The sequence below is a fragment of the Colossoma macropomum genome, unplaced genomic scaffold (assembly GCF_904425465.1).
Source record: "Colossoma macropomum unplaced genomic scaffold, Colossoma_macropomum, whole genome shotgun sequence".
NCBI lineage: Eukaryota > Metazoa > Chordata > Actinopteri > Characiformes > Serrasalmidae > Colossoma > Colossoma macropomum.
In genome coordinates this window covers 18,955,753-19,027,841 of record NW_023494794.1, presented here as the reverse complement: position 1 = coordinate 19,027,841, position 72,089 = coordinate 18,955,753, and the positions used below count along the sequence as shown (strand labels likewise).

The window sequence follows — 72,089 nt, the reverse complement described above, 5'->3', positions numbered from 1 at the left end:
TGAAATGATTATGAGTATGCTGCCTGACGCATAAGACATTGTTTTACAGCAGTTTTGAGGTAAAGGTATAGTTATAGCCTTCAATTTATTTATTTTTTTTTATTTATTCATAGCAGAGAGGTAGATGCAATGTGTCATTAGGCAAAATAGTCTCCAAAGAGAACTTTTTTCCCAGATTTACCACTATTTTACCCTCATCAACATGTGGATTGACTGGTCGATTGACTGGTTTGGATACTAAATAAAATGACTGTAAAGAACGTTCAGTTGTATGCAAAAGTGTGTGCACCCCAGCCAAAATACATATGTTGTTGATTTTTAAGTGAACAGAAGTAAAGACAACCTCTGGAGTTTTATTTAGAAATAAATATTCATGTACAGTTACTTTATATTTGATCCACTTAAATAAACAAGTTGCAAGTTTGGACACAGATATCACAGCTCGCAAATGCTTTTTGTAGCCAGCTAGGAGTCTTTCTATTTTTGTTTTAGGGATTTTCACCAACTTTTGTAATAGTCTTGAGCTGTCTTGCATGCACAGCCTTCAATGATGTTCAAGTTAGGGGACTGTGAGAGACATTCCAAAAGCTTTAGTATTTATTTCTTAAAGTAGTTCATAGTAGATTTTGAGGTTTGTCTCAGATCGTTGTCCTGTTGTAGATGCCAGCCTCTTCTCAGGTTCAGTTTCTCAACTGTGTCACATTTGAATCCAGAACTTGTTGATATTTAGTGGAATACATTCTTTCATCTACCTGTACAATGCTTCCTGTGCCGCCTCTACCACAGAACCAGCAATAGTTAATAGGTCTACCCTATGCTTAACAGTTGGCACAGTGTTCTTTTCATCAAATGCTGTTTTTCTTTTCTCCCAACATACTTTTGGTGATTCTGGCCAAAGAATTCCATTTTTACTTTTTTACTCCACAGTACTTATTTGCAAAATAGTGACTTTTGTAATGAATTTGCAGGTGAGGGTTTCTTCTGTTGACTCTTATTTGCAGGTTGTGTTGTTGTTGCATGTTTGTGCAAGCAATACTGCACTACCACCTCTGTCAGGTAAACCTTCCTCCAGGTGCTTGCTGTCATATGGGAGTGGTTCTATCTGAGTGTTTTCTGTTTTTCCAGTTCCCCTTATCTGCCATTTCTATTAACATTTCAGCCAGTGGAAATTGCTAGCTGGAAGTGCATTTTATAGCCTTCCCTGGCTTTCTAGGCATAAATTAGCTTACTTTTTAGACCCTCAGATCCTTTGTTTAAGAAGCCTGTGGTTGCTGAGTTTTAGCTCAAGGTTTAAAGAGTCAGAGAATTTGAGTATGCTCTTGCTCTTTAAACCTTGTGTTAAAACTATCCAGTCCTAATGAGCCAATTAAGACCTAATGAGTAGGGATGGGTCTCGTTATGGTTTCATCAATACCTTGATATCAGTATCCTAATTATTCTATTAGTGCTGGAAGCACTTTCTGATAAGGACATTTATACTATCAGTCTACGTGTAGTTTTAAAAAGAGGCTGTAGTTGGCTTCCTATCCTAACAGGTTCTTGTTGTCCAATTTCCACCTTAAATGGTGCAGCAGTTATTATTATAACACCTGAGGGTGCTTTCACACCTACCTTGTTTGGTCCAGACCTTTGGACTTTGCAGTTTGGTCCGAACCAAAATAGCAGGTGCAAAATGCAAGTGCCTCGGACCACCAAAGGACCAAAATTTAATCCATAGTTCAGTTCATCTGCAGTATGAAAACACATTTTTTGGAGGGTCTGGACTTTCAGACCAATTACAGGAAGTTGAGCCAGGCTATTGTCACCCACTGAACAATAGAAGAAGGAAAAAAAAACAGGAGAGAAGTAAAAATGAGCAATGGTAGCACATGGGAGACATAGAAGGGAGAGTAGAAGACAAAATATTTATTTGTAATTTGGTCCAATGAAAAGGTCAAAAGTCATAAGTCAACTAGAAAAAATGCATAAAAATACTAAAACTTATACCTTCTTTTCTGAGACGATGAGAGAGAGGATATTACATTTTTTTCCATTCAAACGGAAAAGACTACCCACCGAATTAACAACATGCCCCATCAGATACATGCTCTTCTACAAATCAATCAATGAGGAGACGTCACCCACGTAAGAGATGACAACATGACGTGGGTGTGTCATGCAAAGTTTTTTGTGTACTCTCTAAATTGCAATGTGAAACCAAAACTAACTGGACCAAATGTATACTATGTAAAAAACATGAACCTTAGTTCGGACCTTGGTCCTGATGTTTGGGTGTGAAAATGTGCTGAGGCACCAGCGCACTGCAACTGCTGCACCATTTAAAGTGGAACCGGAAAATTTAAACAAGAAGCTGGCAGATAAGAAGCTGATTTCAGCTTCGCAGTTTTGATGCTGGTAGCTTTAAGGTGATTTAAGCTATCAAAATATCCTACCTAGAGTTTTATGTAGCACAATTCATCACAACACCAGGAGGCTGCACTGAGGATGGAAGTGCAGCAGCCGCTTTGCTAAAGCAAACACACTGCACTGCTTCAGATTATAGAATGTTGCATTTGTGTTTCATGAGGCTGCTGCTGTGACCCCCTTTATATGCAGTTACTACTTCACACATACTGTATTAAGCTGCATTATCACTGAATGTAATAAAGTGAGCCCACACTTTTGAATGTCTTACCCTTTCAGCCACAACCGGAAAGCACAGAATGACGCTTGGCATTCGAAATGGTCAAGGTACTCAGAGGCATGCGAACGCTTTCGTCACACGGAGCAGATTGTCCCTCCCACTGATCTAATCTAGCACCAAGCATTTGAAAATACCTGCTATGTAGAATTAATTAATGTTACATAAATACTACTAACAGCACCGTTTGTCCAGGTGCTTATCGATATTTCAGTACTGACCAGTTAGGTGCCGGTACTAATTTAGTACCAGTTCTCAATACCCATCCTTAGTAATGAGTTAACAATGTGTCTAACCTGTAATTCCACACTTTTGGATGCCAGTGTATATGTAACTGAGAAGATACTAAATCTGCTTTAAGTGGTCCACAGTGGATAGAGCTCATCAACTTTAGACAGTCCCGGTAAACAAAATAGTTGTCGGCTCTTGATGTCTTCAAATGTGTAAGTGGTGAATGTTTGAAGTGAAGTCAGAGGAGAAGAGCCTGTGAAATCGACCTCCATCCAACCCTCAGCAAGGATTTGCAGCATGCCTCAGTTCTCACTTCAAACAATCTTTTCAAAAGAGGAGCTTCTGAAAAAATCATCAGACGCTGTTGTGGCGAGGCAGGCAGACGAATGATCAAAGCGGCCTTTAAGGACAAAAAAGAGAACTTTCACAAATTGTTTTCTGAGGTTCTTGTTTTCAGGCGTCTTAATCATTTCACGAAATTAGGTTAGGAATTTTATCTTCAATTATGGATTGATTTGTAATGTTTGCTGAAACAGTACTACGAAAACTATTTGCAGTCGTTTGATCATTGGTTGGCTATCAAAATTTAAAGATGCCTAACAATATTAGCGACTGTGTTTTTTGGACTCTGATGCTTGTTTCTCAAATGTGGCACATTTGAATAAAAAGTTAATTCTGTCAGATTAAGAATATTTAACTGAATTTTAATTGCAATCCAATAGGTTTGCCCTATGTTTGTATGATTATAGATATCTAACTATGAAAAGTGACTGCTGCCAACATTTCCTTGTAGATAAATAATAAAAAATGCTGCCTCCTTCACACGATAGACATGCTGATAAAGACTTGTGCCCGTCTTCATTAAGTGCCCTAGATGGACGCGTGTCCATTTAGAGATTACCGTTCTAACCTCGATGTAAAGATGGAGTAACATTATCGCATACATCCTTCATATCCTTTTTTTCATTATTGGACGAAATAGAGCCCAAGCCTTTGCCTTTTACAAAGAAGCACTGTGTGACTGAAGCCTCAAGATCAACAAGTTCTTAATTAAAACCTGAGTATAATAGGATCTAAACCTGGCGTGATGTGTGTCTACGTCTATGCCATGTCTCTTCCTGTGTTCCCCAGAGAAAGAGTCCAGTGTCTTAAGCTCCAAGCAGATGCCATGGACTGTGAGACTGACACCTGAAGGACAGTAGACTCAGTGTGGGTCTACCACTACAAAGACGCCGGCATAGAAATCCAAGCCTGGCCGGCGTAGCTCCAGTAGCTTTGATTGATTCATTGGGTTTGTCCTCTGAAGCTAGTTTGGTCAGAAACAGAGATGTACTATGTCAGCAAGAGCATCGATTAATAAAGCGTCTGCTTTCTGGTTTCACCATAGATGTCTTTGGTGAAGGCTGGCATACTGTGTCTGTGACCCAGATGGGTCAAGAAAGAGGAAAGAGGAAAAAACGAAATGATATAGATAGAATTCACAAAACGCAGAAAATGCTTACCGGGGCCATATTGTTGACATTCTGTCAGCATAATGTGTATGAGCAGTCAGTGCTCATACAATGGCTTCCAAATCAAAATATCAAGAAAAGGTCAGTTTTTTCACAAATCAATCAATCAATAAGTTATCTTTGAGTGTTTATTATGCGTTATTGCCCACAATAACATATCCAGTGTATAATCTATATTATAAAACGAGTAGTCCTGGTCCTAAAATCTGATTGGCTGAGCTCCATTCGAAAATCCACGATATACAACTCTTATGAGTTATCATGTTCATTGTTATAAAAAGTTTAAAAATTCATGAAATGACCGCAGTATACAGCAATAGGCAACCCAATGTTCTCCAAGTTCAGCGGTCCATGTTTTTTTCTGAAAAGAATTGTATTTTATCATATTTTACTTTAGCTGCCATTTCATAAAAGCAATAAACCACTTGAGGCTGTGCGTTACTGCGATTTTATCACAGGGAAGGGTGTCATAAGAACACCCTTCCCTGAAATGCCTTTGTGATTGCTAAAAGTGAGTAATATCTACATATCTATGTATGATGGGGTGAATCAGTAGCTTGATGTTAGCTTAGTTACATGAGTCAGTCATCAATGTCAGTTATCAATTGTGAACCACCCGTCGCACTCAACAACGTTCAAAGGCAAAACTACAGAATTCAACTGTCTTTTGTGGGAGATGGTTGAAACTTTTCCTGTTTATTTACTGTCTCAGGTCTTCAGACTCTTTCCCCTCACAATGTCCGACAGCTAGGATGCTATAATCACTCTGTTTTTTTATTACTCTTGGTACTACAGCCATGAACCACGCAACACACCGTATATTTTTGTCAGGACACTTTATTAATTAATGGTGTACAAATGGTGGCTGTAGAAGTGCCGCTATAATGTCAATATCTGTTAAAGATATTACATCAAAGGTTAAAATATATTACCAGAGCAGATGCAATTTTCTTTGCATTCTAAGACCTGCACACATAGTCCAGAGTGCCCCATTGCCTGGCTATCTACCGTGAAGAAAGTAGGGCAACATAAACGGGCCTTCTCATTGCTGTCAGCGCTTTGTTTAGTTACACAGTGCTACATTTGATCATTTTTGGTCCTCAGACAGTGGATGAGAGACATACGTCATCAACAAATCTCTCTGTCAACAACTAACGGAAAAGACTGTTTCCTGGAGAAGACACCAAAACCAGATGGCATAAACCCTACCGCCTTTCTGCTAACACTAGCAGAAGGGCTTGGCTAGCTAACAGTCACGGTGTTTACCTCAGGGCAGGTGCTAGCAGTGCTTCCTCATCAGCTGATCACGTTTTATGCCAGGTGTGTTTCTTGTGTGGTTACACCAAAACCAGATGACCAGAGGATAAATCCTCTTGTGATAACAGTGATTGCTAGTGTGGCTAGCTAGCAGTTGCTGTGTTTACCTCCAGTCAGGCAGGTATTCCTTCCAACAAAGATGATAATGTCTCCCCCAGCTGTTTTTGCTGTACATATGGTTGAGATATCAGATGACATGAACTCTACAGCTCTTCTCCTAATACTGAATGCTACCTAAGGGCCTTGGCTAGCTAGCAGCTGTGGTGTCTACTTCAGGGCAGGTGCTAGCAATGCTTCCACATCAGCTGATCAGCCTTTCCCCCGAGGTGTATTTGCTGTACACATGACCTCATCTGGGCACAGAAAGGAGGTGATGCCATCCTGAAAAGCCATCAATTGCTGTAAGGCCACCCAGCAGGCGGTATCACGTTGGGGAAAGCTGTGTTTACCTGTGTTTGGTTGCCCTGTGCCTAGGGCATGGATGTTTCTAGGTGTTGTAATGCCCCCCTCTTCAGCTATATTAGTGTCATCTGAGATTCATCAAAGAGCAGAATAAGCACTGCTCAGTGCTATATGACTTCATTCTCCTGCACGTCAAGGGCTGGATGAGGCAATCTTTGTTCTGGCCTGGTTTACAAGAGAATTAAGAGTTGATTTAACACGTTTAATGATAGTTAACGTTGTAGCGCAGTTATAACACTGTGCAGTTAAAGAGTTCTTTCTGTAATTGATTATCTTCTCAGTGTACTTAGAAACTAAGAAAACTTGCTGCAGTGGATGCTAACACTGAATGTGAGCAGAAGGGCTTAGCTTGCAGTTACTTCAGGGCAGGTGCCTGCTATGCTTCCCCACTGCTCAACCCTTTCCACCAGGTGTGCTTTCTGTGTGTACGTGTGTATGGTACAGTTTAAGATACCAAAACCAGATGACATAAACCCTACCAATCTTCTGCCAAGAGCGAATAATAGCAGAAATGCTTGGCTAGCTAGCAGTTACTGAGCTTCCCAGCATTTTCTTTAGGGTAGGTACTAATACTGTTTTGTAAATGGTGCAGTTACAATGCTGTACAGTAATTAGAATAAAGAGTTTTTTCTGCAATTGAATATCTTGCTACTGTATTTCAGAAAATCTAGTTGGATGCAAAACTCCTTTTACTCCACCTCGGGGCAGCATTTCTCTTTTCTTCATTCTCATAAAAGGCAACCTGGACTGTAAATCCTTCTCCAGCACTTGTGTTGACAACATAATCCGCTGAGGTTACGGATATTTAGATGGCAGACACTGCACAGATGGGGACATCCAAGTGTGCAGACTATATAAGTAGGCCCATGAATCTAACTGCTATGCTAACATCAATCCCAGATGCACGAAAAGCCATTCTTTCAGAGTTCTAGGCATGCTTTTAATTTCTCAGTCTTGTTATTTTCATTTGAGTCGTACACCGGTGACAGAATAATGAAGACTCATTCGGTTACGTAATGTGTTTGTCCATGTTAAGAATTCAATGGTATGGTATTCTCTGATGCAACTATCCTGATCAAGCAGATGCTTTGAGTGTTTAGCAGCGTTCCATGAGTTCCAAAGAGAAAGCCGGACATCCACCAGCATGATATGTGCATGTAAGTGTGTTAATGATTTTGCTTAAGCAATGTAATCTGTCTGTCTGATGAATGTTGTTAGCTGGAAGTAGCTCCTCTTGGTTATTGGATCTCAAGGGAGTTTTGGGTTTTAAATCTAGACATAAAGATATTAGCTGTCATCGTGTCTAATCTTGCTGAAAAAGAAGAGATTAACATTGAGAGTCATAAACACTGTGTTATGGCCTTCAGGTTTTTTTTTTCCCCCTGGCCCTCCCTCTTCAGTTCTCCATCAGTCTTTTCCCTGCTCCCTATCCCTGGAAACTTTTTCCTTTTGTTACGAGTAACGCAAGATACTGATGGGAGACCAGGAACTGTGTGTCCAAGCTCTAGACAAATCAAATGTGGAAAAAACTGTGCATGTGTAATGGACAATATTTTGCCTGAATTATTTTTTTTTTTGATGCACTTTGCTCCAAGCTGCTAGCGGTGTGGAGGTTGGTCTCCAGATGTGAACTCTTTAAGTAAAGCAATACAGAAACTGTGTGTTCATGAGTTTGGACATGTGTGAGGGGATGCCACTTCATCTTACCAATCTGTTGACACATTCTGAGCTTTCCATATGCCTATTAGCATCTATTATTAGGTCCGTTCTATCATTGTGGTAGCAAACAGGGTGTGAATGTTGATGCATAATTCAAGTCTAAATCATAGTCTATTATATTGAACAACATCAGTAAAGCTGTAACACCACTGACAGAATTATGGAAAACTTTTCTAAAATATATTCCACTACCACTTTGGTGTTAAACTCACATTGTATGTAGAAAATTGCAAATATTCCATTATTTTGTTATTTTGTTTCATGACCACTGACACAATCTATTTGCAACACACGAAGCTGTTGGTATTTTAGCCATTATAAGAAATAACAGATGTGTTCAATTGTGCGCACACAATATATACACTGACCCGCCACTTAATTAAAACCATCTCACTGTTTCTATACTCATTATCCATTTTATTAGCTGTTCCTACCATACACACAAGTCATAGCTCTACAATTACAGACTGTAGTCCATCTGTTTCCCTGCACACTTTGTTAGCCCCCTTTCAACCTGTTCTCCAGTGGTCAGGACCACCACAGAGCAGGTTTTATTTGGGTGGTGGATCATTTTCAGCGCTGCAGTGACACTGATGTGGTGGTGGCATGTTAGTGTGTGTTGCGTGACACTGAGGTGTTTAAAAACTCCAGCAGCACTGCTGTCTGATCCACTTTTACCAACACAACACACACTAAAATGCCACCACAATGTCCGTATCACCACAGTGCTGAGAATGTCCCACCACCCAAATAACACCTGCTCTGTGGTGGTCCTGTGGGGTTCCAGACCATTGAAGAACAGGGTGATAGGGTTCTAACAAAGTAGGCAGAGAAACAGATGGACTACAGTCTGTAAAGGTAGAACTACAAAGTGCAGCAATATAGTAGGTGGAGCTGATAAACTAGACAATGAGTGCAGATGCAAGGAAGGAGTTTTAGTGAAGTGGCTGGTCAGTGTATAATCTTCATAGAAAGGCCAATAGAATAGGACTCTGGAGCAGCTGCACGTGATCTTAAGGTCATCATGCCCAATGCCAAGCACTGACTAGAGGTGTATAAACCCCTCACCACTGCACTGTGGAGCAGGAACTGTGCTCTCTGGAGTGATCGAGCACAGTTGGAGAGGCGTTTGTGATCCAAAATAATCATCCAACATCAGCACCTGACCTCACTAATATTCTTGTGGCTGAATTAAATCAAATCTTCACAGCAATGTTCCAACAATGAGTGTTCTCAGAAGAGTAGAGCAAAGAGTGACATGGTTCCTACTGAAAATGTTCTTCATCATCTGTACTGTGACATGATTTTTTTCAGGGTCTACATGACTAAAAAACACTAAAAAATAAAGACTCAAAAAGAGTCTTGTGAATTTAGGAATAAAATGAAATATACACAGTCATTAACCTTCTGTGGGTTATTCTTATTTTGAGCTCATTTCCATGGCTTCAAAGTTGTGGGGACACCATTTGCTATGGCAGTTGTAAATTGACCCACCAGGCAATGTCTTGAAATACCTTTAATCTTCAGCAGGAAAGAAATATGGACTGTCCCACATACTCACACGTACTAGGAACTAAGCAGTGTGAGATTTCCTATATTGCATATTACCTCCAAGATGTCATATTTACTGTTGAGAAGATGAGTCATACACACACATTCTCTGTGTTTTCAATCATTAACTCCACAGAAACTCTCAGCATCTGAGAAGCAGATGATAGTAATGGGCTGAGTATTCACGGAGCATGCTACACCCTTTTTTGATCTTTAAAAAGCAATTTTGGCAACCATGCTCACAGACAAGTCATTTCAGGCCTTTTCTTTATGGCCATTCATCATGAAACTGAGATACAATGTTAAGGTCAGTGGGCATTTTCACATTATGCCTGAAAACTGAAAAACAACAAAAAACTGAAAAACAACAAAAATGGAGATACAAGTTTTTTGTTCCGACAGCAGTGATATGTTGTATTTTGGATGCTGGTTTGCTGGTCAGCAGTAATGGAAGTTGATATGTTGCTCACCAGCAAAACAGGCATATGTTGTGTTTTGGATGCTGTTATGCTAGTCAACCAGCATGACCTCACTGGGTACCCAGCTAAACCAGCATAGATCAGCTAAGATGCTGATCTGTGCTGTTTTTTCAGCAGAGAAATGTTCTCATTTTGTTTGTATGTGCTGATTTTTATTCGCACAACATGCATTTTATGTATCTGTGAAGCCATGTTGTGATGATGTCATAAAAAACAGATTTGAATGTACAGCTACTGAATGCTAAAGGATAATTTTGCTATTTTGCTGATTTGATTATCCACTGAATGCTAAGTGCTAATTGTGCTATTTTCAGGGACAAACAGTGAGCATTCTGGCCATCTTTTCTATGCTATCTTTGGAATGTCTGTATTGCTGTAACTATGAGTGCTGATTTTTATGGTCACAAGAAACATTTAATCCATCTCTGTGAAGCTGCTTTGTGACAATGTTGTAAAAGGGCACTTTATAAATAAAAACAAACTGATTTGAATATCCAGCTACTGAATGATAAAGGCTAATTTTGCTATTTTCAGTGGCCACCAGTGAGAAATTGTCTTGTAAATGTGAGAAATTGACCTTTTAAAAGATCTTAAAAAAGAAATTTTGTCAATCCCAATTGCAGACAGGATGTGACATGTGACAGGCCTGAAGGCAACAGACTTATTCTACAGAAACCGTCTCTGTGCTAGCTCTGGAATTTCTGTATTGCTGTAAACCTCTGTACTTTTTAGTGCCATGTTTATATGCTGGAAAAAAAAAAATACATATCTCCGTAAAGCTGCTTTGTAACAATGCTGTACAAAAAACAAACTGATTTCCAGCCACTGAATGCTAAATGCTAATACAATTGCACTAAATACCTAATCACTGAATGCTAAATGCTAACTTTTTAGGGGCAAATAGTGAGGGATCATGCCCATCTATGTGCATGAGTAAATGTCAGAAAAGGATGTTTAAAAACCCCTTTTGCTAATCATGCTGACAGGATGTTGTCACATGACCCATAGGCCCAAAGGCAATTCCTAATTCCAGCCATTTCTCGATCTTGTTTTCTATCAACTACTTGTTGTGTTATAGTATTTCAGGGTCCTGAGACATTTATATGTCTCTGGAAAGCTGCTTTGTGACCTTATCGTAAGCGCTTTTATAAATAAATGAAGCCAACTTCAACTAAACACACAAACTTAATAAATGACTGCATGCTAAATGCTAATTTTGGCATTTTCAGTGGCAAATGGGATCATGCCTACGAAAATGTGAGAAAAGGAGCTGGAGAGAAGCCCGCTGGGCTAATGTTGATGTGAAGGACAGACAGGCAATGGGTGGACCGAGGCTTAGGGTCCCACACAGGTCTGTGAAAGCCATCGCGGTGGCTTTTTGGAGGCCAGGGAGGAAGCGCACACATGCTAGTGTCATCATCCTCTCTCATCCTGGTGGCTTTGCTGAGGTCTTTTCTGCCTCTTCAAACATTTTTCTTATTTATGATGGGAAGGACCAGGGTCTTGGCCAGACGCTGTTTCCTTTTTTTCCCCCTCTTTAGATGGGTGGACGTGGTCTTTTGGTCACTGCCATTTGCCACATTGGTGGGTCAAGCTGCACAGAGGTGGCGTCAATGACGGCTATAACAGGACAACCGCGAGAGGTGGTATTACCATAAAGGAATAAAAAGAGACACTTCATTTGAAAAAAATGTCATAGTTTACATGAGAAAACAGAAAAAAAAATTCCAAGACTAAGCTTATTAACATTCTCTGACCGCTACAGTGGAGACACCTATATGACTCATCACTCTCAGTTGGAGGATGAGAGATGCAACTCTGATTGTTGAACGCCGGCTGGAGAGAGCCAGTCAGGAATGTAGTCTGGTCTTCCCAGCAGTGAGTGAAGAATGATGGGACGCACTCCACGAGCTGTCCCAGAGCAGCGTTTGGCTGCCATGGTAACAAACTTTCCTTGGAAGGAACGGAGGATGCCGGGGCGGTTTACGTCAAAGCTGCTGGATCCCAGACGATCACGACATTCAGTGTTTCTGCTCTCACTGAGGTGACTGAAAAAGAAACTGCTGCTACAAGCATGCACCTTAGAGACTTGTTCTGTAGAAAGCGATGAAAATGCCAGACTGTTCTAATGAGAAGTTGAACAAAGCAAATGTTCAGCCTGCTGCAGTATAACCAAATGATTCCGCTGTGGGAGAGTTAGATTGAGTAGAGTCTTATAAACACACTATAGTACACTTTTTAAAAAGATCGTTCTTCAAGGGTTCTTTAGTAAAGGGAATGGTATTTAGAACCATGATTTCTATACAGAACCATTTCATGCTTAAATGTTTCTCTGCATGGTGAATTGGTTCTTCAGATAGATGGAGAATGTGTTATACATGGTCCTGTATAGAATGATTGAATCATTCTGCTCAAACATTTTAAATGATTTGGATAGTAAGGTCTAGATGCTAGAGGACAAGCCGTTACTTCATACTGCTACACTGCAACAACATACTGCTATATCAATGATCAGATCTGCGTGAATTTTACTTTGGCCAAAATGTGAGTGCATAACACAGAAAAACAAAGGGCTAGGACCCAAACGTTAGTCTGCCAGTTATAACCTAATGTCTGTGTCTTTTTCAAGTAGGGCCCCATGTGAGTTATTAAATGATGGGAAAACACTGTATAAAATGGCAGTACAAGGCTTATAAAGTTTGACCACACAAAATACTAAACTGAGGACACAGATTTGGTATCAGAAGGTATCTATGTTGCATGAATTATAACAATAATTCTTACAAGAGATGTTGAGTAGCTAACTTTAGCTACAAGAGCAAACAACATCGGGGCAACAAAATCAAGTTCTGTATGGAAACAGCTAACATTTTTCAGATGTTCAACTGGTAATGCATAGCTACAAGAATTTTCTTATTAAATGACTCGCATCTGTAGTTTTAGTTTAAATAGTTTTGAATACATTGAAAATGAAAAGGCAAGCAAAGTTGCTAGCTTAACAATGGAAATTGGTGCTGCTTAATCATAAAATTGGGAGTAGCATACTGAGTTTTATATCTCTGGTGTAGTACATACTTATTTTTATTAACTAACCAGTGTCATAATTCTGTTCCTATCATCTTGATTACAACAACTGGGGTAAGAGTTACCCTATTTAGCAACCTCTAGTTAACTTTGGACATGAGATACAAAAACTCGTGTGACCACTTCCTCATAAATCTTGAAGGCTGGCACTGAGGACTACATGAACACATGACTGGTCCATGGAGTCAGTCCACAAAGGAGAGTGTGTGATCATGATCATCTGATTCTTCCTTGGTGAATTCAGCCAATAGCATTACTCCTCCACAGACATAGCAAGTCACGAATAGTAAGGCATTTGACTCAATTTTTTATGTGCAGTGATATTACTGCAGTGCCACTCATAACTGGCTGAATCTCTTCTTACTAAAAGTTGATAGCTAGCTAAGCGATTAGCTAAACTGTTAAGTTTTAAATGCTTTCAATACCTAGCATGTCCCCAGCTAACAGGGAACACTGATGGCTAACAGGGAACACTGATTTCCATTAGAAAGATGACAAGTTGTTTTGTTATTAGCTCAGCTTGGCTAGCACCAGAGGTACCAGCACAGTCAGACAGGTGAATTGTATATAGTTTATTAAAATAGCAGTACAGTATCAGTTCTTACTATGTTAAATCGACTACTAATTAGATCAAATTTACAAAAAGAATGATCTTTTTCACCAAGTTATTCTAAGATAAATGAATACAATTATTTAATATGCTAGTCTTACATGCTCGTCTGCTATTTCACAGTAATAATTAGTAGGAAGCTAGAAAACTAATAACTATTTGCTATCTCCATTTTTGTTTACATTTTTAGCACCCTTTGAAAATGCTGGCATTGTGTGAACATTTCATGACAAAAATCTGCTGTTATTGTACTTTTAAGTTAAGCACTTTCTTTACCTTCCTGTAAAGTTACTGCTTCGGAGATGCAAGGTTTGGTTACTGCAGCAAAATTATGAAATTTTTGATGTGTCTATGAATGGAGATGTAGATCACTCTAAAATGACTGACAAAGCTGTTCAGTGTCTAGATTGAAAATATAATAAAATTCCTTATATTTTAAAAGTGGTGATCAAATCTCAAGTCAGACAACTTCCTGAGCTTTGACCAAAACATCTAAAAATATGTTTTAGTGGAAAATTCTTAATATGGCAAAGAGCAGTGTAAAAAAAATGAGGTCATCTGATGGTGAAAAGACAAAATAAAATTCCATGTAGGAAGCATGCCTCTTGTAAAACCTCCTCATGACCATATAAAAACATCTTCTTCTACAGCAGTCATCATACATGACTCCTTCTGTGTAGTCTCAAAGCCCATGTGTTACCCAGAGTTACCCCTGTGTTTGTGTCAGCCAGACTTATTTATGTGCGATGGTCTGGCTGTTTATACGAGGGTGAAAATTGGCTCAGTCTGGCGAGAACGAGGCGGCACAGTGATAGCTTAAGTCTGTGCATGTGTGCTTTACGACCGGCAGATAGACACTTACAGAGGGGCTTGCATTGTCAGTAGATTCATATTTGTTTCAAATATTTATTTCTGGATTTAGGTCAGCATCTGAGTGCTTTACAAGTTCCTCTCAACTTGGCGCTGTTTGAAGATGCTTGTCATGGTACTTTAAGAGACATACAATGTTTTCACTAGAAACACTGGGTTCCACACGTCTCCAACTTTGTATCGTTCTTTGTTTCATGCTTTGATATTAGCTCTACTATTTCAAAGCGTGTCAGAGTTCAGCAAGGCCCTTTCTTGGAGAACACGTCCAACTGTATCACACTGTTTCACATTCTGTCATAACTTTCTTGAGCATGTGCTTAGATTGGCTTCCAAAGCTTGTCCTATATACTAATGTACTGTCAAAAGTTAAAACAGGTTAGGAACAGGTCACCACAACGCGTGCTAACCCATAGCCAATGCGAGCATGCTAGTTTGACATGAACCATGGAAGTTTCTATTATTGTTATTATTATTCTAAAACCTTCAGTCCCATCAACCATAATCCCAAATCAGTTGACATTTCTGGCGTCTGGAAAGAGTCACTCTTATCGTGTTATGTTTGAAACTTCTGTTGCGTCAGATTGGCTTTTCCATCTATTCTCCGACATGGAATGGAAAACCGTGATGGAAAAAACTGGGCTCATACACGTGAGTGGAACGTTGAAGAAAAAAAATAACTATATAAAAGAAGAAAAAAATAAGTAGCCTATCGCTTATTTTCACAACACTTGGCTATGCATCAGTAGCCACTAGGAAGCACAGTGGTTATGAGATACCTTATATTTAATAAGAAGAGAAAAAGAGATGATTTGCGCCAGTGAAAAAACCCCAAAAACTCCCTGTCTTTGTGCAAATGGAACACTTGTCTGGCCAACAATTAATTACTGATGAGTGAGTAAGAGCTTTAAAATGAAACAGCTATTTTTCAGACCTATAACTGCTCGAAGTCCAGACAGTAAAGCAGTGCCAAGAGCGATATGAAAGGCCCACCACGACTTATTATATTGAACTTCAGAATGAGATGGAAGGTGCGCTTAGCAGTAAAAATTACAGTACTGCACGTTCACTTGTGCCAAGCAAGCAAATCATATAAAATTGTCCAATTTAGGGTATAAATTAGCTGAATTATGGACATATGAATACGTTTCGGGGTGAGGTCATAAGCCTAGAGGACACCGAGCCAACATTTTCCAACAAACCCCAACAAACTCAAATGTTAAAGTGGTGTGCTATACCTGTGTGTGACTGATGGGAGTCTCTAGATAAAGGCCTCTTAATCCAGTTTTCAGTCCTGGATTTTGTCATCATTGGTGGTTGACTGAACTATTCTTCTAACCGAATGGTCATCTAATGTCAAACCAACCAATAAATACAAAATCCAAGGGAAAAACTGGATTCAAGACCCGCAATTGAAGACTTCTGCATTAGAATGTTTTACCCTACCCTTACCGGTTCATTAGGCCCTATGTGATTTTTTAAATGGCAGGAAAGTGACAGTATTTTATTCACCTATTTCATTTTTGCAGTGATGCAAAAAGCATAATCCTATAAGATCCCAGAAATCTTTAGGCCTTCTCTGAAGGCCTAGAAGGCTCTAAGCATTCATCTCTGGCTTTTTGCAAACTTTTGCAGGCCAAATGAATTCACTCGACCAATCACTGTTGTCTCTGGCTTGACATATCAACAACCAAGATGATGGATATAATATGTCCCAGCAAGCTTCAAAAGGATTAGCTTGTCCTCTGCTTCGTCACGTCTGGGGCTAGAATCTTCATAAGCAACTCAAACAGACATCCAAAAGTAACAGAGATTAAGTTTAATCTCCCAAATAGGGGGCTGAATCCTCTTGCGCTCCTTTTGCTGTTTCAAAATGGAATGTAGCTTACCCAATGTGAGCGTTTTATGACAGGTAAAGGATGTCCTGGTCTCTTGAAGGAGACATTTCGTTCATTTTTTTCATAGCACGTAAACCTTTTAAACAATTCCAAGAAAATTACCCAGGATCTGGTGTGCGTAGTTTTGATGCAAAAATACTATTTTAAGTATTTTTCATTTACAGTTGTTTGTTCTCGTCATGTTTGATGTTACGACTTTTATTCTGGATCAGTATAAAGTTGACTGCCATCATGAGAATGCTGGTGTTTGATGGGGAATGTTGGGTCAGTATGCACTGGGCTTCAGTAAAAATGGCCAATAGAAACAACAGTAGGCCTATCATCTTTCCTGCAGACAGTGTATCGAATTTAGAATGGTTCTCCTGAAGACCTTCCCTCGAAAGCCGTATTTACAATCAGGCAAATCTTAGCCTGAGTGCAATACCCACTGAGCCGCAGAGTTGGGACTATACAGTGGTACACCATGCGGTGCTGCTCAAAACAAAGGCCTAGCAGGATTATCATCAGCGGATTTAGTTGGAGGCAGAGTCAGATCCATCATCCTCTGTGTAGCAGATAAAAAGGAGAGGAAGAAGATGCAGCCTCTTTGTCTTTTTTCATCCATGGTTCACTCTAAATCCCCTTTACCTTCCCTGACATGCTGTAGACGGAGGACAGCTTCCTGGCCAAGTCCAAAAAGGCAGCCACGTGGACTGTTTCCCTGGCAACAGCTGTAAACATCACACGACAGAACTACAGAGTGGATGTCAGGAAACTGATTCCACTGTCGTGGCAAGAATTATGGCATACTTGGATGCGGCGAGATGAAATGAGTCATAGTATACGTTATCGGCCCACGGCCTTGCTCTGAAAAGGACAGGCCCTGATCAGACATAGGGGGAAAAAAAAAAGAGAACGTCGACAGATATCAGACTTGTTCTTCATCACGCTTAATTTCAGATGTTATATTTAGTTTACGCCGTGTGCTCTTGTTATTGCTGAGCAGGTAGAAACGAGCCCATGGATGATGGAGGGATCCAGAGAGATCATGGTATCCAGAGAGGCCAGACACAGTCTCAACAACACATTGACGGGATGGGAAGAAATAGCTGAGCGCTGATGGAATCTTCTGTTATCTTTCGTTGCGTAATCTGTTGCTTTAACACCCGATTCATCTACAGCTCGTCATTTTGGAAAGTATCGTATTCTAAGCGCTTAAATCAACATCCTCAGTTATTGAGATTCCACAGCCTGTCTGCTCTTAAGTTTAATTTGCTCTTCACAGTGATTCCTGGCAATGTACGCTAAACACCATCACAAAGAAGCTTAGTATTGCTGGGCACTAATCCTTCATATCTGCCAGGCCTTGACCAGAACTTGAACTTGGACTAGAGTTGATTCTCAAACCAAACTTACTTGTTTGATGGAAAGGTCGTGGCCTCTTGAAGCATGAACCTCATAGTTACTTCATTCTTCATGTGAACATGCTGTCATGCCAGTGGCACGAGCTTTGGTATGGCCGTTTTTCTGCCAAGAACCAAGCCAGCGAAAATTCTTCTGTAGAAAACAATGGTAATAATGCATGTCAGCTGGAAAGAGAAGCCATGGACAAACAGATGGAGGCCACACACAAAAACAACTATTAGGAACAACTGTTAAGGCCATTTTGTTTGGTTTAGGCGATACATTTTTGCCATCAACGTATCAAGCCTTGTGTATACTTGGAGGCCACTGATGCTTGTCTCCCCATCTAATCTTCTCTCATCTCATTGTTCTCTCCTTAATCCCTCAAATCAGACTGTTGCTGGACAAACACAAAGCTCCCCATTGCGTTAGCACCTCATTTGATCAACCACAAAAGAGTGTTTGTATTGACTAAAACCAAGCCGAGATGTTTTTATTCCCCTTTTTGGATGAACAGAACTTGACCCCAGTCCCTTTGCCCCTCTTTGTTGTGCAAGCCCGCACAGGAACCTTCCCACTAGTATGACGACAGCCACAGACTAAACTCAGTATCTGCATATATGGTAATAAACAAACTAGGAGACCAAAAAAAAAAAAAGCTAAGTATGCACTCTGATCTTAAAGTGACATTTGAAAAAAAAACAGGCCTTTTGGTCTTGGTATTTGCTTTGCTTGCTGGATGACTCGAGATTTCCCGGTATCTCTTGACATTACATAAGCACTGTAACTCTGCCCCATGGCCTAATCCAGCACAGGTGCATATGGACACGTTCTTCGGCAGAATAAGAAAGGACTGCCAGATAAGTGACAACAGCTGCCTAATGTAAGAGGCAGCGACAGCATTTTGACAGTTTGACTCACTGCATAGGATACAGATATTGTGGGTTTGGAATTATAGGGCTCAGTGCAGTTTTGAGATATTTAGAATCAAGGATTTCTCAACCAAAGTAGCAAAACTCTTATGAAGTACTATTAATGTTCATATCTTAACAAAGTCATTGCCTTGACATACAGTTGACAGCTAAACGATAAAGTCCTAGGATATTTGGAAACAGCCTTTTCCAGACTGGAACAAACACAGACAGAACCTTTTGATGCTGAGAGCTCTGAATGGTCCAAAGTTGTGTATGGTCAAATCTGATCGTAGAATGAGCACATCCAAAGTGATGTTGTTCTGCAGTTTTATCTTTGGCAAGCAATCAAACTCACATCTAGTTGCATGTAAACTTGAGCTTAATACTGAACACCCTGAAAGAAATGATTGATTTGTGGCTAATTAATCATAGCAATTACCAGCATAATCTGTAACACCAATAATAAGAACAAAAATAGAACGTAACAATAATATTAATAGTTTGTGCATATTGCAATCCAGTACAAAGGTGGATGCACTTATTTCACATGCACATATGTATAAACAAATTCTGCAACTATCCCATGTTCCACCTAAAGACATATTACATGGTACTTTTGTTTTATACCACTCACACAGCCCAAAACATAAAAAAACTCAAAACACAGCTGGCGCAGAAGCATTTCATACACTGCAATAATAAAAATGTTATTGAAGGCAAATAATCTCACTGTACAATCTCACAATTTGTTTATTTTACAATTTATTCTTTCCTGTTTTTGTAATTTTAACGCTGTAAAGTCTGGTCAGTGGGGGAGCAGTGTAAAGATGGGGAGGGGTTCACCACTCTGTGAAAGACTGCGCGGGCAAATAGTGCAACAGTTCAAGAATAACGCTTCTCAGTGTAAAGTAGCAAAGAACTTGGATATTTCATCATCTACGGTACATACTATCATTAAAAGATTTAGACAATCCGGAGCATTCTCTATATGCAAGGGACAAGGCCAAAAACCAATACTGGCTGGCTGTGATCTTCGGACCCTTAGGCGGCACTGCACTAAAAACAGACATGACTCTGTAGTGGAAGTCACTGCATGGACTCGGAAACACTTCTACAAAACACTGTTTGTGAACATAGTTTGTCGCTGCATCCACAAATGCAAGTAAAAACTCTATTATGCAAAGAAGAAACTGTACATAAACAGGATCCAGAAACACCGCTGCCTTCTCTGGGCCCAAGATCATTTAAGACGGACTGATGACAAATCAATATTTGAAATGTTTTGGAAATAATGAACACTGTCTCCTCCAGACTTAGTAGGAGAGGAACCATCCAGCTTGTTATCAGCACACAGTTCAAAAGCCAGCATCCATGATGGGATAGGGGTGCATTAGTGCATATGGCATGGGTGACTTGCACATCTGTGAAGGCACCATTAATGCTGAATGATATATACAGGTTTTGGAGCAACATATGCTGCCATCCAGAAGACATCTTTTTTATTGTTTTGCCAAACCACATTCTGCATGTATTGGAATAGCATGGCTCTGTGGTAAAAGAGCAGGGGTGCTAAACTGGCCTACAACAAAGTACAGCTTGAACTATTAGGCAAAAATGGGAATACTTGTCACAAAACTACAGCAGCTGGTCTCCTCAGTTCCCAAATGCTTATAGAGTGTTGCTAAAAGAAAAGGTAAAGTGACAGAGTGGTAAACATGCCCCTCTCTCAACTTTTTTGAAATGTGCTACTGACATCAAATTCAAAAGGGGAATATATTTTTCAAAAGACAATAAAAATGATCAGTTTCAACCTTTGATATGTTGTCTTTGTGCTATTTTCAATTAAATACACGGTTTAAATTATTTGCATATCATTGCATTCTGCTTTTATCATTTTATGGGCTCCTTTTTAAGCCCATTTTTTTCTAGTATTCCTAGTGTGGCCTCTATATTTCTGGACAAGAGTGCTTCGCTAGTTTTACCTAATGTTACAGTTACAGGTTTTTATTACTTATTACTTAATACTGTATTTAATACCGTAGTCTGTAAGTGGCTTTGTCAAACAATAAGTTAACAAACACTAAAAATCATTTGGTGAACTACTGATGTGTATGTAAGCTGAAAGATTTAAGGGTGAGGAATCACTTAAAGAATGCTACTGTAAGCCTCTTGTCATACTAGGAATGCTATTTGAAAGCATCTTGTACATTTCGGAGAACTTTATCAGGCCAATGAATTATGAGACAAAGGACAGTAAGACTGCGTCACATGAATATCTTGAGTATTAACGAGTCGAAAATGTGTGCCAAAGGCAAACAGAACACATATGGACTGTATCCAGTGCTCACGGGGACTTGCGTACATCTGCTTGTGGGTCTGCTCTGTTTAATAGGGCTGTGTTTGATAGAAGACATGATTTCATTGGCCCCTGTCCTGGAACTTTTATTAGATGCTTCTACCAGACTGCAAGTCTGCTTTAGACTGTTGTCGACAAACAAGCACGGTAAATTAATGAAGGTGTTGAAGAGGCCCTATCGAAAGTCGTAGTCACCGTAGCGAGAAACCTGTGGAAATGCTTATTTAGCAGCCTCTTAGGCTGGGACATTACGCAAAAGAGGCAGCTATGGTGGTCAGCTTGCACCAAAGGCCGGGACGACATGTGCCTGGGCCTTTGAACCTGCATACCCATGAACTGTGTGTGGAATTTTTGGAGAAGCGGAAAGCATGAGAGATGTCAAAGGGATGATGGAAACCTGCCCCCCGTTCCAGCAAAGTAGCACATTAGCTATTGGCCCACGTTCTGCTGCAGAACAATAATTCAATCTGTAATGAAGCAAGCTGTGGTAACCTGCTGCGCTGCCTGCTAGGCCACCACAAACAGCATCCAGCCACAAAGGCAACCTGCAGAGAGGCTGCAATAGCTCATCTTAAACCTGATGGAACTGAGATGATGTGCCATCACTAGGTTAGAAGTGGAAAACAAGCAAAAATAAAGATGGATTTTGTTTGTCTTTAAGTTTAAGAGCTTTTGTCAAATTGACTCTAAGCAATAATCTGGCAAAAAAAACAAAGCTGAGAACCTTTCTCCTTAACATAGCTGATCCTCAAAGACTTGTTTGACTTTGAGTTTGATTCTTTAGTTTTGCACTGGTGCTATAAGGCTAAAGTAGCTAACAAGTAATAGAATTACTCATATACTGCTAATTGGCAGGGGTATAAGGGAAGCTTATATTTGGACAATTAGCATTGTACAAAACAAATCATTGTATATTTGCCTTAAAGTCTGCTTAGTTGTTAAGTGATCTCAACTAGACCTGGTCTAAGGCAGTTTCTGACCATGTATGACATATTGTTTTCTACAAAAATGGACAAAATTCAGGCTTTAAGATGGCTGCTACTACTGTTTTTAGCTAGATGATGTCCATTTTTGAAGAGAACAGAGTGTCATACAGTGTCAGAAACCACATAAGCAAGTTTACTTGACATTACGTAACAACTTGTTGTGATTTGAAAATAGTGTGCAATGATTTCGGCATACAGCTTTCACATGCTAAATGATGGGCACATGCTTCTATTACTTGCTCGCCACCTTAGCCCTGTAGCTCCAGTGCAAATGCAAACTCCAGATGACAAACTAATTGACTAAGAATAAGGGGAAAATTATGCAAACTTGTTTTTCTGCCAGATTATTACTTTGTGTGTAGTCACACTGGATTATATGACTATTCGAGTAATCTAGCTATTATATTAAATATTAATTGATCTGTTAAGGCCGAACAATAAAATTGGAATTAACTGAACATTAACATCCTCTGTTGAGCCTTTCAAAGATTCCAGAATACTGAAAAAATACATGCATTAGAAAAAAAAAAGTAGTCCTTTGTAGGAAATGTATCAAAATGGAATAAACTGAAATTGCTGATAACTTTCCTATAAGAACATTTCACGAACCTCTAATGGGTACACAAACCACCATATAGCAGTGTTTGGCTAATTTGTTAGTGCCAAGCTAGTGGTGGTGTTCACTTCCTACATAGTTTAATACTAAGAGCTCTGTTTAAATACAAACATTTGCAACATTTGAAGCTTAGAACTGACATTTAAAGAACATTATTTACTTCTCATGTTGCAGTTTTATAGTAAAGCCTATTTAAATATTATTGGAGTAGTCAGTTGGCCTATTAGCTATCTGCTGACCTAGTTGAACAAAACCTCATGTATACAGAATTTGCAACATCAACCGTAATTTTACTTAAACAATCCTAATTCCAAAAAATTGGGACAGAAGGTAAAATGTATATAAAACAGAAAACAGTGATTTGCAGACTTTTACAAATATTTAATTGAAAACAGCTCAACGAGGAGATATTTAATATACTCTAAATATGCTCTAATTCCAAGTTTAATGCCTGCAGCACGTTCCAAAAAAGTTGAGATGGGGCAATGTAAGAATTGGAAATTTGTGGAATGATCAAAAAAAAGTTTTTTTTTGGAACTTTCCACACGTAAACAGATAGATAGGTAACAAGTGACGGATATAAAAGGAGTATGACTGCTAGGAATTTAGAGATTTCACCATCTATAGTCCACATCATTCATACACATGCTGTATTGAACCTTTGTTGCAGCAACATATCACTGCTGTTGGAAGAAAACCTTTATCTCAATTTTTGTCTTTTTTCATTAACATAATGTAAAAATGCCTTTTTGCTCTTTATATTGTGTGTAAATTTCATGAAAAATGGACCAAAACAAACAGCCCAAAATTACTTGGAAAAAAAGTCTGGTTCCATTGATTTACGTTAAAAGTAGTTTTTTTTCTTTCTCCTGTAAAGTTACTATTTTGGAGATACAAGGTTTTCTTCCGACAACAGCGATATGCTGCCATCTAGACGACGTCTTTTTCAGGGACATCATGCCAAACTGAACCACATTTTGTATGTGTTTTAACAGTGTGGCTTTGCATTAAGAGAGTGCAGCTGCAGGTAGACTGGCCTGTTTGCAGTCCAAACCTGTGTACCACTGAACATGTACGGGGCATTATGTAGCGCAGTATGCAACAACATAGACCTTGGACTGTTGAGCAGCTGAAGTGATATGTACCAAGCAAGAATGAGGAAAATCAACTTTCACATCAACCGTTGGAGTCCTCAGTTTCCAAACCATTACCGAATGTTGTTAAAAGGAAAGGTGATTTAACACAGAGGTAAATATGCCCGTTCCACCGTTTTTGAAACAGTTGCAGGCATTAGAAAAGGCATAAATATAAAAAAAAAATAAAATAAAAAAATGTAAAAGTTAAAACACGAAATATCTTGTCTTTGTACTGTTTTCAGTTGAATATTGGTCAAAAAGCATTTATAGATCATTGCTGTCTGTTTTTATTTACGTTTTTGTTACTGACCCAGTTTTTTGGAACTAGGTTTATACAAGCAGTTAGTAACTACACACATACATGCATTTGTGAGATCCTGTTGGTGTGGGTTTCCTCTTTTAATGATGCTTGCAAAAGAGACCTGAGTGCTAACAGCCCCCCCTGACATGGAGAAACCTCAGCCTGCCAAACAAAGCTCTATTATGACTTGCAGATCACTAGCTTTTCATTCAGATACAAGCAAATTAATAAGCTGATTCATTGAAAACATAACTTCAATTATTTTTTTCTTGCATAATTGATTTCAATCAAGTTACTGTGACAGCTATAAACCTGTGCAGTTTCAAGAGCAGAACACGTACTGAAACATATGTGAACACTGAGCGGTATGTATTTCCCACAGATTTGTCTTGATGTCATATGACTGTGCTCTCAAAATACAGTTAATCAGCAAATAATTGTCTTAATCTTGGTAGGTGAAGGATATATTAGCACCATGACCACCAGGACTGTATCTCTAGGCACAATTTTCTAAATGCACTTGTGAGATATCTGATCTTTTTACAGTTATATAGCAAATAGCCTGAATTTCCATCTTAATCCATGATAGAATGTATCAGCTACAATGAGTCATAGCCATTAATTTCCCTAATATAGCACGACACATCATCTGATTCTGATTCTGACCTATTTTGTAGTGTTGACCCAATTTCTTAGCGTACCGCCCTCGTCTTTTCCATCTCATGTCTCTGGGCTGACGTGGGTCACACAGCTAGAGGACACAAAATCACAAGCAGGTGCTTTGAGTCTGCGACCAACGTGTTACATTGTTTAAAACCTCATCCAGAAAGCCAATGCAAACCTAAAGCGCTTATGTTTTTCCCCCTCTCATCATCTGTTTGTGCAGCTGGGCAGCGTGCGCTCAGCGTTTTCATGTTGGACCCCTCTGTCTGACCATCTGCACCTGTCCTAGACATGAACTCCTGTGCAATCGCATACACTCTCACAGAACATCGGTGATGCATCATATAGCGTGTTCTTCAGGGCTTCCCTAACAGGCTGTGCAAGATAAGACTGCAGGTTCTAATCTCATAACCTGAACAACAGCAGTTCATTCCCATTAAAAACTACATTACCATTACAGGCATGCGTCTAGTTCTGACTGCACATGCCCTAAATACAAGCCCACCCATCGTGTACAACACAGACGAAATGAAGCGCATTTGGAGTGTTAGGCTGTAACCATTTACTTTCAATCGTAACTTGTTGTCATCTTTACAAAACATCATTCAGCAAATCTGCATTGGCATAATAAGGACCACTGAGAAGATACAAAACAATAAAGGTACATTTTGTCATTTATCAAAATAAACAACAAGCACACATATTAAACCCATAGTATAGCACTTTCAAAAATATTTTAGGTTACTAGCTACATTAGAAGTCTACCAGCATTCTGTCTACAAAATGGTATGAATCCATATCAATGTATGTATTTTTTTTAACCATTAAAATATACTACAGATTCAATATACAAAGGCACAAGATACGAATAAAACTAAAATACGAATAAAAAACAAACAAACAAAAAAATCAGAGTAAACACCATTAAGACGTTGTCACAAAAGCGGACACTACAAGGCTCAAGTCAAATAACAATTCACACTCACGTCGGTATAAGAAATGTACAAAATTCTCACTGTAAGGTGACTAATAGTAATAATGCAGGATCAGAAAAAAGCGTCATGACCATCAAAACACCAATTTTTCGCTTGGTTGAAACATCGGACACAGAAGATTGAATAGTGTACATAAAAACCGTAGTTCCACACACATCTGAAACAACATCCAACAAATAAAATCAACCCATGCTATATTGATTTTTGCTCGGATTTCTTTTGTACTCGGGATAACATGCAGGTACCACAGAAAGGAGGCTGGGATGAAAGGCAATATTGTGTCGTGGAAAAAAGCGCAAACACTCTCAGACTATGAGACGGCGGAGCTTTCAGTTGACCGCAGCAGTCCCGGTCAGAAAGGAGGAGACGTGTGCAGTACATACACTGAATCAAAAAGATGAACAATGACGTCACATGCCAATATCCCGTCCCGTCTTTTGTTTTCTTTCTCCATATTGCGGTTCTTCCTTGCTAACTGGCTTTGACCGCAGAGCTGAATTGGGATTGGTGTTCAAAGGGCTTTGAGAGAGGTTTTCACAAGGTCCTTCAGCAGGTGGGCCACTATGATTGCGCTAAACATCCTCCTCCTGCTGATTATCAGTCGGATTTTTCATTGTCCTTTGCAATTTATATTATATATATATATATATATATATATATATATATATATATATATATATATATATATATAAAATGCTTTTCACATTCTTTAGCCAAGTTCTGAAAAACAAGGGTGTCGTCTCACAAAGTTGGATATTGCACAACATCACATACAGAAGAAAAAAAAAGTGAGAAAAAAATGGTTTACTTGAAAACATCACATTGGAATGGAGCAGCTTTTGGCCAAATGATTGCCCTGTGCAATGTCAAATACAACAAGGACTCACATGTTCTGAATCAAACAGTACGTTTGTTAAATGACCAGACTGAGCAAGTGCTGTTATACACATTTGACAATTTCCAACATTTCTTTAACCACCTCATATTGTGCTACTGCGTCACAGATTGCATTAGAAAACTCTGGAGATGCATACTAGTATGGCACTAAATAATGGAGAACAATTCCATAGTGTACTGACCAAAAATGGGGAACGATTACGAAAACAGTCTCACGGGGCCAGACGAGAATGTCTGGGGGCAACCATGGGAATTTCTGGGCTAAATGTGGGTGGGAAAGCAGACTTATTAAAGTGGAAACAAACGGAGTGTGAAATTTCTAACCAGTCCAACACCTCATAAAGACAGAGCTCAAAATAGGGGACAACACTGAGCTCGTCAACATTGTCTGATGAACGACAACGGTCGTAGCACGGCTGAAAGCCCTCCGCAGAGTTCTAGCTAGCTTGTTTTGCTTGTTTTATCGATTGTGCTCTGGACTAGAAATATTTTAGGGTGAGTTTTAACGGGAGTGTACACTTGTGCTTCAATTCAGCAGTAGAATCTAACTGCAGCACCGCAACTTTAGACCGCACACTTTCGGGCCTGCACTTTCAGCTCAGGAGAAACCAGTGGACTGAACATTTACTGCATTACTCTTATTAAGTGAGAGGAACCATTTTTAACAGGAAAACTATTTGGATTTGTTTTTTTCACTTTTAAAGTATATTTGGTTCTGCAGGCTGCCGTCAAGCATGCATAGGTGTAAATTATTACGAAATAGTCAGCCGCTCATTCACACAGCTCGACTCTCTGTCTTCCAGTCAACGCCTGACCACACCACAGACTTCTGTCATGATAACATAAGCTGAAATCTTGAAATGCTTCCTACTCCCTATATAGAGCACTATATAGGTTATAGAACAGTGCATTTTATGTTGAATAGAAAGTAATTTATATTCAGCCATTAGCTCCATGACTCCCTGTCTAACACTAATCCAGCACACTATGTACGAAGTAGGGACCCATTTAAGATTCAGCCATAGTATTTGAGGACTTCCTAAAACATTACACATTACCCTCCATACCCTCCATGTAATAAACTGCAAGGTATGACTGCTGACATACCAACAGTCTAGGTCTGAGAGTGCGGTACAGACCCTTCTCCAACAAAGCACCAGAAGTTTAAAAAGTCGTCCCTGTTACGAGGTCACGTCTGGCTTCATGGGACTATGACATCATCTTCCTATTTTTTTTTTTAAAAAAAACCTCTGCCATGATTTCTTGTTTCTCCTACTCAACGAAACGCCTAAACTAACGGTTTCGGATAAAATTTTGAGGTTAAACTGAGGTGCCATTCTTGAAAATGGACATGAGGCACAGCTGACAAACTCTAGCAGCACAATATATACAGCAGGAATAAAAGAGGGGGCAGATTAATTCATTAACCCCTTAAACTCTAAAGGCCTGCCTGTGGGTCCAAACTTCAGATCCTTACTGACAGAACTACGTAGCTTATGTATTAGTTTCATATAGTTCCATTTAATTTATAGTAGTTGGGCCGATAGGATAACTGATAACGCCTTATTGAGATCAGATAAAGATACCAATACTGGACAATTTGTTTTGTCCTGTAAAACAAGTTCATACTATAATCCATATATGAAGTGCAGCAGTGTGTTTAGATGATTCATCGTTGATTCATTTTACATAGTCATGATGACATAGCTAAAGTGGACACAACAACTACTGTTATTAAAAGTACATTATTATTGGTCATATTTCACATTATTTGCAGACTTCCAGAGCTGCAGTCATGAATAAACGTAGCGCTAAGAGCGAGGCTGTCACTGCTGATAATATTAGTAACTGAGTAATCCACCAATTATGTTGACGATTAACTGAGTAATTGCTTAACTGTCTTAACTGGCCAGCTCCACTTCATAATTTAGGTATTTGAAGCAAGTAACAGACATTGAATTGGCATATTTTTTACTTTAACTGCATTCCAAAGGCTAGGCTGCTGCTAAGAAAGGCGTGTCCTCTGTAGAACTGTCTTATGGAAGCTCCTCTTTTTTTATTATACAATATACCAAGGCCGCATTAATCAGGTCACTTGAAAGGAACATGCACAAAATCTGATGGATACTGTTGATGATACTGTAAAAGATTGGCAAGAAAAAAAACCTTCATTTGTTTGTAATTAAATGCTATCCTGCAAGCTAAAACTGTCCCACTCACATATTCTGCAAACAACAGAAGAGCATATTGTACATTATACATTTTACTGGCCTTTGTGTAGCACCTTTACTGTGTTGGCTACACAAGTATAGCTGAACTGGACAGTTTGATGATAATCTACAAAATCAAACATACTGTTTTTAAAACTAATTAAGATAAAGTTTCTGGAAGATACAAAAGCTTACATTCAGAGATGCAGTCATTTCATCTACTAGGCTGACTCTAGAACTTTCTCTAGACATTAGTCATGGCGTCCTTGGAAATTGCCCAAATGTGGGCTGCAATTATCGGCTGTACTTAAACAAACCTTCTGACTGGAACAGCATTTGATGCTGTAGCGGCCCAGAAATGGAGGCCACCTAGGCTGCAGACTAACTTTTGGAAGGCAGCTTTCATATGTGAATTCATCTGTAAAACTTAAAGCTGTAATCACCACAGAAAGTGTAACAATTGGTGAATAAGTCAAATCACTTGAATGGTAAAGGCACATGGCACTTTACTTTAGGAAGTGGTTTATTTCGCTTTGCGCTGAATTCTTCTAGGTTAACTTTAACGCCGCAAATTTCCTAAACCTTGGAAGCACGAGCCATGATATCGTTTTTTCAGTCAAAGTAAAATCGCTTGTTACTCAGAGTAGCAAAAAAACAAAACAGTTTACTAGCTAGTGTTAGCTATTCATCTAAATTCAATAAAACAACGTCACATTAGAACTGGACTGATATTTGCTCCACCTGAGCCAGGTGACAGTCTGGTGTGACCGTGGCTTACCCGTGAATATTACTGGAGGAGCCTGTCAGCCTGCTGAGCTGTAAGACCTAGTTAAACAAAAAATTCTACTTCATATACATGTCATTTGTAACTACAAATAGCAATATAGCTTTCTCTCTGTGTGTGTGTATACTCTTATTGATATAGCAGTAGCATTCCGGTTTGGGGTGTTTGGGGTCTAACTTATGCTCATCCGTGTGTGAAGTGGAGGTTATCCACTAAGCTCCATCTGAGGAGCTGGAAAGAACAAAATCATCCAGAAGTAGTAACTACATGTGCATAATTGCCTGTTAGCTAAAAATAGCGTACTACGTTGTCAGTTAGAATTATAGGTTACAATTATTATTATGATCAAACTGATAATAATTTGATTGTATGATTTAACAGCAAACAATATTGGCTGCTGCTATACTGTGCACAACTGTTACAGTCTGTGCAAAAGTTATGCACCTATATAAGCAATAAACCTATTGTTGATATTTGAAGTGAAAAGAAATAAAAAAGACAACCTTAAAAAAAAAAGTAAAAATTCTTTAGCAATGTTAATGCAAAATAGTCATTATAGCAAAGGCAAAAATGTAACTGACTGGTCAGAACAGGTTAGGCAGAAACGGTAAGCTAATGACAATTACAGATTGTTAAATTCTCTGACTCTTCAAATCTTGAGATAACAATCTACAACCATGCGCTCCTCTTAAGCAGCCAGCTGAGGACCTTCCTCTACTAAGGAAGGCTATAAAAAGATATTTTAGCGCTTTCAACTCGCAGTTTCTACTGTTATTAGAAAATGACAGTTAAGGGAAGCCAAGGTAAAATCTGCAGGACCAAGAAAACTCTCAGAAAAAACTGCTTTCATGCTGGCCAGAGAGTCAAAGCAAAACCTCATAGGACACCTGCAGGAAGGCAACAATGTTCTTGGGTTGTTGTGGATTGATAAAGAACAAATGGAACTCTCTGGTCATGATCATCAAAGACTTGAGTCTGGAGAGAAAAGGAGCAGCATTTGATGAAAAGAACACCTTGCTAACTGTTAAGCATGGGTGTGGATCCTGAGCCAGTGGTACAGCAAACACTGCACAGGTACATGGAATAACAGATTCCATTAAATCCAAACCCTTGGATTTTGGAAGAAAATGTAACATAGTCTGTCAACAAACTGATGCTGCCTCTAAGACAGGACAATAATCCAAAATCAATCCAAATTTAAAATTCACTGTGAACTACTTTAAGAAACACAGGCTGAAGCTTTTGAAACAGGCTTTGAAAATCTGTGGGAAGATGTTAAACATGCTGTGCACGCAAGGTGGCCCAATAATATCATAGAACTAGAAGCGAAATAAAAAAGGGGGCAAAAATTCCTAAAAAAAAAAAATTAGAACAGAAAGACTACTGGCTGGCTACAAAAAGCAAACACAAGCCATGACATCTACTAAGTAATAGCTTAGCAAGGTGTCCAACCTTTGCATGTCAATTACCATTTCTTTTCTATAAGTTAATCTGATATAAAAAAGTGCATTTTGCAAAGATATGCAAAAAAAAGTATTTTTTAAATAATTTGTTCTTGAGTTTGTGTTTACTCCGTTTCACTTCAAAAATCCACAGAGATGCCCAAACTTTTACAATAAACTTTATGGATTTACTAAATACTCAGTCTGCAGTTTTAGGGGTTAACTTTTCTACCCCGCTCCCCAAATACGACAGGCCCACAATAGCCTACTATCGTAAATGCCATCAAATTACGAAAATTCACTGCTTTTTGAAAAGCAAACAGGATTAGCATAGGATTCCTTATAAGGAATCTAAGGTTGCTTTACCAATTCGGGTTTAGTAGTGACCGTGCAACACGTCATATGGACTCTTGGATTTCTGTTGCTGCAAAAGAATGCAGATGAAGTCGTAGGTCAGTCTTTTCACATTTCTAAGAACCTCTGTCAGAAGACCTCTTGTTTTGGGTTGTAGGCCAAGAAGAGCAACTTGCTACGGTTAAGGCGCTCCACTGTGCAAGACTCAAAACTCAAAAGCATTAAAGGAGCAGGAGAGAAGAGGAGGCAAGACAAAAACCTAGACGGATCAACTTGCTCATTCACTCATCTTCCAGTAAGATCTAGTTTGACTGAATAAGGCCAAGGTGGTGCCTCAGTAGGCGTGGTTCATCATCTCACAGCTTTTATGCACCTTTTGATTCCGCTTATGACCTCATAGAAGGTCATGATGGTGTGTGTGTGTGTGTGTGTGTGTGTGTGTGTGTGTGTGTGTGTGTGTGTATATATATATATATATATATATATATATATATATATATATATATATACGAAGATATGACAGGGAAAACCAATGGAAAAATGAAATTACTGAAGTGTTAAAAAAGGGTGTCTAGCCTTAAAACATTTCAAGTTTACTCTGAACCTCAGAACAAATGTCTTTTGAAAACATGTTTGTAACCGACGCGAAAGAAAAAGAAAAACATTCACATTTCTCTACAGGATAATTCACAACTGAATATGAAGCTTCTAAAACGTTAGCTATAAAGTGTCCAAAACAAGAGTATTCCGAACTGCACTCCACACATAGAGACCAGTGTTCATTTTTTCATTTTTCTTGTTGCATTATCCTGACTCAGGCCACAAACTGTAACTGTGTGTATACGCAAAACACCCAAACAGAAATAAATGTTGAAAGAAAGGAATATCCCCTCACTCGATTGTAATGGACACAAGTGCTTTCTTCTGCTTTCGTCCCTCCTCTTCTTTCTCTCTCTCGCCTTCCTCGGGCTCGGGTAGAGAGGTGACAGCAACGGCGTTCTTAGGTTGCTCCGCAGGTGTCCCCTCACCCCCCGCCTCGCCCCCCTGTGCCGCTCTGGAGCCCGGGTTGTGGGCTGGGGGCGCCGGGGGGTGGGGGTCGTAGTTCATTGTGGAGGAGACCTGGGAGATGACGGGCGTTTGGACTGAGGAAGAGGAGGAGGAAGAGGTGGCGGTGTTGGCCGCAGTTTCAAAGGCCTGCTCGGTCATTTCGAAGTGGGCCAGACTCTCCTCCTCCTCCTGCATGTGGCTCAGGTAGTCTGGGAGGAGGAACTCACTGGAGTAGAAGAGAGAGAAAGCAAAAGAGGTTAACTACAGCCATAACCGGATGCAGTCTTCTTCAACATTAAACTCTAGATCTGAGCAACTCAACAACATCGCCTGCCCATACATGCCTTTGGCGTTGACAGGTTTTCTGCTGTTTTTATATACTCTAAATTATTTTTGTGCTAACTGACTGTACAATACAGATGCAGCAGATGGCTGAAAATTCCTTTAAACTGAGGCACTTTAAGTTATTACTCACTATTTAGTTAGCTGAATACATAAGTGAGCATTTCATAACCATCATCAGCTTTCATACTGCTAGAGACAATAAAGGAGAGTTTACACAGTATGATAGGTCATGTTCCACTACCCTTCTCATAATTCCTAAAGAAAATTCAAAATAAAACTTGGACTAATCCTGACATTTAACTGACATTTATCCTTACATTTGTCTCAAAGCTTCATAAAAGCATTTGCAAGACTTCTACTGAATCAGTCCTTCCATACATGGGTCCAAATTTTAAAATGAGAACAATTTCATGTCCTCTGGCACGACCACCACAATCTAAACAGAGGCTCTGCTTACATATTAAAACTTCTGCATGTATTAAAAGTGACCTAGTGAGTAAAGTATCACCATTCAAACTCACATTGTTTTATAAACAGTCATATGCAACAGTTAAAAACCAAAAACTGCTCAACAAATTATGTATTGTTCGTATTTTAAGTGAAAGTAAGTTAACACATCCTCTACAGAGAGCACACCGAAATATGACATTTTCTGCTAATTTTAGTGCACAAATTCTATTTATTTGCTGAGTTTTACACATCAGAAACATAAAAGAATATAAAAAAAAAAAACATAAAATTTTAAATTTGTCATAACCTTTGCACCAGCCACATTAGGCTTTATAATGTTTTCCCCCCAATATGTAAACTTCTGCAAATAAACAGTTCATTCATTAAAATATGCAAAAGCGTGTTCTCTGTAGAAGACTTAGAAAACCAATAACACATGTAATTTGACCAGAAGTGCATAAGACTGTTCGGTTTGATGATTTTTTGTTACATTATAATAATCTTTGTATTACAATTATTACGCAAGTTCTAAATACACAACAAAGAGTGAGCTAGGAGGAACTAAGAGGTAGGAAATGTTCTTGAGGTGGAAAAACATCAGCTACGGCTTTACTGACTCAAAAGGTTCAGCAAGTTCACTGTTAAAGGAATATGCCAGCGTTTTGCCACATATGCAGCATTACAGTTCATTACTGCAGACAATTTCATAACGTCTGCCTGTACTTAGCAAAAGAACAGAAAACCTTTTTCCACTTGAAACACATTTATAACAGAAGCCAATGGGCAGGTGCTGAAGAACTTTTCTAATTACTGGGAAAGGCACCAAAATGATTGTCTGTGGTCACCGACTCCCTGCTACAGATGCGGCAGGTGGAGATTAGGCTGAAAAACGCTAGAATATTCCTTTAACGGTTATCAGACTCCCACATTCTCTCCTCCACTCTGAGCCTGGGGAACACCTGGTTTCAGCAGGGAGACGTGGGGTAGACAGCGGCTGCTTCTCGTTATCGCAACAGAGAAACACGCATCAGAACACAATGCAGCCACGTTCTCTGCCTGCCAGCAATCTCTCACTTTTTCTTTCTTTCTCTCTCACCCACTCTTTCTCTCTCTCTCTCTCTCCCTGTGCTTCTGAGTGCGTGCCAAAGCATTGCCTCATTCCTGCAGGCCTGGTCAGCTCAGACGTTGTTTATTTGGGCTGGATGGGGCAGTGAGTGAAAGAGAGAGGGAGAGATGGATGAGCGAAGAAAGAATGGGTACATATGTGCGAGGAGCTCAAGGCTCAACATCTCCACGAATGAGAATGAGGATTCTCAGGCATTATATCATGCTGGCTGAAGACCAAGTGACCGTCAGATGTCGACTGTGAACTTTGTTAGGCTACCACTAAGCCGACAAGAATCCGCAGAAGTTGTTTAGAATAGCAGTCAATGAGAATTCTCTCAAAATTATTCATACTTTATTTTTAGCCATAACCTTCATTCCCCAGTGACCTGTTCAGATCTGTCAAAGGAACAGGGTTTCCCTGCATAATCCAACTCTTCCCAACACAATGACGCTTTTCCCAATAAAGCACATTTCCACATAAAACATAATTCACAAGCAGTCGAGCCCCAAACTTGAAACAGAACCTATAACTGTTCAGTTGTTTCAATTTTAATAAATACAGATTTGCATACAGGGAACTCGCTTGGCTAGCGCTTCCTGAAGAATATGCAGACTGTGACAGAAGTGATAGAAGGCCTACGTGATGTTCTGGGACACGAACCACATTAGGAACATGTGTGAGCATGAGTTTCCAGGGATAAGACAACAGGATCACCCAAGGGTAAGAATGTCTACGACCTATCAAACACTTTTGTGAGTGAGTCAGTAAAACGCAATAATGCCTGCACTGTTTCATTGGGGCCTGGATCTGTCAACGAAGCTCGTAACTTATGATCATTATCAAAGATAAAGTAGGGGATAGCAGTTAAGGCAAAGAGATTTCTGATGACAACACCAAATAGTATGCTAATTAGCAAGGTACTACCATAGCCTGCAACCACTTTTAACACAGAGGATAAAAACAAAGAAGTTCAACGAATCAAGATTCATTACGTCGTGAGTGTGTGTATATATATATATATATATATATATATATATATATATATATATATATAGTACTGTGCAAAAGTCAGAGACAAAATGGCCATTATTCATTTTTTAAGGAGATATTTCTGATGAGATAACCCACTTACCAACCATGCAACAACCATGCCAGACCTGGTAGACCACTAAACCTGTCCCCATCAGATAAACAGTACTCAAAGCTTTTGAAAGACACAACAAAATCAAGCTCCACTCTTGCTTCAAATCTAAAAAAATACACATTTTTTTCCATTCTTCCACTGTGAGACAACTCGACCCTATGTGTCTGAAAGGATGTGTAGCCATTACTGAAAAAAGGAAAGACAAAAAAAAAAGAAGAAAATCAAACAAAAACTTGATGTTCTCAGAGCAACGAGTCCAGACCTCATCATCACTGAATGTGTTTGGAATTACTTGGATTGTGAGACGCAGAAAACGCAGCCAACTTCTGAGACTGAACTTTGGAGGTGAGGATGAATTACTTGCAGTTTTCTTTAAAAAAGTGAGAGCACACGTCTTTAAAAGAATAGAGACTGTAATTAAGGTAAAGCATGAACACACTAAATTACGAAAATGTATATTATATTTAGTTGTTGAGGCTTCTGTGTAACTGTCTGTTAAATTTACTGTTCCCTGCTTTTTTTTTACTGGTGCTGAAAAATAAAGAATTTTTGACTGGAAGCTAAATAAATGAAGAGTGGTCTCTGACTTTTGCACAGTGCTGCACACACTATCATTCAAAAGTCTGGAATATTCTCAAATATATAAAAGCAGTTGGCAGATATACGTACATTATTATTATATGATTATAAATATGATGCTAGTGTTATGTGTCCAGATGACGGACCCGTAAATGATTGAGCTTTGTGACATCTAAAGTAATATCCAGAACAACTAATGTTTGAAAAGTGACCGATAACTTGAGAAGTGACTGCAAATAGAAGATCACACTATAATACAGGGAGATTCAAAAAGATTCATCCGATTTCAAAAAAGGTTTTTTTAACTTGTAAATCATTACAGAACAATGCAGTAAATTGTAAATGGTTTAAGTGAGCAAAAAGTTTATTATGTAATTTTCCAAGTGCTCAATATGAACCTCCTCCAGCTGTACGGACAACATCAACACTATAGGCAAATTCATCCCATACTCGATTGAGCATGTCGGGTGTCACTGTGTTCACGGCTCTTTCAATGCGATTTCGGAGATCGTCTAGTGTTGGGGAACCAACGACGAATGCTCTGAGCTATTGGAGGTTCACTGCCCACGAAAATCACATCGCACAGTTATGACGGATTCACTCTTACTGAAGTGGAGAACGCAAAACGCTCAGGGGTCACCATCTCCTCGCAGACTGAAGGGAGCCGTCTTCCGGTGACAGTCACAAACTGTGTGACCCCCTCTTTCAATTGGTATGTTATTGGTTCCTAGGCGCCTCATGGTTGTAAAAATATGGTGCTTTGAAATCAGATTAATGTTTTTGAATCCCCCTATATTTATCATATAATAACAACTTGTTCCCAGAATACTTGAAATATTGAATGACATCTAAAAATACCTGACGTCTAGATTATAATACTTAAATCTAAATTATTATTTAATAAGAATAATAATAATAACGTGACAAGTAATTCCAAACTTTTGAAAGCGAGTATATATGTTTTTTCACATCCCGCCTTAGTCACAGCCATCTCAAACCTGGGTGACTAGCTAAGCCTGCATTGATGTTCCTGTTCGCAAAAAGAGTCATTTCTAATTGCGTTCAGCTCCTCCTCACCTGGTCTGGAAGTAGTTTGCTAGCTCTGACGCCTCATGGTTGAGACTCCTCAGGTGTACGATTAAATTGCCGGAGTTGGTAAACATGGCGCCGCATGTTTTGCACTCGTAAATCCGAGGCTTGCGGATGATGTGGCGGGACACCCTCATATGGTGCTTATATTCACCGAAGGAAGTGAATGTGGCGCTACAGATCTGGCACCGGAAACAGCGTTTACCTTCATGCTTCAGCCGGTGCATCTTTAGGGAGTAGGCTCGCGTGAACTTTTTCCCACAGCGGTCGCACTGGAATGGCTTAATGCCTGCCAAGGACAGAACAGGTCAGCGGTCACACAAATGTCACAAAAGAAGGCACTTTTATACCAAAATAACTTTGTTTAATACGTGTGTAGTTTCCATACTACAGTAGAGTTTATTGGCCAAACATAGTCGTTTTACAATGTTTCACAAAAAATGCATGGCTTAGGTCAGTTCATGTTGTTTCATCAAGTCAGTAACAAATTTGGCAAACATAAGAGAGAAATGCTGTATATTGCATATATATATGTGTGTGTGTGTGTGTGTGTGTGTGTGTGTGTGTGTGTGAGCGTGTTTCCGCATAGTTAAATAATAAAGCTGTAAAATAATTCATTCAAAATGGTTGATATGAAATGCTCTGCTCTAGAGAAATGTACTTTCTCAGGAGTCAGAACTGTTCACAGTGGTGATGATGCCTCTAAAGCTCCCTCACAGAAAGTTATTACATGAAATGCTTTCAAATACGCTGCTTGATGCCTGAGACGTTGTTTTACTATAGCTTTGAGAAGGTTTTGTCTTAAAACATAGAATTCATTAATGTGCATGCTGGACACTGTAAGGCAAAATGTTTTTTTTTTCAGATTTAACCCTTTTTTTTAACGATTATCAACACTAAATATAAAAACTCAGATCACACGTGTTGGTTTATTGATGGTTTTAGACAGTAAATAATATGTCTGCATTTGCACTGTAAGTGTCTACAGTGCAAATAGACATATTATTTACCGTGTTACCTCTAGTTCCACCACTGTAAACAAAGTTAGTTCCACCAAGTTTCTCTACAATTAACCATTTTAAATTAAACCACTCTGAATGACTTTGTTTACATCTCAATGATTACATAATGCAGACATTTTGAAAAATCATTTTTAAATATCTTTAAGCAACACTGCGCTTACATTACAGCAGAGTGAATGGCTACAAATTACAGGCAGACTGATAAATCAGTGTGCTGATACTATCGGCCGCTATGAGGTAGTTGCAGATAAATCAGTATCGGTGTTCATAATGACCAGCAAATGACAATTAAAAAAAAAGTAGAGGCGGAAGACAGAGCGTAAATGGAAACATTCACATCAGCCATGCCTGCTTTTGCTGCATTAAATGTGAAAGCCGTTCCTGTCAGGCAAACATCAAAATTAGCCAATTAATTACATTTAATATTATGGTAGTAGAGTGGTGCAGGCTAAGCTGTTGACAAATTGACTGCAGATTTATTTATGAAACAGTATGACAGTTCTAGCGAGTAAACAAACAACGGCCCTACATTTTCTCCCTAACTTGTCGCTTCTAAAAACTCTTTGGCAGCAACATTTACAGCAGCTTATCACACTGTTTATTGCTAAATTAGGTTACCCACAAAGCTAACTGTGATGCTGTGTTTACCAGTAGATAACAACTAACGTTAGTAGGCAGTTAAATTATAGCGTTGAACTTATTCTGCCTAAACGACAAAGCTGAGGTCAGCTCCTTGTTTAAATTTTCCCATTTCCCCTTAAATGGTACAGCAGTTACACCACTAGCCTCAGATGCCGGAACGTAACTGCTGCATCATTTAAAGTGGAACTGGAAAATTCGAAGAAGCAGCTGGCGAACAGGAAGCTGGCTTCAGGCTAGTGCCTAAATGAAGCAATGGTTAATATATCTGTGACTCACATGTCTGTAGTTATTGTAGTCATTGGAAACAATTAAACCAGAGGGGGCACATAAATAAATACGAGCTAAACTAGTATCTAACATGGCTTGGTAACCAGACAAAGTTATCTACCTTCTCTTTCAAATGTGCAGTGTGTTGTAATGGCACTGTTTAGTTAGAGCGCATTGATCTGTTGTGAGGCGTATTCACATCTTGAAAAGGAGTTCTGGTGTAGTTGTGAGTAACATGATATGTTCAGATGCTCCTGCACGTAATCCGGTTAATCATTAAATTCTTTAAATGATAACATGACAGATGTTTATTTATGTTTATAACACTATAGTGAGAAATACAGAAAGTTGCAAGTTTATTTTTAAACTGCATTACGTTACCTTGGTGTGAACTCTGAATACCATTTACCAAACAAAATGGGCTGTAAGATGCTTTACAGACTGGCTGGAATGAAATAACATTAATACTGATCTGGCAAAAATTGACAAAACTGAGCTACATTTGATGTTGCGGCAGTTTTATGGCTCAGTCCGATTTGGCCAGACTCTGAAGACGAGACTACACGTTTGGCGAATGGTATTTGGTTCATTTCTGGCTAATTCCAGGTTGTTTAGGTTCTTCTGTCACAGCTGCCGACTGTAAAGCTTGCTCAGTGGTGATGACAGTTTCAAATGCAATGAAACGAATATAATGTAGACATTTTTGTACAGTTGCCCAGTGTCATCAAATATCAGTTTGAAATACTGGCCAATTAACCATGTATTAAGCAAATATCTGCTGATACTGATAGATTCCGATATCATTGTGCATCCCTAGTTGAAATGTGCTGTGATTCTGGTTGACAGTATTCCCTTTTTTCATACCTTCAAACCAATACTGGCCAACCATGGTCCTGCAGATCTACCTTCCAGAAGAGTGTTGTCCCAACCACAATCTGCCACAATCTGCTCCAGCGTTTAAGATGTAGGTTGGAACTAAACTCTGCAGGAAAGCAGATCTGCAGGAAGAGGGTTGGTGACCACTGCTTTAAACAATCTTGAAGTATTACAGTGGTATACTGTTTTACCAGGGGGTGGTAAATGTCAAACCATCTATTTAACAATTGCAAAATATTAAACACTGCTGCTAACTAGGAGAGAGAAGCTGTTTGGCATTGGCTTAGCTAGCATAATAAAAGTTCTGTTCACCACCGAACATGTTAGATTCTGGATAACTAAAGAGCTGACACAAGTTTAGCTAATAATGATTCAAATCAACCATGGCTGAAGGGGCAGAAAGGTGAAATTAAACCTGTTCCGTGGTGTTTGGATCTGTAGCTGTAACATTAGCTTAGTGAGCAGGCTACAGACCCAAACAGTGCCACATACCACAGTACAGGTTTGATTCTGACTAACTGAAATAAGAATGTATTATAAAAACTAAATGTCTGAGAGAGCAAAGGTTGAGTGTTATTACAGTGACAAAAAGCTGAAATTTAATCTGCTCTGTTGTGTGGTGTTTTGGTTAGCAGGCCAGACATGCCACACACCACAGCACAGGCTTGGTTTCAACTAAGTGTTGTTAAAACGACACCCATTTAGAAGATACTAACGAGAGAGCAAAGTCAAGTGAAACTGAAGTCTATTCGATTTTTTGGTGTGGCTATCATGTTTGGTTTTTCCTGGCTCTGATTTTTTCCCTATTTCTATTAGTACCACCGCTCAGTGATTCCCCACACCACCAACCAGTGAGCACACTGAAAATATAAATGGGTGGAATGTGTTTATTTGGCCATTCAGACATGGAATAAAAAATTTGGCATGTCATGATCATAATCATCATCATTTTTATCACGGTGTACCTTATTATCGCTATACGACCCAACCATGGCCTTGGTGCACTGTCGTCATATCCGCATTCAAAACTACACTCTGAAATCGGTATCGAACTCTAGAACTCTAGCTTGAAAAGCTAAACTTGCTTGCATTTTAGCAACAAGGCCACATAAGCAGCCAGTAGTTGGGGAGGTAAGTGTTCTTCACTGTAGTGTAAATGCAGTGCAAGGATGGGCAATAACTTGAAGGCATTTTCACAGTAGGCATCACAATGCCATGATTTTTTGATTGGTCTAAATATATCATCTTTATGACAAAATTTTATATATGCAGTTGTTCAGTGCTGACGATCCCCAGAATACACTCAAAAAAGCGTATTGTGACAATGTAATGAAAACAATGTCATATTGCCCCCCCCCCTAACTAGCAGGTCTCTTTCAAAGAGCACCACAGCATAAGCAAAGAGGGTAGGCAAAAGAGACCATACACGACTGCCAATTTCTGATCCCTGTACCTTATGCTGAAGTGTTATGATGAAAGGAGCCTGCAGACAGTAAAGCCAAACAGCAACTAAGTTTCATGTGTAAACTGAATGCCTTTGGAGGATGAATTATGCCCTGGTGCTCTGAAATGCCAGTTATATAAGTGCAGAGGCTCCCTCACCGGAGTGGATGAGCATATGCTGCTTGAGGTTCTGGATTCGGGTGAAGCGGACCCCACATGTGGGGCACTGGAAGGGGCGCTCAGGCCCGTTGAGACCGGGCCGAGCAGAGGGGCTGATATACAAGTGGTATGGGTACTGGACGTTTTCCAGCCTAGAGGAGAAGAGGGGAAAGGAGAGATGTTACAGTAGCAAACATTTTTTTTAAAGTTCACTCATACAAAGTATCTACTGCATTCAAATTCTTAACTCACTTGCCCACCAAACACACTTCAAATATATAGAGCCTAAAGACATTAATACAAAAGGGAATTTCTCCAATTAAAAAAAAGCATAATTCAATAGTTGAGATGTAAGCAAAGTCATTCAGAGTAGTTTGATGTGAAATGCAGCACTGGAGAGACAATGTCACATTTGCAACAGTTGACCAATTAATAGTCTGTATACGGTATCTGTGACAAAACACACTAGTCACTCTAATCTAGCAGTTCTATACTGTTTCAAACAACTAATTTTCCACAAAAAATAACCTATTATGTTTTCAAGCCAGTCAGTCCTGCTGATTTATACTGTGGTATCACAGATCAATTACAATGACAGATCTTCAAGGAAAATCTCTTGCCATGTTATTTGATCATTGAGCCACCTAAAACATAGATTTTCAACTGAACTAAATGTCACCAATTCCAATGTTCAATTAGTCATATTCAACTCAGATTTGTTTTAGTTAGCTTGATTAATAACATAATTTGACTCTGACAACACTAATTTCACTTCTTGATCCATATGACAAATAAGAGTGAAATATTCCTGTCTTATTCTTCCAGGTTGCATAACCTGGGTGCTGAAAAAGCCAAGGACAGACACACTTTTCAAACAATCTGAATATCTTCATTCCGAAAGCCACAAGGTGACTTTTAACTGACTAACTTGTGGCAAATGTTTTGGAATATCTACAAAACGATCTGCTTGAATGTCTGTGAATCGCCAACTTAGCAATTCCTCTGGACTTGTTTTCATACCACCACTGTCTTCTTCCATAGCTCCGTGAAGATCTGTCCAGAGAGGTTTCAAGCTAACATATAACAGGTTTAGTCAGGCATATCAAGTTGTCATATAAAAGTATAAACTCCTCTCCAGAGATGGACAGCTGTGTCTTTTTCTTCCCCTTTTGTTTTGCATCATGACACTTCACTTTTCTTCCAGGTTTCCAACAAAATTCAAGATCCAAGAACTTTCCAGAGGGCCGGCCAACTAGCTTCTGGCCGCTTGGCAAAGAGTCACTGTCCTAATAGCCACGACAATGCCGCGTACGCTTCCACCACATATAAATGAGTATAAGTGAAGAAAGATGGAGACTGTGAGGATGAAAAATAATGTCCTGCCTCAGAGGGGCCTTTTAGAAAAATCGTAAAAGTGAGACATCGTAAAAGGAGACTCCGTAAAAACAACGTAGGTGAGGCCCGTACCTTTCGTCTTCCTCCATGTGGCCGGTGGTGTTTGGAGTGCCCTGGATGGACTGAAGACCCTCAGTGACCCCCTCATCCATGGAGCCTGAGAGGACAAAAAGTCACTTTTATTTTGTCAATGATAAAACAGCAAGCATGACTGAAAGCATCTAAATGTATCACTAAATGAATGACGAGTTGGAGCTTATTTTAGATTAGACTGTTATCCTGTGAACAGTGGCTGCGAGTTGGTAAATATTAAGTGTAAAACGCTTCATATGTCTCCTTTAACTGAGAGTGGGTCATCACGAGACCGCAGATATGGCTAGCTGTTCAGAATAATACTGACTGCTGACTTGGGAAATGCTAACAACACCAAAGGATATGTAGGTATAGTGAAGCACAGAAATGAAACTAGCTATGTATTCAATTAGCTCAATTGTGCTTATTAACAGCCCTGACACACATTTAAAACTGAGATTTTCAATTTAAGTGCTGACTCGAAACTAACACAAATTTATTTTAGTTAGCCCCCAAAAAGTCAAATTTGCATGAATGTCGGCTTAGCCTAGATGTAGCCAATAAGCCAAGATATGTTTGGTGTCCAAATTTTGCTTCTTTAGTTTCACACTGGATCTAGAAGGCTAATATTGCTAAAAAACACTAGAAGTCAGTAGTCACCCAAATCTTTCCTATAAATACAACTCCAAAACTTCTCTTAACTCACTCAAACCACTACCAGGTCTGGATAAAGTCACTGTGTACAACAGGTTTAGCGCTAAAATCGGCTCACAGCACACAGGTACGTGGATTACATCTGCAATTTTTGTTATTTCTGTTTTTAAACATATATCTTCAGTCTGAAAATTGTAAATTAACAGTTGTTTATAAAAAAGAAACAACACTAATTGCAAAAGAAATCTGTAGCATCTGCATACCTGCATGTATGCATGTAAAGGGGAGCTGAAATCAGTAGAGGCAGAATTTAGCACAACACCTGTTGTCCAAAATGGCTACTTGCTGTGTTCAGCTACACTGTCAAATTTTGTTCATTTTCATAGTTCACTGTAAGTCATACTGTGCCCTAAACTGCACTGACAAATTTGTGCAAGCTTAACGAAGACCTGAATGTGGTTTGAAAAAAAGTACAGGGCATGCATTTACAGAAAATATCTGGGTGCTTATTGATTTCCATTGTATGTTAGCAACATTAGCCTTGTAGTTCCAACAGTAAACTAAAGAAGCAAATTTAGGGTGAGCGGAAAATTGTGTAAATTTAAAATTTGTCAAACCATTTGTCTAAATATCCAGGACCTGCCAGTAGGTCTATTTTTCACTGTGATAATGCAAGAATAGGTCAAGTTTACATTGTTTTCCATATGAATGCTGTTTTATCTACGAATTCTTCCAGGTTTCTTAAGCTGGCCCTTAAAAAAGCAAGAGCAGGTCTACATTTCAAGCAACGCGAGTACCTTCATCCCAAAAGCCCCAGGATGACCTTCACAGGACTAACTTTGAGCAAAAGTTTTGAAACCATTAGGCCTACTTGAAATCTACAAAGAGATCTGTCCCAACTTCCCCATAATCTCATAACCAGCCCGCTGTTTAACTAAATTTGACCAAAGACTTCAGTGTAATTAATCATGGCTAACTCAGATTCACTTGATTAGTAACATTTTTTGACTGAGCATACCTATAGATGAAGACTGGGGGCTGATGAGCAGATCCTCCTGAGCATGCTCGCTGCCTGGAACAGTCTGCTGATCACTAAGGGAACTGTGGGAGGCGCTGACTGGCTGTGAGGCCTCTTCATGCACTTCTTCATCGCTCAACCTTTCCACCTTCACTTGCACATCCTCCTCTTCCTCTTCTACCACAGCTGTCCCACCCACACCCATCCCACGAGGGCCCTCGCATGAGAGGTACTCCACTAGTGCCCGACCACTTGGGTCCTGCCCGGACGCACCAGCAGACTCCAGCAGCCCCTCAGGTAGCTTGGCCTTCTCAGATGCGAAGCGGCGATCCACGCCGAAGGGGTAGGTCCAGGAAAAGGCCAGGGAAGGCTCAAGGGTCTGTGCAGAACTCTCGGGGAATGAGGACGAGGAAGGTGAGGGGTTGGGGACTTGTGGAGAGGAAGAAGAGGCTGGCTGTGGGCTTGCAAAACCTTTGCGCTTACGACGTGACTCACGGCACACAGGGATCGGTCGCTCTGCCACGCTGCACTCTGATGACACTGGGGAAGGCGAGAGGGCATCCAGGGGTGCGAGGGTGCAGCCTGCAGCACCTTCTGGGGCCTCCTGTGGGCGATGGAGACTTGCAGATGCAGCACTGCTAGCAGCCCCAGCAGACGAAGAAGCATTCCACAGGATGCTGGACTTCATGAATTCGGAACAGGTGTTGGCCACCGCAAACATCTGCATGTAGCTGGCTGCAGCAAGCACATCGATGATGTTCTCTGTGCTGATGGAAAGCGTGGAGGTGTAGGCGTACTCCAGCAGGGGAGCAAAGCCAGCCACCGTCACGTGATGAAGGTCCAGCACAGGTTTGTCATCCTCAGCCCCAGCCTCTTCCTCATTGAGCTTACCTGAAAGCTTGGCCTTCAGGAAGTCGCTGCAGCAGGCCAGCACTACCTTGTGGGCAGAGAAGAGCTGGCCTTGGACACGGATCGTGACATCACAGAAATGGCCTTCACCACGCAGGGCATTGAGCTTGTCCAGCAGCTCCTGGCTGTGACTCGGGGAGTTGTGGGTGAAGGTCTTTACTCCCATCCTCACTGCTGACTAAGGATGGATTTCCTGTGGGAGAAAAGATGATGTTAAAAAAGCACTGCAGGCCTACGGAATATATGTTGCCCGTTTTTTTAGGTACACAGTTTTGTTTTCCATGCACAAGTTGTGTTAGTCAAATTCTAGCCCTTCATCAGTGATCAGTTTCAAGGCAAATGGTGAATGAATATTTTCGGTCAGTGGCCTATTCTTAACCCAATTACGTGTCTAAAAAAATGCTGTTGGCTCTGATACATTCATATTAGCACAACACCCACTAACATGTCACTATCATGTTATTTGGCCAGTGGCGGTCCATTTCCATTGATGGATGGAGTAGAGCAGGGGTGTCCAATCTTATCCGCAGAGCGCCGGTGTGGCTGCAGGTTTTCACTCCAACACAGCAGGAGGTCATCTGATGAAATGTTTGAAGACTAAGACCGACTGATTAAACAAGTAGAATCAAGTGTCCAGCTTGTTTGGAGGGAAAACCTGCAGCCACACCGGCCCTCTGCAGATAAGACTGGACACTCCTGGAGTAGAGGATGGCTGAAAAATTGTGCAATACAAGGCTATATAAGTAACTGTAAACCTACAAAGTGCACCTATGTAATATATAGGTCTGCAACCCCCACCACAAGTCTGACCGGCAAGTTTTAGGCAGGGCGTGGGACAATTTTTCACAGGCAATATTAGGCACAGGTTGGACTCAGGAATCTATAGCTGCGTTTGGTATAGTTTCATAGTTTAGGATGAATGTGCCCCTGCGTAAAACCAGGGATGAAGTTCAACAGCACATTAGTTGCAATCGCACCATAGATGATGAGAGGGCAGATCTTTCCCCTTGCTTATTAAGCTGGCACAAAGTGTATTAAGCATTTCTGCAAGTAGCAGCAGTATCGTGAACTTTAGTGCAGTGGGGCTAACAGCTGATCACCCTTTGGTTGCTGTTCTTTGCCAGGACCGATTGGCAATTCTAGAAAATAAACTGATAGTAAATACTGTTAGTGTATTACAGATGTGTAAAGTACCAGTTTATCACAGCATCACATTTTCCTTTAATCAAGCTCTTAGTAAGAAACCAAAGCAACATAAAACGGCATCTGTGATAATTCATGCAAGTGCGTACAAGCGAGTCTAGGCTGAGTGAGCTGATTAGGCAAAATCCTTTCTCTGAAGCACTTGCAGAGGCTGAGTGTGTGTGTGTGTGTGTGTGTGGTGGAGAGAATGAGAGAGCTGTTCACTTTAGTTACATTTTTAATACACTGGTCTTTATGGCTCAATTTCAAGCAGAAATTCTTATGACAGCAAGAGAAAATACTACCACTCTAAAATGACGTAAGCGCTGTGGAGTGGATGAATTTCAGATTATGTACTTCTCTCATAGCCCAAACAAACTTTCTAGAACCAACATCTGCCCAGCCAACACCTCTGCCCAGATCGTGATGACACTTCATTGAGCCTTGGACAAAAGCTGGGATGTACTAAGCAGGCCTCTTTCTTAGTGCTCCAAGAAAAAGACAAACCGCAGTCCCTGAAGCTGCAGTTAAAAGTTTACAATTAGCTTTTTTCTCTGTCACATTGTTAGGGTCAAGGTTAATCACAGTTGAACGATTTGCCAAATTCTTTTTTGATTCGAAATTCGGAGTGTGCAGAAAGGCACGTAGCATTCTTTCAAGGCAGAACCTTTACAAGACACTGGGAAGGAATGGCTGGATAACGCAGGCACAGAGCGAAGTCCCTCTGCTTCAGTGAGGCACAGATCTAAAACACTGGGCAGCCAGTGGACATACTGCTGGGTCAGATACACTCATACTAGCACCCACCAACATCTCACTACCATGTTATTTGGTCAGTGATGGTCCATTTTCATTGATGTATGGAGAAGAACATACTGATGAGAGACTAGATTCAAGACCTTAATGACATTTTTCATGCAGGTGCATCTGAAAAACAAAGGCCAGTCTGCATTATAGTTAAGGGTCTCATATGTCTTCATAAAATCAAACTTTATTTTTAGAATGCACAACGGTGGTTTGACTGATAAAACAGAGAAGTAAATACCTAGTAGAAAAATTAATAAGAACCACAGAGGTCCTACAATCTTCAGATAGAACATCAATTAAGCTACTAAATTTACAGGCCCCACTAACACCTGGAATTAACACGTGTCTTCAGTGATCCGATCTCATCACAGCAGAAATGAAAGATTCTTTCTTCATCTTCTTTACAAGCTCAGTTAGCAGTCCTTGCAATCTACACCTTTCTAACAGCCCTTCCATGTACAAAGACTATGGCACATTTTGGTCTGACAACTAATGCGGTGAGAGACTGATGTATTAACTGAGCATGGCATTCTCACTAGTCATAAAGTCTGATCATAGGTGGTGACTGGAGACGTACTGGAAATTCATGGAAATGCCAGGTGTAAAATGCTTTGTGTCTCACTGTCCACTTGTTGATATCAACATCTGTCTTGTTCGAGACAGATGTTGATATCAGGTATGAACAGGGCTATACTGAACTCCTTACCTGCCATGTTCTATATCCAAAATGCTTCATATGTCCAACACAAATGGCTGTTAACCAGATCTTTTTCTGACAGTTTTCTGATAGACTTGATACTAGTCATGCACTTATGTAGCAGATCTTTCTTCTATTCAACCTAAATGTTACTTTATCTTTCCAATAGCGCACATAGTGGTGAAAAAATTAACTTAATCTATAAAGACCAAAGTTTTATAACTTAGATTAACTTAGATCAAACCAAGCAGTACTTTTATAACAGCAATACTTTTATAACAGTGGCTTGACTAATGACAAAAACAAGTTTACAGGTATCTGAACATCAGTGAAAACCACTTTCAGGCAGACTATTCATTCAAATGTTGGGATAATGACAGATTGCAGCTACCTTTATCAGATAATGATCACTCTAACTAAATGAAAAAGCTGCGTTTGTATAAACACTCTTCAGCTCTAACTCCATGGACCTATCTGTGAGGCTCCGAGCAGGCCTGTTGTAGGCAAAGTTGAAGGGGCGTGGCTCTACACACGAGTTGCTTTTGTTTATGTGCTCAGAACGCGCGCTCACGTTTATTCCGTTAAAAGCGCACAGTAACTCTGAACATCTGTATGAACACCTGCTTTAACGTACATTGTATTAGCTCAGATAGGTTTTATTTGGTCAATGAGGCGACTGTTGTGGCCAGCTGCAGCCGAAGGGCAGACGAAATTAAAAGCAAATTAAATTTTTTGCTTCGCATTCTTAAGAAAAATGAGCTAGCTAGCCGCTGTAATATTACCAGAAAGTTCTCCCTAAGCGGTGGTAAGACTGCATCCACTAAAAGTGGACAACAAACACTATTTTGGGCTGGCTCCGTTAGCCAGCTAGCTGGCTAACCCGTTAGCTTGCTAGCTATGTGACGCCGACCGTCAAAACCCGAGCTTCCTCCGCGTTCTGGTACCGACATGTTAGGAAAAGGGTATATTAACGTCTGGTTTACTCACCAAATTTATTCAGAAGGAGGATAAATTCGGAGGTTTGGTGGAAAACAACGCGGACATGAAGCTAGCCAGCTGTCCGAGTTAGCGAGAGCTAGCTAGCTTTGGCAGCGCTAGCATATCGTAGGTGGCATTTGAACAAGGAGTTTCCTCCCTTTACAAAGATACCTTCACATTCCGGTATGCTGTTAACTCCGTATATTCCTTGTTCGGACTGAATGCCAGAACCTTCCCTGGATAAAATAATCCAAAAATTCTAAAAGTATTAAAAGTCTTGCCGTATCATATGTTACTGTTTTGGGCCAGCTGCTCTGTCCCAGCATGCCGTTCGTGTGGCGGTGCTTTCTCCAGTATCTGCCCCCTGTATTTTGCCTGACTGACCCCAAAAGCTTTTACTGTCAATAGAAGGTGATTTTTTTTGGGTAAGGCTCGGTATATTGTCACACCTCAAATGAAAATGTCCGCTGAGGTGGTTATAACTAGCTACATTTAGTTAAATACAACGTTGATAGACACTTATGTAGCCTACTTTTATTTTTCAACTCATAATAACTAAAACTCGTGTGTTGGCTTTTGTGTATGTTTTTACTCGGTTCCATTTTAGCTCTTCACTTTATGTTCCTAATTCATTTTATTCTTTCTGTATAATTCCATTCTGTTCTGTTGGTTCAGCGCCTCGACTGCCTTGTTGATGTTCACACTATACACGTTTGAGCTTTAATCATTTTAGTTTTGGCCAAAAGTATCCCACAAAAAAGCACCCAGCATCAGTTCTTGTGCTAATAGATGCTGGATGTACTAAGATGTTCTACTGCGGTTCTGTAATGAGCTCTGTACTTGAAGGAATGAAGTATCACTCACATATTGACACAGTTTTCACTCCAAACGTAGTTCAAATATAGTCAACTGACCAAGATATGTTTGGTGTCCGAAGTACACTTCTTTAGCTTTGCACTGTAATGTTGTGAGTCTGTCACCCAAAATATCATTTGTATTCTGAAACAGTAACATCAGTAGTAGCTATAGATTGTTTACAATATGTTAATGTAAGTGAAAAGCTCTGATAGTAAGCATAATAATGTGATTTTTATCCCACAGTTCCTCAACTTGTAGATGGATACAAAACATTTCTTCAATAGATGCAGAAACTGTGCTGAAGGCCAGACAGGTAAGATATTGCCAATTCAGAGTGATCTCTCACTAAACCTTGCTCTTCTAAAATCTGAAGTTCATGTAAATCTGAGTTTAATAAAAACAAATATGTTACTAAACACAGACAAGAAGAGGGAGACAAAGAAGCTGAAGGAGACTGATGGAACGGAAAGACCAGTACTGATCAGGTACTAATCTATAGCCTGTGTGTATAGCATTTTTAGTACGTGCAACTTTCTAAGAGAGAAGAAATGGCATTGTTTCACCAATACCATAGCTTAATCTGTGCCTGTTGGAAGTGGATGGATAATATTTAAGTCACAATAGATCTCTGGCTAATACAAATTATGAAGAGACAGATCTACTGTGTGCCAACTTGACCAAGTAGCCACATGTTTTGATCAATTTTACATCCATTGCTACTCAAAAAATACATAAAAAGTAGATATTCTGGGGGCTTTTTTTCTTTTTCGTGGGTGAGACTTGCTCCCGGACCCCTCAGGTAAAGGCTTAGCCCACATGTCCATAAACCTCTAGGGATGCTCTTTTTACTGACCAAGTTTTCACTTATTTAGGTGTTGCACTCAATAACAGAACATAATTCAGTCGAGACATATTTTAATGAATAATTTCAATTCATAACAGTTATGGAGGACAGACAGCAGCAACAAGAAATAAAACACAATTAGGTGTCTTAAAGTAGAAAAAAAATAAATAGCTTAAAAAGGAAGCTATAACAATAGCATCATACAGACCTTCACTGAAGGGATAGAATGCTTTAGTTTCAGATCTACATAATTTCGGAACTTTTCTGTTTTCATTCAGAAGGAATGCAAATTTTTAGACTGACATAATATCTTTAAATCTGGGTCTTATTCAGTTGTTTTATTGTTTTCTTATGGGTTCAGGAGGATAGGCAAAACATTACAACATATTTCAATTGTTTGTCTCTCGTTGACTTTACTGTACATCTAATTTACACTATTTTCATCTCACAAAGTGGAAATGACTCTTAAATGATACTGAAAGAAGTTTCAGTGCTCTTCTGCCCAGCTGAGCAAGGATTTCTGCTCTATTCTGTTGTGCTAGACTAGAGTTAGGAGAGAGTCTAAATGGATTTTTATTTTTAGTAAATATTCTTAGATATCATGGAGCTGTTCTTTCCTTACAATTCCAGGGCATTCCAATATAAAGACTGTTGTGGCATTTTTGCATGAGGTGAAGTATACAGTGACTACTAAAGCTTAAAAGAAAAAAAGAATCCTAGATCTCAATGTGTTATTCACAGGAAAAGCTTTGCGTGAAAATGCAATAGTCCACTGGATACCCTTTTGTCCAAGCGGATAAAGAGGCACTTCTAAGATTACATTTAGCGATAGATTATTTATTCTTGCAATCCCTGTTGTTTGTTCATATGATCCCTATTATGTAATGTCTACCAGTGGATGTTTATGAAAAAGGCATAGTAAAGGTCAATTTTGGATCATGGTCACATCTTGATGCATTTGTTCATAAACTTTGTGATAGCTTGGCTATAGTGAAAAGCATTGTTGATCACTTAGTGGGAGCATATTCACTGCCATACTTTTCAACAATCTAAAAAGCATCTCAATAATCATAAGCAGACAGATTTCAAAGGCTGATGCTAAAGAGTTAAATGCCCTCACTGTATCCAATAGTTTTCACGCTGCCCTATGCTATGTCTGTGTATAATATCACACATAAATGTGTGGTTAATATAGGACTGCACTTAAAAATAATCCAGTGTTGAAATATGTAAAATCTGAAAGTTTCCCAAGTGTAATATTAACCAGCATTAAATTATGACAATTGTTAACAGTTAACAAACGTATCGCTATAGAATACAAACTGGCAAATAAATTAAATGTGCGAAATAAAACAGATTATTAGAGTACATATGAAGAATATCTGTTAAAAAAGCAGTCGGATGCGGACATTTCTAAAGAGACGGACATACCAACTCGCGAAGCTGTTGTGTCCACGTCTCAGGTAGCTCATAAATTTTTACTCAGTTCTCAGTAACATTATCAGTCTAATATGGGTTAAAATGCATTATAATATGGAGGTATGTCACCTGTTGTATTTGAACAGAGTTTCAGCAGGTTTTTGCAAAGGTAATATTCCTTTTTGGTAATATTCCTTTGTGGTAAAGAATCTTTTCCTCTTAAGATTAGATAAGAATCCTCTTAAGACAGGTTAAAAAGTATTAAAAGATTTTTATGGACTGAGGTAGTTCTCAATTGGGAAAGAAAAAAAAACTTCAATAGTGGTTAGATGATTTAAAAGCAAAATTCGAGAATATGAACAACACGTTAATCTGTCACATAGGTAAAACCTCATACCAAATGCCCTGGTTAAGCTTGACAACTGATTTCTGCACCCATGTTGTATATTAGAGTTTCCTTGCTTACCTTTGAAGCATGGTCAGTTTGCTATTCAAAAGGGAAGGATACTAATAGCTCTCTCATCCTCTACCTACCCTATGGATCACACTTCTGCAATCACCTCCTCCCCCGTTTCTCTGACCCAAGGAACATTATTAGTTTTAGCAGTCCTGGTAAAAACATTCCCCCGAAACAGCCTCCGGTCTCTTATCTGGGTTACACTTCTCTGGTTCCACAGCCTTGCCGGTGTAGTCTATGCAGAGCACGCTTCGCCGACGCTCTCCAGGACCACAAGTCCGCGAGCAGGCTGACCATGGCCCCATCTGCCACACAGGGCAGGGCAGGTCCCCACATGGTCGGATGTCAGTTGGCCGCAGGTCTGCATCGCAGAAGTAGGATGGGGATCCTGCCTTGTCCTGACACTCGACACTTCTCCTAGACCAGCCAGCACCACAGCTCTTGGAACACTCGGACCACTCACCCAGGACCCAGTCAGCTCCCCCAAAAGGTAGGATAATGTGTGGGGAGAGGCCACTCTCTGTGCCAGGTTTGCTGAAGGGCACATCCCTGGGCAGAAAGAAGCTGTATTTGACCCTGGGTGGTGACGTGTCCCCGGCTGTGGAAAGGAGCTGGATGGTGATGGCCTGCCTGAGCTCCTGGAAGCTGAGAAGCCGCTCCAGGGTTGTGGACGAGCCGCTGTACCGAAGGACGGCACCAGGCACTGGAATGTCCTGTTCAGCTGTAGACACTGAGAAGTTCCCATTCAGAATATAGGTTCCATCTTCAGTCTTCACCGCTAGGTAGTTGCCATCGTGCTTGATTCCATGGTGGCTGCGCTGCTTGACATCAATGTTGGTGGCCCCAGCAGGGATAGTAACAATGTCATTGTAGCCAAAGCTGGGGAAATATGACATATTTGAACATCTAGTCAATGAATATCTGTGAACATTTTTGAATCTGTCTTATCAGTTACCCCTTCCTGATATTTATCCATTTTAGTCTTCAATATTTTTGAGATTATTCTTCTTACTTACGTGGCTTTGTTCAGAGAGCCACTTATTTTTCTGCAGCTTGTCCCATCTCCTCCACAGACACCACACTTGTCCAGTCTTAGGTTGGAGCCTATGACCTGGTCGCAGCCAGCCTTGATGCACTGACCCTGGACACAGATAGATGTGGTATCTGGACCACAGGTTGTACCATCCACAACCTGGTCAACACAAAAAAGGGCAAAGGCTTATGATGATCATTGAACATGAGATCATAGGCTTTGAGAGTCCAGAAGGTTCATTTACAGTTAAAAATAAAGCAGTTGTACAGTCTGACCACATAAAAGAAAAACAGGGAAAACCATTAGAATGATGACGCAGAACCAACTACATTTAGACGGTGCGAGAAATATCAATTGCAGAAAAGTGCACTCGGGAGCTGAAGGCAGTAGTCAGTCTGGGGTTAAGGGAGCTCGGATTACACCTTTTACTACAGAGAAAATATTTCATGCTCGAGAGTTTAGTGGCAGGGCAAACATATCATCAGGGCTGTGGAAGGAGAGTGATCTCATGAGGGATTCAGATGTTAAACGTAAGACCGTGGTAGACACAGAGAGGAAACAGTGGACAATGTATTTTGCACATCAATATTACAGTTGATTATACCAGATTACTGGGAAAGACTTGTACTGGAGGAGTACCTTGGATTCAAAAACTTTAAATTCGTTGCTGTGCTTGGCTCTGCAAAAGAGCTTGCATCTGTCCCTGGGAGAAACTCCAGCATACTTCGGGATCCACTGCTTTATGTTCCCGTCCATGTCCAAATAACGGTCACTGCTGTATTTCTCACATTGCTCTTCTCTAAAGCTCTTACCTGTGGAATGGAAAACAGTTTGCAGATAAACAATGCATCCCTGACAAATGATAGGAAACTTACTAAGTGCACTCGTGCCATAACTGGGAAAACAATGTGAACTTTGACCTAAAACAACACCTCTGCACTCTGGCCTCCCCAATAATGTGACCTGTGCCTCCCAAAGTATAAATATAAACTGTTACCATAGTCTCCTGGGCAGGTCTGGATGTTGCAGGACTGGTATTTGACCCTCTGGCCTACGCAGTAGGATCCTCCGTTTTGCGGCACTGGGTCTGTACACTCGCGGCGGGAGAACTCAACCCCACCACCACAGGTTCGAGAACATGGGCCCCATGGGCCCCAAGCGCCCCACTCACCATCCACTGGGAGCTACAGCGCAAGCAAAAGCGACAGATACATAATCATTAACACTTCTCTGAAGCATACAGTGAGTATCAAGTTACAGGTGACTGAAACATTCTTTGTGCTTTCGATTCTTTTTTAAGACCTGATTAGGTTATCAACTAGGTAAAGGGACCTATATCTGTGCATTTTTTTTTTCCAAAGTTGACATCAGTTGCTCAATGCCAGCAGTGCAGAACTTGGAGCTTCTGGCTGGCACTTCATGACCTCTGCTGTAACCAGACATGTAAAGGCTACATAGCCATCGCCTGCTCTTTATGTATGGTTCTCGCGGCATGTGCAGAAATACCAGATTTCATTTATTCCTTCTTTTATGAGTTGGCTAAAAGATTACTGCTCACAGCCAGGCTGTCTGGCATCATGGGTTGGCTTTCCTAACAGGCCAGCCCCAAATATAATCTTACTTTTTTAGGAAGCTTTACTGAATACAATGTGACTGCTTCTTAAATGGAAGATCTAAAAATAATTCAACTTTTTAAAGACTCTCTGCAAATGAAAACCAAATCTCCCTCTCTCTTTCTCCATTGCTTCTTTTTCTCCCATCTCCTTCCTCTTCAGGAGAAGCAGCCGGTCTGGCATTTAGAAGAGGGATTTGAAGCAGATTGATTATTTTAAGCACCTCTGAGAGGGGGCCCAGTTGGGCTCCAAGAGGAGGAGCTGGTTGGATTTCAAAAGGTAAAAAAAGGACTGTCTGACATGCAGACACGTCCAGACACCTAAACAATGTACCGAGAAGAGTGTGTCCAACTGAGCAAAGAGTGATTTTGAGTGGACAAAGAACGTTAAAGGTTGTGAGCAACTGAGAGAGACACTTCAAAAAAACTTGCCAGCATTAGCTACTCTTATGGAAAGCAGACCTATGAGTGTGGTAAACAAAAAGGGGCCATAGGCATGATGCAACAGAAATACCATTTAAAAAAAAAACAGCATCCGCCATAAATATGCCAAGAGGCATTTACTGGCATTTTTGTTCATGCCTGGCATGTTTACATACTGACGGGTGAAACATTTCAATAAATCAAACTGTGGTGACTCATGCACACTCAGTCACACTACTTGCATGCACATACCTCCTCTTGTTCTGCCTCCTGCAGTGCGTTCGACACACACATGCCTCCACGGCAACTCTTGTCTTCCCCGCAGGGCGTGCCATCAGCCCAAGGAAGGCTTCCGTTTCGGGTTGTGCATTGCAGCTTGCCTTCCTCACGGCACCACAGCTGGATACAGGCCTGGTCCTCTGGGGCGTTGGGGCAGCGAGTGTACTCCTCACCGAACGACTGCTGGCACTGCCGGTCTAGACCATATGTATGGCCCGGAGGCTCAGCCTGTAATGGGATAGTCTGTTCTGGAGCGTCCAGCAAACAGTCACCTTAAGGGAGAAGACAAAATATGCACACATTAAGTAATTGAAGACTTAATGTTTTTAAACCACATTTCAATTCATCACTCTCATTACCCCATAACTTACTAAACAACAGGTCTTAAGATTAATAATGGAACAATAAGTCTTGCCATTAATGTAGGGGTAAGACAAAGACATGCACAAAAATACAGAGAAAGGGAGAGCATAGTGATTTGATTAAGGATATACTGTACTACAAATGTCAAGAGAGTATTCTGCCCTTTAATAACAGTTATCCTGCTTGAGTTGCTCTCTTCCGTCCACCAAATGTTACTGACAGATGCCGATGCTGCTCATGTTTGAGTTTGCTGAAGCAGCCTCTTATTTTGAGTAAACAGGTGTGCACATCTGTAGCTTGAGGGGACTATTTTCATTGCAGAGCAAACTCACTAGCCAGAAACACTTAACCCCCCCTCCCCTTTTCGCCCTTGTGTGCGTAAGTCAGAATAGTCTCCCATCTGGAGATTTCCATTATGCAACCTATTATACTGCAGCTCCAGTCAAATTCACTTCAGCTCAAAGATCTGAATCCACACAAAACTACCATGTCTACCTTAAGTCCTCCTGAATCGCAGCCTGTTTGTCTTTCTGTATAATTTCACATTTAAAGAAAATAAGTAATCACGTAAGCTTTTCGTTTTTGGTTTTTAAATCTGCATTGGTTTATAAAGTGGGTAGAAGACAGCTTCAGCCATTCAGTATTTGGAACGCTCTCACCAATGTGAGGCAATCCTTTTACAGTTTGCAGCCTTAAAACTGTTTTACGAGTTTGCAACAGCGGAAAATAACTAAGCCTCACGGCCATATCAGTGCTCATGTCTACCTGTGGCAACAGACAGCATGTGCTTGGCAACATGTAGCGTCTGAGTGAGGGAAAACAGTTGTTAAAACTGGAATGTGTTAGTCACCGAGGATGACTCAGAGGAAGAGCGAGAGCAGGAGAGCGTGGACTGAAATATTGACCGAGATAAATCAGCCCCTGGCGAAAATATGTCTGCTATTTTTCAACAGTGATATTTTTGCAGTGTCACTTCTCTCTTTTTTTTGGCTTTTTGGAAATGCACTACTGAGGTGCGAGTTGTCCCTCTGAGGGACAGTAGAGAGAGCAATCGTAGGAAACATTGGACTGAATTCTGTAGTAGACACGCCTTGTGTGTTCCATTCACCTGAGTACATTACACCCAGGCTAGGGCAAACCACCCAAGAGAGCGAGAGAAACAGAGAGAAAGGTGGAAATAGACAGCATGCTTTACATAGGTTGTCTGTTTTGACATTCTCAGCAAAATTATACAGTGTGGTTTCACAGGTCTGTCATTAGCGGTTAGGGAGCGAGTGAAGGCAGAAGTGTATTGCAAAAAAAAATGTATGATGGAGTTAAAGAAAATAAACTTGTGAAACTGAGGCCACTATATTACAGGCAGATTTTTCACCGCACTCTAAGTTCAAAATTACACAGTCTGTCTTTTGTGGCAAGTTTCCATTAACTATATAATGACAGCTTGATGATTAAGGACAACTGTCTCAAAGAAGTTATTGAATAATATTACTTTTTGGTTTGGTTCTTGAGGGAAAACGGTCTTCTTTCATGCCAAAACCAAATGAAAACTCAAAATCTTGTGTTACTAGAGAAAAAACAACTGTCAACAGAAGAACTAAGATGTCCAGACTGACCAGTGAAATAACAAATGTGATTATTATACCCTTTGTACTTACACTGGCTAATGAAGTGTCTGGAAATTTTTTCGCGATATGCTTGAATCAATGCTGTGATATACAGAGGTACTTAGGCCTTACCATGCCCATTGTCGAAGAACTCAGTAACGTAAAGAGCACTGCATGGTGACCAGGGAAAGGTTTTGTTGAGATGGACAAAGAGGGGGGCCATCATGTGGTGTCCATCAATGTGCCCAAACAATTTCTCACAGTTCCTGGAGTCATCATGTGGCATGCTGAGTACATGGCCTAAGAGTGGAGAGAGAGAGAGAGAGAAAGTCAATGTCAGAGTGTCAGAGTGACAATGGCAGCATGTGCAGTTTATATATATATATATGTGTGTGTGTGTGTGTGTGTGTGTGTGTGTGTGTGTGTGTGTGTCAAGTAAAGTATGTTTTTTCCTTCTCCTGTAAAGTTCTCATTTCGGAAATACGAAGTTTCATTCCGACAACAGCAGTAGTGCTATACTTATACAAATACATATATATGTGATAACAGCACTCCAGCTCACTTTTGAGGTTCTCTCTAGACGAAGGTATCACTTACAGTCTACATATCTAAGCACACTAGCTTGGCACAGCTGCTACTGAAACTGGACAATTACTTATTATTGTTCAGTGTACATATATTTCTGTGCCTCTCACACTTAATTGGGAACTTAATTCCACATCCTTTGCAATTAAGATGATCTAATGCAATAAAAATATTCCCTTAAGTCATTACAGTTAGACCATTCTGTAATGGTGCAAATATGACCATGGAAACGGTTCAAGTGAAGCTGAGAAGGTTTGACACACATTAATGAATGGCTCAGTCTAAATTTGGGGCATCCACTCTAGTCCAGACACTTGGTGGGGGTGAGATGTCAGTCAGAGACATGGAGTGAAGTCTGGTGGCGTGTGTGTGTGTGGATGTGTGCACACGCACTTATGTGACCCATACCAAGCTCATGTGACACCGTAAAGGCTGCTTGAAGGCCGTTGTCCTCAATGACTGAACAGCTTCTTTTGGGGTCACACATGGTGCCCACATCAGCTACACCAAGGGTATCACAATGCTCATGTCCACAAATATCCTGAAGGTGCAAAAGAAAGAGAGAGACAGAAGATTGGAGAGGAAGGTGGACGGATTGGGAGAGCAACCAGAGGAGGAGAGGAACAAGGGAAGGAAAGGGTTAGAGGGGAGAGAGGGGACACATTTCAGACACTGATATCCAGACATCGCTCCATTAGTTCCAGACAGACCTTTTTTTTCCCCAAGTAGGCTCTTGCCAGCAAAACATATTTGTCAGTGTTTCCATCGTAAAATGAAGCAAATACATGGCAGACTGTGTGCTAGAAAGAGCAAGGGAGGGAATTTAACTGTGTGATGGCTGGATCACATGGTATGCTTCCAGAGTATTGCAGAAGGCTTTCTTGAGCATGTGTCGGCCCTGACTTGACTGACCCTGACTAAGGAGGATGCGTCCCATGGAGGCCCTCAGAGACAAGCAGAGACACCCGACCTCCGCTAAACAAAACCACCTGCGTCTCCATCTGGCCCCAGCGGAACTGAGACCACCGTGAGCTCTGTTGTGTTACTTGAACCAGGACGTCTTGCAAAAACTTGGCTTTGGCCACATGTTTCACTCAAGCACTGCCCTAACCTTCTGTACTTGGCAGGAGCATAGTCTTGCGCTTGCTGTCTTCACAACTGGACAAGGGGCTCCCCGATGAGCCATGTGGTCACGATTCTGCCAAATCATTTCCTGTTTTGAAGCATCTCAAGCATCATGCAAACAGCCAGATCTATTTAATCAAATGATTGAGGTGATCATATCTGTCTACATCATTTAATAAATGTGTTGTGTTCTTGCATAGAGAGTTGTTGCAGAGAGTTGCCTTCACTGTGCTTCCCAACAGTTTAATTAATCAAATGACCCACATACTTTTAATCTTAATAGTGAATATGGGATTAGGCGTTCCACTCCTCATATTACCAGGACCTTTCACAAGTCCAAAACAAAATCTGGACTGAAACCAGCAGACGAAACTTGAGAACCATCACAATCACAGCATCATTATTACCTACCAAATAAGCAAATGATCGAGGAAATAGCCCTAACCTTGTGTTACATGTCATCCCAACGAATGGAATGAGGGACATTTTCTATTTCTATTGTTAAAGAATGCTTTGGCCTGAAAACACTTTGGCCCATTATGATCTGAGATTGTGGGTGTGTTTTTTTGTGGTCTGGCTCACCTCTCTGGTGAATAAAATGGCAGTATCGTAATGCTCGGGATGGCGCTGACTTGAAGGGTTGAAGAGTTGCTGCCAGGCGCAGAAGTTGCGCAGGGCCATGCCTCCATTGCTGGACAGCTCAGGCCCCAGCTCCTCATCCTCTATCACCAAGATCTTGACCACCACAAGGCTCACTGCATTCTTCAGGCTGGGATGGGCATAGAGTTGTGCAGCTATCCCCATCAGGGTTAGGAGGTAGTGCTGCAGAGATAGGCAGAAGAAAGAAAGAGCAGAGGCAGACACAGAAAGAGATTAGCTATAATTCTGTGTAATTTTACCATTTAAAATCCCAGGCTTATTACATATTGAGGGTTATTGTTCAGTAACTACAAGAACTTCAGTGCAAACTGGTTGAGCTATTCTTAGGTTATAGAAGTTAGTGTAATAAAACTTTGGACCCACCTGTGGGCCCTGGCCATTTAAGGGGTTAAAAGTCAAGAACACTAGCTGTACAGCTGATGAACCCAACCACAAACCAAAATCTGCAAAATCCTAAGCACAGCTGTTCGAGGGCAGGAACGTGACTGGCTTTGGACTGGACAATATGTTTCGTTCAAAAAGACATTCAGAATAACATCCAAGCCAAAGGCTTAAAGATGCCCCCCAGTCTCACCCAACAGAGTTTTTATCACCCTGAAAGCTAAAACAATATCACACAAGGCAGTCTTCAAATTAGAGATGCACGGAAATGCAGCCCTGTTTCCACATTTAGAATTCATTCCTGACATATTGCTGAACTGTGCTTTATGATTTTCTACTTTTGGAATTAATCTTAATTGAGTTCACACCACAAGATTACAATTCTGCCTGTATAAATGAAGGTGACTTCTGTCTTCATCAAACCTGATGACTACTCCCCCACAAAACAGAAGGAGGGTGGGGGATGCGAGGCGACCCAAATCTATAAGCCTTTGGGACTCAAATATTTAAACATTTGTGTTTTTCTTTCCGTCAATAAAATGGGTGGAAGGAGCTCAAAAACAAACTCCTCTTGGCTTCCACTCTCTTCCAGATGGTGCTAAGTCAAATTCAAGCCCCTCATGCCAGCAGTTTTATTTCATCCATCTCTCTCTCTTTCTCTCTGTCTTTCGCCCTTTCCCTCAATGCATCATCACACATTTCCAGAGTGAGAAAGTGTACGTTTCAAATGGGTGTCGTATTCATTACATCAATATATCATCACTGTAAGTCTGAGGCTAGTATGCTCTACGAGAGGTGCTGGAAACAGTAAAGAGGTATCCCAAAAAACATTCTTTTGACCTCTGTTATTCCTTTGCAGTCTGAAGTGCTTAAAAGCACTGCTGCGATCTGGCAGGAAGAAAAGCAGCTACTATAATGGAAATATCATATGACACATACAGTTTCCTGAATCATCGTTCTCCCCTGAAATTTCAGTCAGTGTTTTAAAAACACATATGTTCCCTATTTGATTACAAAAAAAGGAGAGGGAGGAAAAAAGTTTCAAACATGTCTGGCAGCTGTCACCTTCAGTTAATTATACACCATTGAAAAGCATCAACAGGATAGTCTTAAAGAGCTCCCAACATCCTCTGTTTATGGAGGGACATGCCAATGGGAAAGCACGATCAACAAAACATGGAGAGCTGTAAATATTTGTGGCCACATGCTTTGTACTCAAGCTCTCGAGATAGCCAACATGGCTTGACTGTGCGGTTTCATTCATTTAGAAGACCCGTACACTCAGTAAGGAGACATTTATGTAATAAGCCCAAACAAAATATAACCAGCCTGGTTTGCTTGTAGGGCATTAAAGCATCATCAGGGAACATGAACCCATCAGCTGAGTTGGGATGAGCATAGTAAGTGGTATTGCACCAAAAGGGAGGGGGAGCAGATGTTTACATCCAATGCAAGCAATAGATACTTATCTTTTTTCTAAATAGATATAGTGTCTGCTACATGAGTTATTCTCTGCCAAACCAGAGATTTGACTAAGGTTTGCTGGTGGACTGCTGGGTGGGATTATGGAATTTTACACCGGTCCACGTTCACCTCATGCCACCCACACCAGATCTCAATCAACAAAACACAAAACATTGTGTGTGACCCTTTTATTTTCTAAAGTAGAACTAAGACTACATGCAACCTACACATATTATAAATGCAGTGACAGCGGCTCCCAAACCTGGTGTTTTTCCTACTTTTGGTCCAGTCTATCAGCTACTTCACAACCCCTTCCTGCACTCTCAGAAATAAAGGTCTGAAACTGTCACTAGGTTACAGTACATTTCATTACCTTTAGTCAGTGAACATAACTGTACCATAATAATCTATCCAAAATTATATTTTTTTTAAGTTGCATTTAGTCCACACACCGCATCTCGTCTCAAGGCTTTTTATTTTATTGTTGTTTTAAAACATTAGGTTATGAAAATGTACAAATATGTACTTTTCACCTGGGAAAAACTCATTTAAGGTACACAATTGGACCTTAAAACTACTGTTGTATCGTTGAGGGAACATTTACATTATTTGTACTTCAATGAAGGTAAAATGTACCTGCACAGCACCTTTATTTCTAACAGTGTGTGTTGAATTGGACAAGTTATAGCCTGTGACAAATTGTTCTACCATATCGCATATTTATAGGCTCCCTACGTAAAACTATTGGCAAGATTTTTTTTGTCTAAATGAACTTATCAGAAAATGTGGCCATCATTAAAACTATATGCTATATGTTATCAGAAGGAAAGTAATATTACTTGAAGTAAAGCTGAATTTACATTAAAAACACAATAGTATACTAATGATATGTGCATGCACAGTAGGACCGCTCAATGGCTCTGACTAATTGCTAGAACACCTGTTAAACACTAAGGATAGGTTTCGAGGACAGGATTAAGCCCAGTCTTGACTAAACTGCAATGTCAGTGGTGTTACACCGTTTAAAGATCCTATTAAGTCTAGGCAAAGGCTTAATTTGGGTTACCCGGACTAGGACGTCTTAAGCCCTGTCCGGGACCCCATCTTGCGCTGGGCTGGTGAACGACTGGCCTAAAAGAAGGTGAATATTCTGTCAGGTTAAAGACAAGAAATAAGGTTTCATGACAGGTGGCTACTTCAGAAATGAGTGGACACATTGCCTAACTTACATCAGCCCCGTTTATTCGATGTTTTAAAATCGTTAGGCTCAACCTTCGCCCGAGCAGCAGCTCCATTTACCTTTATCTCGTCTCCATAGAAACGAGTCATCGAATAGTCTGCCACCACCAGCGTCTCGATGTACCTCGCGGACGACACGAATCTTTTTTCCCGCCTTTTCCTGTCATCTTCCTCCCCTGTCAGAAAGTGGCCGTCGTCTTGCACTTGATCAAGCTCTCTCCACGTCTCTCGGCTTGAGGCGACCACTCGTCTGTTGACGACGTGGAGCTGAGAGAAAGTTCCGTCGTTTACGGCCGGTTGGATGAAGTACTCGTCCCCGCGCGTGACGAAGGTTCCCCGGATGCCACGACAGAGGCTGACAGCGACCACAGAGTCCAGGTCCCCGTTCACCGTGCCCGAGTAGAAGCAGCCTCTCAGCTCCTCTCCGCTCTCGGACACGACGCTGTCGGTCTGTTCAGAGCCGTTCACAACGGTGGGGAGATGCTTGGCTTTGATACGCTGGATGTGTAACGTTGGAGCCACGAAACTGCTGTCCGGTCTCAGGTCTAGAGTGAAAACCTGACCAAACGCAGCGAGTTTAAAGAGGTGCCTGTCCACAAACTCGCTCCTCCACAAGCCGCTGTGTCTCGGCGTGAGTTTCACAGGTACGGTCTCTTCTGACTCTACAAACTCACACCTCACTGCTTCAGCCAACAGCACTGCGGCCAGGATCAATTTTATATGACAGCCCATCGTGTTTTCAGACAAAACCTGAAAACAAATACCAACAGCCTCAGTTAGGCTACAAACACTGCGAGCGTTTTGGACACCGACACAAAACTACTTTCGGCAGGTGTGTGAGGTGAAATGTCCAACTCGGACTGAAACAAACCGCTTCTGTTTGTTTGTTTGTTTCTTTTGTTTGTTTTCTCTCAGGAACAGACGGAGCTCAGCAGTCCGTTATCCATGAAAAACGGTTGCTAAGGCGACCCGAAGTTAGAACGCGCTTCTAAGCAGAGCGCGAGAGTCTGTCAGAGAAACGCGAAGACGCGAGCGAGGAACAGCGGGACCCGCGGGCTGCTGGGCTGTGAGAGCGCGAGCGTGTTCGGCGGCACTATTTATACGGTCTTGATTCTACTTCAACGTGCGCGCGCGGTTTTTATTTTTGATGATGTTCACTCCCCCCTCGTGCAGCAGAACGCCAAGGACCCCACGATATTCCCGCCACGCCCCCCTTCACGAGTAGTGCACGTCTGACTTACCAGGCTCCTCAGCCACGCCTCCTGCACTGGGATTGGATAGTCTTGAACTAGATTTGGGAGAATAATAACGCTGCTCTGACAGAGTGCTGCAGTCCAGTGAAGTCATTAATATGTGTGGCTGTACAGTGTTGCATGAAATGAAGACTCAAATAGAAACAAAAGTAGCTGCCAAAAACAACGTAAGACTGAAAACGTATCAGGTTAAAAACTCCTGAAGTATTGAGTTCTCCGTGGAACAGCAACAGCTGTAGTAGAACTTCTACTACAGCTTCTTCTCCAGCTACTTCTCCAGCATCTATCGGCATACAAATTGAACTTTGCTTGGTCTAAAATGACTAAAAATCCAGGTCCTACAGATCATAAAGGAATTAAAAAGGAAGGAAAAAGGAGATTAGGACCTAAATGTGAAGGACTAAAATGGAACTGAGCAAAATTAAGTTGGTTAAATAAATAAATAAATAAATAAATAAGAATGCATGAGCAGAACAAAATGCATGAGCTGAAGTGAAGTATTTTAAAAAGCTCAGTCAAGGTCAAATCAAGCAAAACTTTACATGGACCTGAGCAGATGAAACTATCCACCTTCGATAATAAGGTCAGGCTATGAGCAGCAATGCTGATAATGATGATTTTAAAGTGGTTTTAAACACGTTGAACTTGAAGGAGACGTGCCAATGACGCACGCGACTAAAGTGGAGAGATATTGTAGGTAACATGCTGGGAAATTACAGAACATGCTCGCTTCTGTAACTATGAATAAGCTTTAATGTAGGCTGTATTTATAATGAGTGAAAATACTAATTGCGAATATGTTAAATTAACCGAGGTACTCTGACTGGAGGAGACAGCTATTTCACACCAAGAGATTATGTGGGATTTAGTTGCACTTTCTGGATCATACAGTGAGCGGCGCTGCTGCACCGTTTTTGGTGTTTGATTTCGGATGAAAAGCTGTTGAGAAATACACATGAATGCATTAGTATATACACATATTATTGTTTTAAGATTGCATTACATCTTTCTTTTTTGTTTTTTTTCACCTGCTCACATATGTGAAATCATGCAACAAAGGACCTAACTGCATAAAACACTACTTGTACACCTGATGGATAAAGGTGCTGAATCTGTCTATAGTTAGGTAGTTAGGATAGATAGACAAATAATAATAATAATAATAATAATAATAATAATACTTACATATATATATTTGTAGTACATCTTTTTTATTTTTATTTAATTTAATTTTTACATTTATATTACAAAGTTAAACAATGAAAGCTGTTAATAAAAATAATCAATAAAAATGGTGCTAAATGATTACATGTAGGTGCATCCACACACACACACACACACGCACACACACACACACACACACACACATATATATATATATATATATATATATATATATAGTGTTTAATGGAAGTTAATGTACTTATTGATGTAAAGATTTTTTCCATGTTATCTTGGACGATTTCTGTTATTTCATTGCTCATAAAATTTGAACACAAATTAAAGGGTTCTGGGAGTTTTCAAATGATGCCAAAAAGCAAAAAAAGGAGCTACAAAAAAGGAGTTCTGTAAAAAAAAAAAACAGAATGAGCTTTTTTTATGGGTCGAAATAGACCAAAAGACTTTTAGTTGCTGAATTTTACTTTTTTTTTTTTACCAGCTGGTGGCGCTCTTGGCTATTAAACCCTTTTCCCTGCACCAGCTTCTAACGGCCCTTTGCCCGCATTGTGAGCAGATGTGCCTTATATTATTATATCACTAGCATCTGTGTTGACAGACTAGATTTTACCACCCTTATTCAGATTCTTTCATCTTTTTAATAGTGCATCTTTTTTTGAGTACAGTGTGAGAAAATATTCACTTTCTCACAATGTACTCAGGTGTGCACCTCATCAGCGATCATTACAGGCTCATTGTATTTGCGGTGCGGAAGGGGAAGTGCTTATTTCAGCATTACAGAGTTTAAGATTTAAGATGTGATAATCTGCTATTGCAGCTTGTAATGCAGGACAGAAGCTTTTTGATTGTTCTAGCCCCCCAAATAACAACCCATCGCCTCTCTCCCAACAGAGATACTGTAATAAAATAAGAGTGTCTCATATGTAAGTGAACACACTGATGTCATGATGGTATTGAACTGTCCACATATGTTGGAACAGTGTTACGTATCTCCACAAGCCTGTTTCCTTCATGAACAATGACGATAAGACTCACTATTTGGTTAGTTGGTTCTGAAATTGTGTGGATGTTTTAATTAAAAACACCATATGTCGGATCTTTGTTTGTATTATCATAGACATCGTTTTTTGAAAAATCAAATTCAAATAGTTATCCCCTCACCTCGAATGTAGTCCATCAGGAATTACATGTTTGTGTCTTTAGTTTACTTTTGCTTTGCTTAGTTTTGCAGTGGAGCTATGAGGTTAGTGTAGCTATTAAGTAATGGCATGTAATGTATACTAATAAGCATGGTGCAAACATCATGCCTAAATCATGATATAGTTGCCTCAAATCACATTGAACTGTTACATAATCTCAAATAGACTTGCTTATGGTTTCTCACACTGTGTGACCCACTTATCTACAAAAATGGACAAATGCATTGAAACTTCAATTTTGTTCACCTTGAAAGCGGTGCAAATCAGATTTTCCACATTAACTTGCTCTTGCTGAGTTGTAAAACCTTAAAATTAAAGTTTAAATAGCTATTATTTTACAGTGAAGTCTACCTGGCCCTAAAGGGCCCCACTGTACCTAAAACCAACTGTGGGACATTTTACACCAAATAGCTCATTCAAAGCTCTGGGTAATACCTTATTTAATGACAGTGTGAAGGGGGGGCATATCTACTGCATTCTGACAGCACCTGCATAGTTGCGGTTATAAATGTGATGCATTGCACAGGTTCCAGAATCCTTTATATGGACACATCCTTTATTACAGTCACTGATTCTGGTGCATTGATTATCCACACTGCAAGGAACCATTCCAGTTGCATTAGCAGCACTGTCTTTGTTTCAGATACCATATGTACTTCTGTTGGGGCACATCGTCTTTTAACCCCACTCTTAACTCCACATATACATACACTGTTTAACCTCTGAACTGTAGGAGGAAGTGTTGATTCCTAAAACATTTGTAAGAATCTTACTTTGGGGTTGGTGTTGTCAGTGATTCTACTGTATAGTATTAACACTACAGTGGTGAATGACTAGTTACAGTGTTGAACGAACATCCAACGTGTTGGATTAATGCCTGAAATGTTGAATGAACATCTACAGTGTTGGATTAGCACCTACAGTGTTGAATGAATATTTACACTGTTGGATTAACACCCAGTTAAGTGTTGAGTGAAAAATTACAGTGTTGGATTAACACCAACAGCATTGTGTGAATACGTACAGTGTTGGATTAACACCTACAGTGTTGGATAAATATTTACAGTATTGGATTAACACCAAAAACATTGAATGAATATTTACAGTGTTGGATTAACACCTACAGCGTTGAATGAACATTTACAGTGTTAGATTAACACTTACAGTGTTGGATGATCATTTACAATGTTTGATTAACACCTACAGTGTTCAATGAATATTTATCATGTTTGATTAACAGGTACAGTGTTAAATGAACATTTGCAGTGTTAGATTAACACCTGCAGAGTTGAATGAATGTTTACAGTGCTGGATTAACACTTATAGTGTTGGATTAACACGTACAGCATTGAATCACCATTTGCCATGTTTGATTAACAATTCTTTCTTATAGATCGGATTGTGTCCTATAGATAGATAGATAGATAGATAGATAGATATATAGATAGACAGATAGATAAATAAATAGATACATAGACAGATAGATACACAGATAAGCTGATGAATGAATAGGTGAGTGAGTGCAAAAACTCCAACGCAGTCTTCGCTTGGATGCGCGCGCGCTGTGCGGAGTGGGCCGTACTCGTGGCGCGCGCACAAGAGACGACGACGCAAAGCGCCAGAGAAGCGCGGCTGTGTCTCCACCCAATCAGCGCGCAACCTGTTTACACATGACGCGAGCGCATAAAGGGCACGAGAAGGAGAGGAGAGGAGGAGAGGCGCACGAGCACGCAGGTGGAACGAAGCGAACGGAATGGACTGCGCGCACTGGTGGAGCCGGCACTGAGGACGCGTACGCGCACTGGCGAGCCGCGAGTCCCCCGCGTCCTTTTGGATTATCATTACCATAGAAAAAGAGAAAGACAAGAGAGACCGAGTACGCGCTGACCGCGAGCCGTTCCTATCCACTCGGACCCCCTTTGCCACGCGTGAGAAATCTGTTCCGCAGTTATGCGCATATCCGTGAGGACTCTGCTGCTCGCGAGCGTCTTTTTCGTGGAGTGCGCCGCGGAGACTCAGCTATGCGCGCCCGTGCGCTTGGACACCGAGCAGACGGACTTCTCTCAATTCGGCGCGGGCGCGCTGCCACCGCGCGCGTCTTTCCGCGTGAGTGCGTTCGGCCAGGACCTTGTGCTCGAGCTGCGTCCGGATTCCGCTTTCATCGCGCCCGCGATGGAGATGCGCGCGCACCCCGGTGCCCCAGACCTAAGCCGGTGCTTCTACGCCGGCCACGTGAACGCGGACGCACTGTCGTATGCTGCGCTGAGCTTGTGCGGCGGCATGCGGGGCGCGTTCGGCTACGACGGCTGGGAGTACTTCATCGAGCCTGCAGCCGGCGAGGAGGGCGCAGTGGAGGGCGCGCACGTGATTCGGCGGCGCACCAACGGCGAGCGGCGATGCGCCGTAGACGGAGACCTCGGGGGCTCCAGCGCGGCCGTGGCACGCGCTTTGGGAAAGCTGCGGAAGCGCGCGGAGGAGGAGGAGAAAGAGGAGAACGAGTTGCGCGCGACGGCACTGAAAAGCCGCTCCAAACGCTTCGCTTCCGTCCCGCGCTACGTGGAGACGTTAGTGGTGGCAGACGAATCCATGGCCGACTTCCACGGAGACGACCTCAAGCACTACGTGCTCACTCTGATGTCCGTGGCCGCGCGCCTCTACAAGCATCCGAGCATCCTCAACCCCATCAGCATCACCGTGGTCAAATTTATGGTCATCGGCGACGAGGAAAAAGGGCCCAAGGTGACCAACAACGCGGCCATGACCCTGCGCAACTTTTGCACGTGGCAGAAAAAGATGAACAAGAACAGCGACAAGCACCCGGAATACTGGGACACGGCCATTCTCTTCACTAGACAGGTAAGGGCAAGCAGGTTAAATCTAGGGCACGTCGATAGGGGGCCATCTACTACATAGTGGGAGCCTAAGCCAGAACTTGTGGGAAGCTGTGGGACATCAAGACGTCTTGCAGTGTGCAAAGCCCCAAAACAGCTGGATGCAATTAATCTATCCAACAAAAAACACAGTAAAGTGCTGATGATGAATTTTCAGCATGTAGTTTGGAGATTCTGTGTTTCATTGTCAGCGCAAAAGCTCACTGCATACAGTTTATGTTTGTAATCCTCAAAAAGCCGTATCTAGAAAAACAACCAACTAACCACCCAGAAACAGAAACAAACAAACTGGTTGGATGCCCATCTGACTGTTGATGTGTTTTCTCTCAAAAAAAAAGTTTTGCATGTAATTGTATACAAGTCGTGTTCTTAATCTAGACTTCATCTAACTTCATTAACCAGCAAAGCAAACAAAGAAAAAAACAAGCTGTGTGATGCTAGACTGACCGCTGTTGTATTTTTTCTCTCTGACTGTACATCGGACAGGCTGCAACAAGACCAGCCTCCTCAGTTAACCCCCTGTCCCTGAGGGCATCACCTCGGGTTTATGAGATGTTGTTATAGTCAGGGGTCAGCTATGTCCAGAGGCTACTGCCCCCTATTGGCAAACGTGTGCGAGTAAGAATGTGTGCAGTGGATCTAGAGAGGGTCACAAATCATCCAAGCAGTGTCACATGGTCAGATATATGGCAAAGTATGTTAACTCGCTGATTTGAGATCAGCTAAAGTGAAATCACTTTAAACAGTTTAGGTCAGGATATGTTTTGCTTAAGCTGAAGCTTTGCTATGCTCTGTAGAATTGTTGTGGTCAGCAAAGAGAGCATGAACCTTTGGAATTTGCCTGAAACTCAGTCATGCACAGACAACGAAAGTGGTCAAGTGATGGGCCAGTGTTAAGTACTAACCTGCACACTCAAAAGGCTGAAAATTTTCATTGCTTTTAATGTTCAGTAATGGGGCAGATATATGGAATCATTGCCATCATAAGCTGGAGTTTCTAATGCTTAGTTTCATTTCATTGCCTATTCACATATACAGCAGCAGGGACAATTACGGGATGATCAAACAAAGCTTAGTGTTCAAATTCTCAACTGCTATAGTTTATGTGTTTAAGCAAACGCATACAGAAACACCAGGCTTTGCACTGATTCACCTCAAACAAACCCAGCTGAACTCAAGCTTTCTCTGTCAGCTGTTGCTCGGGAACACCCACACGTGCGGACGCTCCGCCAGCCCTTCACACGCCAAATGAGCGAAGATTTTTTTCCCCTCTATAAGCTCCTCAGCATCTCACATGGCCCTAGCTGACCATATCAGCCTGTCAGTTCTCCCAAGACTGTGGCCCAGTGCAGGCCAGTCGTCCCGGAGGGAGTCAGAACTTTAGCTTTGCTTTTTCTGCTGGGAGCCAGCGAGCTGTGGGAGCTAGAGTGCATGGTTCCTCCCTGCATTCTTCTGCTTATTGCACTCATTACTCCATGAAGATAGAGAGGTGGCCTGACATTTTTTGGAGTGCAAAGAGCCACTGCAGGCCAGCAGGTTGGTGGAATTGTGTGGGGGGGGTGTCAGGAGGTCTGTGTTTGTCTGAGAGTGATCCTACATACACAAACATGACTCCAAATAGGATAAGGTAAGGGTGGAGGGTGCAGGGGTGTATATAGCCTTGTCAAGAAGACTGAAATTAGTGGAAGAGTGGGTAAGTGGATGAGCAGAAAGAAATATACATCTACACATGGGTAAAGGAAAGGAGCAATGGATAAATAGGTGGTTGGCCAGTTGATTGGATGGAATTGAGATGGATGGAAGAGTGGACAAGGAGATTCTAAAGATTTATGGATGCATACATGGTTAGCAGAAGGTAGTAATGGGTAGGTGGACAGATTTATAGATGCATG

General features: G+C 40.7%; 3 protein-coding genes and 1 long non-coding RNA gene across 5 annotated transcripts in view; 2 read left to right on the top strand and 2 right to left on the bottom strand.

Moving 5' to 3' along the window:
- Positions 1-32,337: 32,337 nt before the first annotated feature.
- On the bottom strand, positions 32,338-49,749 carry zbtb44 (zinc finger and BTB domain containing 44). 2 transcript variants are annotated; one of them, XM_036580486.1, is made up of 6 exons: positions 49,339-49,749; positions 44,757-45,858; positions 43,085-43,169; positions 41,618-41,769; positions 37,197-37,497; positions 32,338-32,719 (listed from the first exon to the last, which is right to left on the bottom strand). In XM_036580486.1, the coding sequence occupies exons 2-6, from the start codon at positions 45,829-45,831 to the stop codon at positions 32,338-32,340; spliced, it is 1,995 nt and encodes a 664-aa protein (XP_036436379.1). In that variant the 5' UTR covers positions 45,832-45,858; positions 49,339-49,749. The 2 variants fall into 2 exon arrangements, with proteins under 2 accessions (XP_036436379.1, XP_036436380.1); XM_036580487.1 differs by having other exon boundaries at positions 32,365-32,719; positions 37,414-37,497; positions 49,339-49,715.
- Positions 49,750-49,811: 62 nt separating this feature from the next.
- On the top strand, positions 49,812-53,230 carry LOC118814739. The gene is made up of 3 exons (XR_005007756.1): positions 49,812-50,500; positions 50,609-50,672; positions 53,128-53,230. It is a non-coding gene; the product is annotated as an uncharacterized LOC118814739 (long non-coding RNA).
- adamts8a (ADAM metallopeptidase with thrombospondin type 1 motif, 8a) lies at positions 51,093-64,692 on the bottom strand. The gene is made up of 9 exons (XM_036580485.1): positions 63,736-64,692; positions 60,514-60,753; positions 59,215-59,347; positions 58,354-58,521; positions 56,228-56,526; positions 54,938-55,124; positions 54,580-54,752; positions 53,924-54,099; positions 51,093-53,786 (listed from the first exon to the last, which is right to left on the bottom strand). The coding sequence occupies exons 1-9, from the start codon at positions 64,405-64,407 to the stop codon at positions 53,051-53,053; spliced, it is 2,784 nt and encodes a 927-aa protein (XP_036436378.1). The 5' UTR covers positions 64,408-64,692; the 3' UTR covers positions 51,093-53,050.
- A 4,564-nt stretch (positions 64,693-69,256) lies between these two features.
- adamts15a (ADAM metallopeptidase with thrombospondin type 1 motif, 15a) overlaps positions 69,257-72,089 on the top strand; it is a 22,925-nt gene continuing 20,092 nt past the window's right edge. The window contains exon 1 of the mRNA XM_036580484.1: positions 69,257-70,162. Coding sequence (XP_036436377.1) covers positions 69,257-70,162 — 906 coding nt within the window. The remainder of the gene's footprint in view (positions 70,163-72,089) is intronic.

Excerpts from the sequence above, each read along its gene's own strand:
- zbtb44 (XM_036580486.1), bottom strand. The coding sequence starts at position 45,831 with ATGGGAGTAAAGACCTTCACCCACAACTCCCCGAGTCACAGCCAGGAG. Across the intron at positions 43,170-44,756 it reads CCCCCAGTCTTCATCTATAG|GCTCCATGGATGAGGGGGTC; the intron begins GTATGCTCAGTC and ends TTGTCCTCTCAG. Across the intron at positions 32,720-37,196 it reads GCAAACTACTTCCAGACCAG|TGAGTTCCTCCTCCCAGACT; the intron begins GTGAGGAGGAGC and ends CTTCTACTCCAG.
- adamts8a (XM_036580485.1), bottom strand. The coding sequence starts at position 64,407 with ATGGGCTGTCATATAAAATTGATCCTGGCCGCAGTGCTGTTGGCTGAA. Across the intron at positions 58,522-59,214 it reads TACGGTGTCACATGAGCTTG|GCCATGTACTCAGCATGCCA; the intron begins GTATGGGTCACA and ends CTCCACTCTTAG. Across the intron at positions 54,100-54,579 it reads TTAAAGTTTTTGAATCCAAG|GTTGTGGATGGTACAACCTG; the intron begins GTACTCCTCCAG and ends TGTGTTGACCAG.